Here is a 72,089-nt window from a genome sequence, read left to right on the forward strand (position 1 = left end):
CCATCTGTAACACTGGTGCACGGAAGCTCCCGGAAAGGGCGGTGCAGATCTTCCTGGTTGCTGCCACCGTGGAGAGCTCATAGGCAGCACCACACGAGCAAACTTGAGCCTCGGGACCACAGGTAAGACCAACTTTTCTGCTGCAAGAGACCTGCCTGGTGAATTCAGGACACAGAGAGGCAAAAATTCCTCTAGGACTGGGCACTTCCGGGGTTTACCGGGAGTCCCAAACCCACGGATACCGGCCCGCAGCAGCTCTCTGCTCCCAAACCCCGTGGGAGAGAGACTTCACTGCCTGGTCAGGTGGGCACTCCTGAGGCTGCAGAACAGAAGAGACCACCAACACTGCTCACCCCTGCCCACATCCCTGGCCCAATAGGAAACTGTTTAAGGCCTCTGGGTTCCCGCAGAGGAGGGCCCAGGTGCAGCAGGACCGCTGCGTCTGACACACCACCAGAATCTGAAGGGACAGACGGGATAAACAGTTCTCTGCACCCAAATCCCGTGGGAGGGAGAGCTAAACCTTCAGAGAGGCAGACATGCCTGGGAAACCAGAAGAGACTGCACTCTGCACATATATCTGACGCCAGAGGAAAACACTAAACTCCATCTGGAACCCTGGTGTACGGAAGCTCCTGGAAAGGGCAGCACAGATCTTCCTGGTTGCTGCCGCCGCAGAGAGCTCATAAGCAACACCCCAGGAGCAAACTTGAGCCCCAGGACCACAGGTAAGACCAACTTTTCTGCTGCAAGTGACCTGCCTGGTGAACTCCAGACACAGGCCCACAGGAACAGCTGAAGACCTATAGATAGGAAAAACTACACGCCCGAAGGCAGAACACTCTGTCCCCATAACTGGCTGAAAGAAAACAGGAAAACAGGTCTACAGCACTCCTGACACACAGGCTTATAGGACAGTCTAGCCACTGTCAGAAATAGCAGAACAAAGTAACACTAGAGATAAACTGATGGCGAGAGGCAAGCGCAGGAACCCAAGCAACAGAAACCAAGACTACATGGCACCATCTGAGCCCAATTCTCCCATCAAAACAAACATGGAATATCCAAACACACCAGAAAAGCAAGATCTAGTTTCAAAATCATATTTGATCATGATGCTGGAGGACTTCAAGAAAGACGTGAAGAACTCCCTTAGAGAAACACAGGAAAACATTAATAAACAAGTAGAAGCCTACAGAGAGGAATCGCAAAAATCCCTGAAAGAATTCCAGGAAAACATAAATAAACAAGTAGAAGCCCATAGAGAGGAGTCACAAAAATCCCTGAAAGAATTCCAGGAAAACACAATCAAACAGTTGAAGGAATTAAAAGTGGAAATAGAAGCAATCAAGAAAGAACACATGGAAACAACCCTGGATATAGAAAACCAAAAGAAGAGACAAGGAGCTGTAGATACGAGCTTCACCAACAGAATACAAGAGATGGAAGAGAGAATCTCAGGAGCAGAAGATTCCATAGAAATCATTGACTCAACTGTCAAAGATAATGTAAAGCGGAAAAAGCTACTGGTCCAAAACATTGGTCCAGGACTCAATGAGAAGATCAAACCTAAGGACAATAGGTATAGAAGAGAGTGAAGACTCCCAGCACAAAGGACCAATAAATATCTTCAACAAAATCATAGAAGAAAACTTCCCTAACCTAAAAAAAGAGATACCCATAGGCATACAAGAAGCCTACAGAACTCCAAATGGATTGGACCAGAAAAGAAACACCTCCTGTCACATAATAGTCAAAACACCAAACGCACAAAATAAAGAAAGAATATTAAAAGCAGTAAGGGAAAAAGGTCAAGTGACATATAAAGGCAGACCTATCAGAATCACACCAGACTTTTCACCAGAAACTACAAAAGCCAGAAGATCCTGGACAGATGTCATACAGACCCTAAGAGAACACAAATGTCAGCCCAGGTTACTGTATCCTGCAAAACTCCCACTTAACATGGATGGAGAAACCAAGATATTCCAGGACAAAAACAAATTTACACAAAATCTTTCTACAAATCCAGCACTACAAAGGATAAGAAATGGTAAAGCCCAACATAAGGAGGCAAGCTATACCCTAGAAGAAGCAAGAAACTAATCGTCTTGGCAACAAAACAAAGAGAAGAAAAGCACACAAACATAACCTCACATCCAAATATGAATATAAAGGGAAACAATAACCACTATTCCTTAATATCTCTCAATATCAATGGCCTCAACTCCCCAATAAAAAGGCATAGATTAACAAACTGGATACGCAACGAGGACCTTGCATTCTGCTGCCTACAGGAAACACACCTCAGAGACAAAGACAGAAACTACCTCAGAGTGAAAGGCTGGAAAACAACTTTCCAAGCAAATGGTCGGAAGAAGCAAGCTGGCATAGCCATTCTAATATCACATACAATCAATTTTCAACTAAAAGTCATCAAAAAAGATAAGGAAGGACACTTCATATTCATCAAAGGAAAAATCCACCAAGATGAACTCTCAATCCTAAATATCTGGGCCCCAAATACAAGGGCACCTACATACGTAAAAGAAACCTTACTAAAGCTCAAAAAACACATTGCACCTCACACAATAATAGGAGATTTCAACACCCCCACTCTCATCAATGGACAGATCATGGAAACAGAAATTAAACAGAGACGTAGACAGACTAAGAGAAGTCATGAGCCAAATGGACTTAACAGGTATTTATAGAACATTCTATCCTAAAGCAAAAGGATATACCTTCTTCTCAGCTCCTCATGGTACTTTCTCCAAAACTGACCATATAATTGGTCAAAAAACGGACCTCAACAGGTACAGAAAGATAGAAATAATCCCATGCGTGCTATCGGATCACCACGGCCTAAAACTGGTCTTCAATAAAAATAAGGGAAGAATGCCCACATAAACGTGGAAATTGAACAATGCTCTACTCAATGATAACCTGGTCAAGGAAGAAATAAAGAAAGAAATTAAAGACTTTTTAGAATTTAATGAAAAGGAAGGTATAACATACCCAAACTTATGGGACACAATGAAACCTGTGCTATAGAGGAAAACTCATAGTGCTGAGTGCCTGCAGAAAGAAACATGAAAGAGCATATGTCAGCAGCTTGACAGCACACCTAAAAGCTCTAGAACAAAAAGATGCAAATACACCCAGGAGGAGTAGAAGGCAGGAAATAATCAAGCTCAGAGCTGAAATCAACCACATAGAAACAAAAAGAACCATAGAAAGAATCAACAGAACCAAAAGTTGGTTCTTTGAGAAAATCAGCAAGATAGATAAACCCTTAGCCAGACTAACGAGAGGACACAGAGAGTGTGTCCAAATTAACAAAATCAGAAATTAAATGGGAGACATAACTACAGATTCAGAGGAAATTCTAAAAATCATCAGATCTTATTATAAAAGCCTATATTCAACAAAACTTGAAAATCTGCAGGAAATGGACAATTTCCTAGACAGATACCAGGTACCGAAGTTAAATCAGGAACAGATAAACCAGTTAAACTACCCCATAATGCCTAAGGAAATAGAAGCAGTCATTAAAGGTCTCCCAACCAAAAAGAGCCCAGGTCCAGACGGGTTTAGTGCAGAATTCTATCAGACCTTCATAGAAGACCTCATACCAATATTATCCAAACTATTCCACAAAATTGAAACAGATGGATCACTACCGAATTCCTTCTATGAAGCCACAATTACTCTTATACCTAAACCACACAAAGTCCCAACAAAGAAAGAGAACTTCAGACCAATTTCCCTTATGAATATCGACGCAAAAATACTCAATAAAATTCTGGCAAACCGAATCCAAGAGCACATCAAAACAATCATCCACCATGATCAAGTAGGCTTCATCCCAGGCATGCAGGGATGGTTTAATATACAGAAAACCATCAACGTGATCCATTATATAAACAAACTGAAAGAACAAAACCACATGATCATTTCATTAGATGCTGAGAAAGCATTTGACAAAATTCAACACCCCTTCATGATAAAAGTCCTGGAAAGAATAGGAATTCAAGGCCCATACCTAAACATAGTAAAAGCCATATACAGCAAACCAGTTGCTAACATTAAACTAAATGGAGAGAAACTTGAAGCAATCCCACTAAAATCAGGGACTAGACAAGGCTGCCCACTCTCTCCCTACTTATTCAATATAGTTCTTGAAGTTCTAGCCAGAGCAATCAGACAACAAAAGGAGGTCAAGGGGATACAGGTCGGAAAAGAAGAAGTCAAAATATCACTATTTGCAGATGATATGATAGTATATTTAAGTGATACCAAAAGTTCCACCAGAGAACTACTAAAGCTGAAAACAACTTCAGCAAGGTGGCTTGGTATAAAATAAACTCAAATCAGTAGCCTTCCTCTACACAAAAGAGAAACAAGCTGAGAAAGAAATTAGGGAAACACCACACTTCTTAATAGACCCAAATACCAAAGTACCTCGGTGTGACTTTAACCAAGCAAGTAAAAGATTTGTACAATAAGAACTTCAAGACTCTGAAGAAAGAAATTGAAGAAGACCACAGAAGATGGAAAGATCTCCCATGCTCACGGATTGGCAGGATTAATATAGTAAAAATTGCCATTTTATCAAAAGCGACCTACCGATTCAATGCAATCCCCATCAAAATACCAATACAATTCTTCAAAGAGTTAGACAGAACAATTTTCAAATTCATCTGGAATAACAAAAAACCCAGGATAGCTAAAACTATCCTCAACAATAAAAGGACTTCAGGGGGAATCACTATCCCTGAACTCAAGCAGTATTACAGAGCAATAGTGATTAAAAACTGCATGGTATTGGTACAGAGACAGACAGATACGCCAATGGAACAGATTTGAAGACCCAGAAAAAAACCCGCACACCTATGGGCACTTGATTTTTGACAAGGGAGCCAAAACCATCAAATGGAAAAAAGATAGCATTTCCAGCAAATGGTGCTGGTTCAACTGAAGGTCAACATGTAGAAGAATGCAGATCGATCCATGCTTATCACCCTGTACAAAGCTTAAGTCCAAGTGGATCAAGGACCTCCATATCAAACCAGATACACTCAAACTAATAGAAGAAAAGCTAGGGAAGCATCTGGAACACATGGGCACTGGAAAAAATTTCCTGAACAAAACACCAATGGCTTATGCTCTAAGATCAAGAATCGACAAATGGGATCTCATAAAACTGCAAAGGACACTGTGGTTAGGACAAAACGGCAACCAACAGATTGGGAAAAGATCTTTACCAATCCTACAACAGATAGAGGCCTTATATCCAAAATATACAAAGAACTCAAGAAATTAGACCGCAGGGAGACAAATAACCCTATTAAAAATGGGGTTCAGAGCTAAACAAAGAATTCACAGTTGAGGAATGCCAAATGGCTGAGAAACACCTAAAGAAATGTTCAACATTTTAGTCATAAGGGAAATGCAAATCAAAACAACCCTGAGATTTCACCTCACACCAGTGAGAATGGCTAAGATCAAAATCTCATGTGACAGCAGATGCTGGCGAGGATGTGGAGAAAGAGGAACACTCCTCCATTGTTGGTGGGATTGCACACTGGTACAATCATTCTGGAAATCAGTCCGGAGGTTCCTCAGAGAATTGGACATTGAACTGCCTGAGGATCCAGCTATACCTCTCTTGGGCATATACCCCAAAAATGCCCCAACATATAAAAAAGACACGTGCTCCACTATGTTCATCGCAGCCTTTATTTATAATAGCCAGAAGCTGGAAAGAACCCAGATGCCCTTCAACAGAGGAATGGATACAGAAAACGTGGTACATCTACACAATGGAATATCACTCAGCTATCAAAAACAATGACTTTATGAAATTCGTAGGCAAACGGGTGTAACGGAAAATATCATCCTGAGTGAGGTAACCCAATCACAGAAAAACACACATGGTATGCACTCACTGAGAAGTGGCTATTAGCCCAAATGCTTGAATTACCCTAGATGCCTAGAACAAATGAAACTCAAGACAGATGATCAAAATGTGAATGCTTCACTCCTTCTTTAAAAGGGGAACAAGAATACACTTGACCGGGAATAGAGAGACAAAGATTAAAGCAGACACAGAAGGAACCCCCATTCAGAGCCTGCCCCACATGCGGCCCATACATATACAGCCATCCAGTTAGACAAGATGGATGAAGCAAATAAGTGCAGGCTGACAGCCGGATGTAGATCGCTCTTGAGAGACACAGCCAGAATACAGCAAACACAGAGGCGAATGCCAGCCGCAAACCACTGAACTGAGTATAGGACCCCCGTTGAAGGAATCAGAGAAAGAATTGGAAGAGCTTGAAGTGGCTCGAGACCCCATATGAACAACAATGCCAAGCAACTAGAGCTTCCAGGGACTAAGCCACTACCTAAATACTATACATGGACTGACCCTGGACTCTGACCTCATAGGTAGCAATGAATATCCTAGTAAGAGCACTAGTGGAAGGGGAAGCCCTGGGTCCTGCTAAGACTGAACCCCCAGTGAACAAGATTGTTGGGGGGAGGGTGGCAATGTGGGGAGGATGGGGAGGGGAACACCAATAAAGAAGGGGAGGAGGGAGGGGGATGTTTGCCCGGAAACCGGGAAAGGGAATAACACTCGAAATGTAAATAAGAAATAATCAAGTTAATAAAAAAAAAAACAGTGGGGAAAAAAGGCAGCATCAATGCACAGCAGCATTCCTCACACCACACAGTCAGTGCACAGCAGCATCCCTCACACCACACAGTCAGTACACAGCAGCATTCCTCACACCACACAGTCAGTGCACAGCCGCATTCCTCACACCACACAGTCAGTGCTCAGCAGTATACCTCACACCACACAGTCAGTGCACAGCAGCATTCCTCACAGCATATTCAATGAACTGCAGTGTTCTTCACACCACACAGCATCCACAGCCATGAGCATCTGCACCCTTTTTCACAAAGCTCGAGTGCAGAATGCCCTTCACTGATTCCTTTAAAACAAATACTGGCCACATCTGCAACACTGCCTTGGACAACGACTTAACATACATTTCCAGTTTATACCGGCCAGCACCCTATGCAAAAACAAGGTCAGAACAGCACAATGAAATCACACAGCAGGAAATGAGCAAAATCCTACCCACATATACCCTGGAATCTTGACTAGTTAGGAAAATTTCTATTTTATGGTTCCAAACTTCTAAGAAAAATACTCCTGTAAAATGGACAATTGGGTCAGAAAATGCCTATGGACTTGGAATACTCAAAATGATTATTTATAAAGTCTAAAACAGCTACAAATCTAAAGGAATGAGAAACATAACAAGTGACCATCCCTTACCCACATCAGGACAGAAAACCAGCTTGGTACTAAATAATCCAGCATCTGCCTTCTCTATCTTCCATTTAAACATAATTTATAAATTTTAAAACAAGAAATTAAATTCTTGGAGGAAGCAGTTAACAGCATTTTGTAAGGAAATATTATCCAGAAAGTACTCTACTGGAATTCATACCCTGGAACTGAACAGTCAAATGCACTTACAATAGCATTCTATGGAAAGCTAATGAAATGTTTGAGAAAAATCTTAGGTATGGTATATAATTTCAGGATCATCAATATTCTGCTTAGAGATCATAATATAACAACAAAAGAGTTTTGGATCACATAGGGAAATATTACACAATGCAGTCATGTGCATGAAGCCTTACCCGGACATTACTGGAATTAGCACAACATTATGTGTATACTTTTGTACTAACAATAAAAATAACTTACCATAATAACTGTGAGATAGTATATCATATAAGAATGTATCATAAAAAGTGACTTCAAGAAATGAAGAAAAATTTCTAAAGAAGGAATCAAGAAGATGTTATTTTATATGCACACCATCTGTATTTCCACCCAGTAGTTAACATTTTAGTTTACCTTTTTCATTGGTGAGACTGGTCCATTTTCTCCCCTGCAGTAGGGAGTAGGGACAAGGCAGCAGTCATCAAGTATGCAGTGTGTTACTGTTTCATAGGCATACAACCTGTGTTTTATTTACATATAAATATATGGATGTATGTAATAAAATTATGAATAAAATAATAAATTACATTGTACATTAATATATAAATAGAAATTATATATTATAAAAGAGAATTGTCTTATATAGGGTTCTTTAGAGTCACAGAACTTATGGGTAATCTCTGTACAGAGAGACAATTTGTTGATGACTTGCAGTCTGTAGTCCAACTCCCCAACCATGATCAGCAGCAGGTATGAATGGGAGTCCAAGGATCTAGCAGTGGCTCAGTCCCACAAGGCAGGCAGACAGGCAGGTGAAAAAGAGAGACTCTTCCTTCTTCCAATGCCCTCATGTAAATCCCCAGCAGAAGGTGTGTCCCAGGTTAAAGGTGCATACAACCACAGCTGGATCTGGGACTTGCTTTGTCCCAGGTGACCTTGAACTCAGAGACCTCCTTGCCTTAAGCTCCTGAGATTCCTAGCCACTTTGCCTCATGATCTCCATGCCAAGATGCAGTTCAGAAACTTGTATCTCCCAGCCTCAACATCAGGATCAAAGGTGAGCTTTACAATTCTGGGTTGTAGTTCATTCCACTTATAGTCAAGTTCACAACCAGGAATAGCCACTACGAGTATATACGATGTGTCATTATACATGCACAATATATATATATATATATATATATATATATATATATATATATACATATAAATTTGAAAACACCACAACATTTTATTAGTATATGTTAACCGAGTAAAGTGACAGATGTGGCATTTGTCTGCACATCATGCATGGGTGGGAGAAGAAATTATAAGCCCTTGCATCAAATGAGGAGCTGCAGTTAACAGCAGCTGATAGAAATTCATTCTTCCTTGGGGGAAGGGCATTGGTACGACTCCCAGTGAACAGCTGTACACACAGTATGCAAGCCTGACCAGGTCTAACAGGGCTTAATGGGATACAAAAAATGTGTTTATGTGTATTTCTGTACACACACACACACACACACACACACACACACACACACACACACACACACAAACACACACACACAGAGGGGTGGTTTAGTGGTGCTGACTTTTTTTTTTTATTAACTTGAGTATTTCTTATATACATTTCAAGTGTTATTCCCTTTCCCGGTTTCCGGGCAAACATCCCCCTCCCCCCTCCCCTTCCTTATGGGTGTTCCCCTCCCAACCCTCCCCCCATTGCTGCACTCCCCCCATAGACTAGTTCACTGGGGGTTCAGTCTTAGCAGGACCCAGGGCTTCCCCTTCCACTGGTGCTCTTACTAGGATATTCATTGCTACCTATGGGGTCAGAGTCCAGGGTCAGTCCATGTATAGTCTTTAGGTAGTGGCTTAGTCCCTGGAAGCTCTGGTTGCTTGGCATTGTTGTACTTTTGGGGTCTCGAGCCCCTTCAAGCTCTTCCAGTTCTTTCTCTGATTCCTTCAACAGGGGACCTATTCTCAGTTCAGTGGTTTGCTGCTGGCATTCGCCTCTGTATTTGCTGTGTTCTGGCTGTGTCTCTCAGGAGCGATCTACATCCGGCTCCTGTCGGTCTGCACTTCTTTGCTTCATCCATCTTGTCTAATTGGGTGGCTGTATATGTATGGGCCACATGTGGGGCAGGCTCTGAATGGGTGTTCCTTCAGTCTCTGTTTTAATCTTTGCCTCTCCCTTCCCTGCCAAGGGTATTCTTTTTCCTCATTTAAAGAAGGAGTGAAGCATTCACATTTTGATCATCCGTCTTGAGTTTCGTTTGTTCTAGGGATCTAGGGTAATTCAAGCATTTGGGCTAATAGCCACTTATCAATGAGTGCATACCACGTATGTCTTTCTGTGATTGGGTTAGCTCACTCAGGATGATATTTGTGGTGCTGACTTTTAACCCAGGATCTGATTCAGGTGGACCTCTGTGAGTTCTAGACTAATCTGATTTACACAGCCAGTCCCAGACTAACCAGGGCTATAGAGTCAAAAGGGGGATTCTGAGAGGAATCTTTTAGAATTTGGAGGAGAGAAGTTAGGGTTGATAAGACCATATTTTACAGTATAGATGTATGGAAATTTAAATAAGTGAGAAAATACATGAAGTAACTGAGAGGAAAAAAGTACACTCAATAATGGCAACTTTTTGAACTGACTTTTGTCCAGTTACTTGGCAAAGCAGAAATAAATATGCCTTTAACTGATTTCATCTATGGCAATGCCACTTTCCTTGAGTCAAAACACTTAACATAGATGATTGGAAATGACCTTGAAATCACAGTTACCCTCAGCATCCATGGGCTACATTGAAAATTTATAGTTCTGATTAAGAAGCTGGAAGATATTTCATAACTTTGTATTATCCACTGCGGATTATTTTATAGATCTATAGAATTCCACAACTCAGCTGTTAATTCATTCAATTCTCCCAGTAAACATCCATGATACAGGAATGATGCCCTAATCTCTTTGAACAGGTGCTCTGGTGCAGAGTTTGCCTGAGATAGCCCAACAGCTGCATCCTCTCTTGTCTCCTTCTAGAGAGCTTCATGACTCTGCTGAACAGAATATAAAGTTGGTTATTTGTTTGGATTTTACTTGGGATTTTTGATTTTAGCCTTTTCCCTGATATCTTTCCATGATATATATTCTATTTTTCTAACTTTGATTTTAGTTCATTTCAAGCACATTATGCTACATGCAATTTTAAAATAACCCAGCACTAAGTCTGGCTAAACACAGGCATCAGAGTTTCATGCAGCCTCCATGGCTACTTCTATGCACTTGTTACTCTGCATCCTAAGGCTCGATTGCTAAGCCGATTGTGAACCAGTTTAACATAAAATACCTTGACTACTCAAGATGAAATTGCTCTTTGTTTGAGCATGTGAAAAGATAGTCTTTTTATGAGCCAAATTTAATAATAACCAATCATAAGTCTTTGCTCATGCCTTGTGAAGGATGGCATAAGGAATCTTTACCTTTCTTGTTTGGTTCTCTAGAATTTTCTAGTTCTTCAGGGTGGCTCCCTCTGCCCTTTCTGATCCAGAGAACTCTGGAAGGAGTCCAGGGCCTAATTACTTTTCCTATAAGCAGAAACATAAGGACTTTCTCCCAAACTAGCATGTCCTTTAGCCAGTAACCAGAAAGATTTTTAGCTTGACATCTTTCCCAGAAAAATAGTAAAATAACCAGAAAATTCAAAATCACACACATTTTGAAAATTAAATTCTCAACAAAGTAACTAAACCAAACAAGCACAGTAGAAACCTTTCTTTCCGGCCTTTTCTAATCTGCCAGGCCAGGATATTGAACCCACTTTTGAGAGAACAGGAGCATCCTGTGAGACACTGAGACTTTCCTAGAGGATTTTATCCTCTTCCAATCTCTGTTGTCTGCTTTGCAGGTTGTAGTTTTTCTGTTAGTTCAGCTTCTCCCTGCACAGCAGGAGCTCCCAGATAATCTGGGCCCATTTTCCCTGAGTTAGCTCTGAACCTCAGGAGGAATTCCCCAGGTGACTGAGGCCAAAATTGTGTCCTCTTCTATCCAATTAAACCAAATTAGCAACAACTAAACCAAACTTTATTAAAAGCAGGCACCCTTTACTTTCCCTCTCTGCCTGGAGCCATTCATTATACTGATTCTTTTTACAGGAGGAGAACTCAGAGCCTGATTTGGGTCTGTCTATCCCTGTGTTTAAGATTCCCATGTGCTGGAGTCCCTTGACTCATCTCTGCTCATTCAGGAATCTAATTCTCTCATCCCTAGGACAAGAATCCTAACTCCCTAGTGGATTGTTGACTACCACACTCAACGTCATCTATTGCATGTAGTTTTAAATTAAACCCATGCTAATTCATTCTATGCTCTGGTATCAGTGGTTAGGTTCACCCTACATGGCTAGTTCTATGCAGCCATCTTGTCTTGGTTCCTGCTCTTTGTTTGCTACTTTAACCAAACAAATTTTAACTGAAGTGCCTGGAGTGCTGTTGCATTTCTCATCCCACCCACACCCTCTGGCTGGCCTGCAGAAGGCTGGGTAAAGTTCCTCTCACAGGACTTGCCTTCGTCATTTGAAATGAAAATACCAGAGGTTTATACTAACCAGATTTACATGGGTAAATCTCCAAACCAAAAACGCCAATGCAAAGAACAGAAAACTCAATAATATAACGACAAAGTGTGCGATTAGATTGGACAAATACACCTCTACACTACTCTATTGCCCATTTATGAAATCTCTAGCTACTTGTGGCTCCTCCAGGCCACAGGGGTCTGCTCTATTTTTAACCTCTTCCATCTACTTCTTGCCCACATCCTCCATCTCTATTTTTCTTTCTCTCCCTTTTCCAATGCATTCTGCTCTACCTTTTCCTTCCATTGTCCAATCAGAGGAAGTAACCTTTATTTGGCTAATTACTATTTCACCTGACATCATCTGAATATGTGATCTATTGCACTACAGGTCCACCCTGTTGGGAAAGCAAAAATACAAAGAGCAATCAACAAGACATTTTGCTCATTTTGAGTTAACACATATTGTAATTTCACCACATCTTTTTCATCATTTTTATTCTATTCTTATTAAGTTATTTCTAGGGAATATTTGTAGTTTTTAACTACAATGCTTACACATAGTAAGGAGGAGTTACAACACCCTAGACCTGAGCAGAATATCTGAGGAGGTATACTTCCACTGTCAATACAAAGACTTAAGGACCATGGGACACAGGAGCAACACCAAGGTCCCAATACCACACCATCAGCTCCCTGGCAGCCCCATGACCATCAAACTGCTTCTAAAGAAGCAATGGTGCCAGCCACTCATGACCAAGGCAGAGACAATGATGATGGTCGACCACCTGAACAGCATCTTACTTCCCCAAGTAAGAGCTCATTGAAGGACAACAGTTTTATGAAAACACCAGAAAATGGGGGTAAGGTAGAGGAGGATAAAGTCAGGCAAATATTTAGGCAAATTAGAGCAACTGTGAGCTAATGCCATGAGCACGGTATAGTACACAGGGAACTCAAACCATATAAGATTATGTTGGACATAAATGGATAAGTTAAAATCATAGACTTTCTTTCACCTTAGAACACAAGTTGAACCAGGGCAATGCTGAACTGGCACTGTGGTGCTTTGTCTTTTGGAACTCCTGAACTCTTGCCCAGCAAACTTTATGATAGTCCACAAAATGACATTTGGACCTTAGTTTTACATGGTACTTAAAAAGTTAAGATCTTTACTCTGTATTCATACTAGATTTGAAAAGACTTGTTGTGGCAATTGTATTCTGCCACCTGTTGGGTGTTAGAAGAGATGGATAACCTGCTTAGCCTCTTAATGATACTCAACATGAAATATAGGATGACAGTCACTGATGTGATGATGTACCGCTGGTTAAAGGAAGACCGGAAGGCTTTCTCAAATCCCTATGAGGACTGAGCTCCATCACACAAGACCCTGTAATTGTGGACGACATGGAACATATTGAGTCCAGAGCCTAAGATATTACAATGTATAATCAACCCATGGGATCATGTTGCTTACTGTCCTGGCAAGTTCTCCAGGTGCAAGGCTGTACAACAGAGGCTCACACATTGAGTTCAGTTATTCCCTAACCTTGATGATAATGATTCATTCCCTTTGGGCTCAAGAGGAGTGGAAGCTACCCCACCCTAAGCACACTGGTCTCATCATCCTCCAATGGCTTTAGGTTTCCCTGCGGCCATAAACTGGTCCATGATTAGGCATAAGAGCACCTGGTGCTGCCCTTCTCTCTTCAGGCCACTCCAGATGACACCCACACTGGAGAAACCTGCATCCATGCCTCCAGTGTCGCCTGAATACACTAAATAATCAGCCTCACTGAGAAGAACAATGAAAATAAGAACACAGAAGCCAATCTACTCTCCTGGTATGCCTCAGTAGGGAGAAAGTCTGTCCTCAGCTAGTGCCAGCCCAGAGGCTTTAGGGACAGACCAAGCAAAAGTGGTGTTCCTCCTGTAGAGAGGAAAAACTACACGCCCGAAAGCAGAACACTCTGTCCCCATAACTGACTGAAAGAGAGGAAAACAGGTCTACAGCACTCCTGACACACAGGCTTATAGGACAGTCTAGCCACTGTCAGAAATAGCAGAACAAAGTAACACTAGAGATTATCTGATGGCGAGAGGCAAGCGCAGGATCCCAAGCAACAGAAACCAAGACTACATGGCACCATCGGAGCCCAATTCTCCCATCAAAACAAACATGGAATATCCAAACACACCAGAAAAGCAAGATCTAGTTCCAAAATCATTTTTGATCATGATGCTGGAGGACTTCAAGAAAGACATGAAGAACTCCCTTAGAGAACAAGTAGAAGCCTACAGAGAGGAATTGCAAAAATGCCTGAAAGAATCGCAAAAATCCCTGAAAGAATTCCAGGAAAACATAAATAAACAAGTAGAAGCCCATAGAGAGGAGATACAAAAATCCCTGAAAGAATTCCAGGAAAACATAAATAAACAAGTAGAAACCCATAGAGAGGAGACACAAAAATCCCTGAAAGAATTCCAGGAAAACACAATCAAACAGTTGAAGGAATTAAAAATGGAAATAGAAGCAATCAAGAAAGAACACATGGAAACAACCCTGGATATAGAAAACCAAAAGAAGAGACAAGGAGCTGTAGATACAAGTTTAACCAACAGAATACAAGAGATGGAAGAGAGAATCTCAGGAGCAGAAGATTCCATAGAAATCATTGACTCAACTGTCAAAGATAATGTAAAGCGGAAAAAGCTACGGGTCCAAAACATACAGGAAATCCAGGACTCAATGAGAAGATCAAACCTAAGGATAACAGGCATAGAAGAGAGTGAAGACTCCCAGCTCAAAGGACCAGTAATTATCTTCAACAAAATCATAGAAGAAAATTTCCCTAACCTAAACAAAGAGATACGCATAGACATACAAGAAGCCTACAGAACTCCAAATAGATTGGACCAGAAAAGAAACACCTCCCGTCACATAATTGTCAAAACACCAAACGCACAAAATAAAGAAAGAATATTAAAAGCAGTAAGGGAAAAAGGTCAAGTAACGTATAAAGGGAGACCTATCAGAATCACACCAGACTTCTCGCCAGAAACTATGAAGGCCAGAAGATCCTGGACTGATGTTATACAGACCCTAAGAGAACACAAATGCCAGCCCAGGTTACTGTATCCAGCAAAACTCTCAATTAACATTGATGGAGAAACCAAGATATTCCATGACAAAACCAAATTTACACAATATCTTTCTACAAATCCAGCACTACAAAGGATAAGAAATGGTAAAGCCCAACATAAGGAGGCAAGCTATACCCTAGAAGAAGCAAGAAACTAATCGTCTTGGCAACAAAACAAAGAGAATGAAAGCACACAAACATAACCTCACATCCAAATATGAATATAACGGGAAGCAATAATCACTATTCCTTAATATCTCTCAATATCAATGGCCTCAACTCCCCAATAAAAAGACATAGATTAACAAACTGGATACGCAACGAGGACCCTGCATTCTGATGCCTACAGGAAACACACCTCAGCGACAAAGACAGACACTACCTCAGAGTGAAAGGCTGGAAAACAACTTTCCAAGCAAATGGTCAGAAGAAGCAAGCTGGAGTAGCCATTCTAATACCAAATAAAATCAATTTCCAACTAAAAGTCATCAAAAAAGATAAGGAAGGACACTTCATATTCGTCAAAGGAAAAATCCACCAAGATGAACTCTCAATCCTAAATATCTGGGCCCCAAATACAAGGGCACCTACATACGTAAAAGAAACCTTACTAATGCTCAAAACACACATTGCACCTCACACAATAATAGTGGGAGATTTCAACACACCACTCTCATCAATGGACAGATCATGGAAACAGAAATTAAACAGTGATGTCGACAGACTAAGAGAAGTCATGAGCCAAATGGACTTAACGGATATTTATAGAACATTCTATCCTAAAGCAAAAGGATATACCCTCTTCTCAGCTCCTCATGGTACTTTCTCCAAAATTAACCATACAATTGGTCAAAAAACGGGCCTCAACAGGTACAGAAAGATAGAAATAATCCCATGCGTGCTATCGGACCACTACGGCCTAAAACTGGTCTTCAATAACATTAAGGGAAGAATGCCCACATATACGTGGAAATTGAACAATGCTCTACTCAATGATAACCTGGTCAAGGAAGAAATAAAGAAAGAAATTAAAAACTTTTAAGAATTTAATGAAAATGAAGATACAACATACCCAAACTTATGGGACACAATGAAAGCTGTGCTAAGAGGAAAACTCATAGCGCTGAGTGCCTGCAGAAAGAAACAGGAAAGAGCATATGTCAGCAGCTTGACAGCACACCTAAAAGCTCTAGAACAAAAAGAAGCAAATACTCCCAGGAAGAGTAGAAGGCAGGAAATAATCAAACTCAGAGCTGAAATCAACCCAGTAGAAACAAAAAGGACTATAGAAAGAATCAACAGAACCAAAAGTTGGTTCTTTGAGAAAATCAACAAGATAGATAAACCCTTAGCCAGACTAACGAGAGGACACAGAGAGTGTGTTCAAATTAACAAAATCAGAAACGAAAAGGGAGACATAACTACAGATTCAGAGGAAATTCAAAAAATCATCAGATCTTACTATAAAAACCTATATTCAACAAAATTTGAAAATCTTCAGGAAATGGACAATTTCCTAGACAGATACCAGGTATCGAAGTTAAATCAGGAACAGATAAACCAGTTAAACAACCCCATAACTCCTAAGGAAATAGAAGCAGTCATTAAAGGTCTCCCAACCAAAAAGAGTCCAGGTCCAGACGGTTTAGTGCAGAATTCTATCAAACCTTCATAGAAGACCTCATACCAATATTATCCAAACTATTCCACAAAATTGAAACAGATGGAGCCCTACCAAATTCCTTCTACGAAGCCACAATTACTCATACCTAAACCACACAAAGACACAACAAAGAAAGAGAACTTCAGACCAATTTCCCTTATGAATATCGACGCAAAAATACTCAATAAAATTCTGGCAAACCGAATTCAAGAGCACATCAAAACAATCATCCACCATGATCAAGTAGGCTTCATCCCAGGCATGCAGGGATGGTTTAATATACGGAAAACCATCAACGTGATCCATTATATAAACAAACTGAAAGAACAGAACCACATGATCATTTCATTAGATGCTGAGAAAGCATTTGACAAAATTCAACACCCCTTCATGATAAAAGTCCTGGAAAGAATAGGAATTCAAGGCCCATACCTAAACATAGTAAAAGCCATATACAGCAAACCAGTTGCTAACATTAAACTAAATGGAGAGAAACTTGAAGCAATCCCACTAAAATCAGGGACTAGACAAGGCTGCCCACTCTCTCCCTACTTATTCAATATAGTTCTTGAAGTTCTAGCCAGAGCAATCAGACAACAAAAGGAGATCAAGGGGATACAGATCGGAAAAGAAGAGGTCAAAATATCACTATTTGTAGATGACATGATAGTATATTTAAGTAATCCCAAAAGTTCCACCAGAGAACTACTAAAGCTGATAAACAACTTCAGCAAAGTGGCTGGGTATAAAATTAACTCAAATAAATCAGTTGCCTTCCTCTATACAAAAGAGAAACAAGCCGAGAAAGAAATTAGGGAAACGACACCCTTCATAATAGACCCAAATAATATAAAGTACCTCGGTGTGACTTTAACCAAGCAAGTAAAATATCTGTACAATAAGAATTTCAAGACACTGAGGAAAGAAATTGAAGAAGACCTCAGAAGATGGAAAGATCTCCCATGCTCATGGATTGGCAGGATTAATATAGTAAAAATGGCTATTTTACCAAAAGCAATCTACAGATTCAGTGCAATCCCCATCAAAATTCCAATCCAATTCTTCAAAGAGTTAGACAGAACAATTTGCAAATTCATCTGGAATAACAAAAAACCCAGGATAGCTAAAGCTATCCTCAACAATAAAAGGACTTCAGGGGGAATCACTATCCCTGAACTCAAGCAGTATTACAGAGCAATAGTGATAAAAACTGCATGTTATTGGTACAGAGACAGACAGATAGACCAATGGAATAGAATTGAAGACCCAGAAATAAACCCACACACCTATGGTCACTTGATTTTTGATGAAGGAGCTAAAACCATCCAATGGAAAAAAGATAGCATTTTCAGCAAATGGTGCTGGTTCAACTGGAGGGCAACATGTAGAAGAATGCAGATCGATCCATGCTTATCACCCTGTACAAAGCTTAAGTCCAAGTGGATCAAGGACCTCCACATCAAACCAGACACACTCAAACTAATAGAAGAAAAACTAGGGAAGCATCTGGAACACATGGGCACTGGAAAAAATTTCCTGAACAAAACACCAATGGCTTATGCTCTAAGATCAAGAATCGACAATTGGGATCTCATAAAACTGCAAAGCTTCTGTAAGGCAAAGGACACTGTGGTTAGGACAAAACGGCAACCCACAGATTGGGAAAAGATCTTTACCAATCCTACAACAGATAGAGGCCTTATATCCAAAATATACAAAGAACTCAAGAAGTTAGACCGCAGGGAAACAAATAACCCTATTAAAAAATTGGGTTCAGAGCTAAACAAAGAATTCACAGCTGAGGAATGCCGAATGGCTGAGAAACACCTAAAGAAATGTTCAACATCTTTAGTCATAAGGGAAATGGAATTCAAAACAACCCTGAGATTTCACCTCACACCTGTGAGAATGGCTAAGATCAAAAACTCAGGTGACAGCAGATGCTGGCGAGGATGTGGAGAAAGAGGAACACTCCTCCATTGTTGGTGGGATTGCAGACTGGTAAAACCATTCTGGAAATCAGTCTGGAGGTTCCTCAGAAAATTGGACATTGAACTGCCTGAGGATCCAGCTATACCTCTCTTGGGCATATACCCAAAAGATGCCTCAACATATAAAAGAGACACGTGCTCCACTATGTTCATCGCAGCCTAATTTATAATAGCCAAAAGCTGGAAAGAACCCAGATGCCCTTCAACAGAGGAATGGATACAGAAAATGTGGTACATCTACACAATGGAATATTACTCAGCTATCAAAAACAACGAGTTTATGAAATTCGTAAGCAAATGGTTGGAACTGGAAAATATCATCCTGAGTGAGCTAACACAATCACAGAAAGACATACATGGTATGCACTCATTGATAAGTGGCTATTAGCCCAAATGCTTGAATTACCCTAGATCCCTAGAACAAACGAAACTCAAGACGGATGATCAAAATGTGAATGCTTCACTCCTTCTTTAAATGAGGAAAAAGAATACCCTTGGCAGGGAAGGGAGAGGCAAAGATTAAAACAGAGACTGAAGGAACACCCATTCAGAGCCTGCCCCACATGTGGCCCATACATATACAGCCACCCAATTAGACAAGATGGATGAAGCAAAGAAGTGCAGACCGACAGGAGCCGGATGTAGATCGCTCCTGAGAGACACAGCCAGAACACAGCAAATACAGAGGCGAATGCCAGCAGCAAACCACTGAACTGAGAATAGGTCCCCTGTTGAAGGAATCAGAGAAAGAACTGGAAGAGCTTGAAGGGGCTCGAGACCCCAAAAGTACAACAATGCCAAGCAACCAGAGCTTCCAGGGACTAAGCCACTACCTAAAGACTATACATGGACTGACCCTGGACTCTGACCCCATAGGTAGCAATGAATATCCTAGTAAGAGCACCAGTGGAAGGGGAAGCCCTGGGTCCTCCTAAGACTGAACCCCCAGTGAACTAGTCTATGGGGGAGGGCAGCAATGGGGGGAGGGATGGGAGGGAAACACCCATAAGGAAGGGGAGGGGAGGGGAGGGGGATGTTTGCCCGGAAACCGGGAAAGGGAATAACATTCGAAATGTATATAAGAAATACTCAAGTTAATAAAAAAAAAAAGTGGTGTTCCTGACACAATGAGGTCCATTGTCAATGGAGGTCCTGGGACAGTGGATGTGCTTCAACAGTTGAGGTCCTCAGAATATAGAGTAGAAGATATGGAGGTCCCAGGACAGGGGAAGTGCCATATCAATGGTGGTTCGAAACTGTGGAGGTGCTGCAACAGTCGAGTTCCTTCAAACTGGAAGACTTGTGACAGTGGAGTGGCTGAGTTTTTGGAGGTACTGCAAGAGTGGAGGTATTGTGACAGTTGAGGTGCTTCATCAGTTGAGGTCCTGTAACAGTGGAGTTCCTAAGACATTTCAGGTCCTTTGACAGTGGAGTAGCAGCTGGGACAGTGGATATGCTGCTACAATGGAGGTCTTGAAAAACTTCAATTGATGCACGAGTCAGGATCTTTGACCTAGGAGGTGATGGGACAGTACAGGTGTAGGAGAACCAGTAGAGGTGTGGCGACAATAGAAATGCTATAATAGTGAAAGCCTTGCAGCACTAGAGGTCCTGTGATAGTGGAAGTGCTTCGACAGTAGACGTACTGTGACAGAGGAGGTCCTGCCAATTCTAGTTTCAGAGGAAATAGATGTCCTGAAAAGTGGAGGTCGTTCAATAGTGGGCTTCATGTGATAGTTGAGGTGCTACCACAGTGAAAGTCCAACATCAGTGGGTGGACATGCTGTGCCAGTTGAGGTAATGGAACTTGGATTTCCTGAGTTATTGGAGGTCCTGTGACTGTGGGGTCCTGGGAGAGTAGAGGTGCTGAGACACTGCTCTGTGACATTGGATGATCTTGTGACAGTTTAGGTGCAGTGACAATGAAAGTCCAGCAACAGTACACATACTGTGACAGTAGATGTCCTGAAAATTGAGGGTCCTGACAATGCAGCCGCTGTTAGTGAGAAGGTCCTATGACACTGGAGGTCCAGTGATAGTGGAGGTACTGGGACAGAAGCCACACTGGAACAGTGGATGTCCTGCTACAGTGCACATCAAAGTGCTTGTAACGATGATGATTTTTGACCACTCTAACTTCATTTCACTACGCAAGGAATTGAGTCTGAGACAAGATAGTACCTTGTCATGGTGCTACTTGAATGCCACTAGTTTTAGAGTTACGTCTGAAGGTCTAGGCTGTGACAGAGGAGGTCCTTTGACAGTGATGGCCCTGCAAATTTGGACATCCTACAACACTGGAGCTCCTGCAACAGTGGAGGTCTTGAGACTCTAGATTTACATTGACATTGCAGGTCCTGCGGCAGTGGAATTTCTCTGCGAGGTGAGGTCCTGCAACATACTAGTTGCTGAGAGAATCAATTTTCTGCAACAGTGAAGGTCCTACAATAGTTCAGGTCCTGAAAAGTTGAGACTCTGTGAGAGTAGAAGTACAGGGAAAGTGTATGTCCTGTGCCAGGAGAGGCCCTGCAATTTGGAGGCCCTGAGAATGTGGAGTTGATTTGACAACAGAGTTTCTACCACACTGGTGTTCCTGTGACAGTGTCCAACAAAGTCCTTGTATTAGAGAAGAAATAATGCCAGCCAGCAATGACCATGGAAGTGATGATGATGGTTGATCACCCCAACATCATCTCGATTCTTCAAGTAATTTAGACCAAAACAATACATCTATTCATGGAGCTGCTTGAAGGGCAACAGCTTTACAAATACACCCAAAAGTATGGCTATCTAGAGCAAGGCAAGGCCAGCAAAATATTGTGTAAATAATAGCTGTGATGAGCTACTGCTATGGGCACACAATATTTCACAGGCACCTAAAGCCAAAGAATATTGTGTTGTACATCAATGGGAAAGTCAAAATTACCAACTTTGGCCTTAGTATCCCATTCCAATCAGGGTAAATGATGAACCAGCACTGCAGTACTTATACTTTTTGTGTTCCTGAACTCTTCTTTGGCAAATTTTATGACGTTCCAAAGAACTAAATTTGAACCTTAGGTGGAGTTTTATATTTCATGGCAGTCAGAAAGTTTCCATTTGACTCTCTCTTCATTCTAGAGTTGAGAAGACAGGTTGTAGCAGGAGTGTGTGGTGCCTCTGGTGTGGTGTCAGAAGGACCTACTTAGCCTCGTAATGACAGTCAACCCTAGATATAGGCCAAAAGTCACTGTGGTCATGATGCAACCCTAGTTCACCTAAGGCTAGACGCAGTTCCCAAATCCCTATGAGCAACTGATCCCCCTCAGGCCAGACCCTGTAAGTATAAGAGCAATGGAATATATAGGATTCCAAGTGCTGGAAACTAAGGACACTTCAACTGAACAAAAAAATAACCAGACCATGGCATCCTACTTCCTTCTGCAAAGGCAGGAAGTTCACAGGCAAGACAGCACAAAATAGGCTTGGACAGTCAGCACAGTGGAGGTGTGGGGAAAAAGCAGGTGCTAAGACAGTGGATGTCCTGCTACAGTGGCCTCCAAGTCCTTGTGAGGAAGAAGCACTTATGCCATCCAATAATGATCATGGCAATGATGACAATTGTGGTTAACCACTCCAACATCATCTTCAATAATTGAGACGAAAACAAGTAGATACCTTGTCATGAAGCTGTGTGAGGTTCAATGTCTTCATAAATGTATCTGAAAGTATGGCTACATAGTGAAAGACAAGGCATGGGAAATACTTATGCAGATATTAGCAGCCTGGATCTACTGTCAGGGGCACAGAATAAATACAGGACTTCAAAACAAATAAAATGGTGGATAAGAACAATAAAGTCAAAATCATAGACATTGGCCTTAGTACCCAAGACAAACCAGAGCAAATGCTGAACCTGTACTACAGTGCTAACACTTTTGATGCCCCTGAACTCTTCCTGTGTTATACTTATGATGGTCCAAAGAACCACATATGAATGTTAGTCTTACATTTTATGGTAGCTGAAAAAGTTACCTCTGTTTTAATATAGGAGCTGAAAAGACAGGTTGTGGCAGGTGTGCATCTTGACCACTGTGGGGTGTCAAGAGAGCTAGATGACCTGCTTAGCATTTAATAACAGTCAAACCCAGAAATATCAGTCATAGACATGATAATGCACCCCTGTTTCAAAGAAGATTGGGAGCGTTTCCCAAATCCCTATGAAGAAATGATACCTCTCAGGCCACACCCTGGAATTTTGGAAGTAGTACAACATGTTCCATTCAAAACACAAGACAAAGATTCATTACATCAAAGAAAGTCTAAGCGGATCATGGCATCCAACTGCTTATTGGAAGGACAGGCAATGCTGATGGCTGGCTTCATACCCAGGCTCAGACAGTGAGTCTAGTAATGGCTCCATTCTCTACCCTTAATGATTATGCTGCTGTCCCTCTAGGACTGGACTGCAGAGGAGTGGAAACCAACCCACCATTGACACATTGGACTTGTCAACCCCATGGCCTCATTTATGCCTTTGTCCATATTCTAGTCATAGAGCTTTCAGAAGAACCACTGGGACTGGCTTTCTTCTCAGGCCACTACAGATGACCTGGACAAAACATACATGCCAGAGTGTCTTCTTCCTTCATTCAACAAGCAGCCTCAGGCCGAACAGAAGCATCAACGAGAACACAGAAAACAACATATTATCTCTCTGTGCATGAGGAGAGGGCGAGTCTGTCCCCATCAGTGGCTGGCTAAGAGGATTCAAGGGATGGTCCAAGAAATTAGGAATATCCAAAGGAAGCAGTGTTCCTGTGCTCAATCAAGCAAGAAAACTCTCCTGGGACAGGACAGTATCTCTCCTGAGAAATGAGGGCTGGAGACAGCATCCAAAAAATAAGCGGCAGGCAGGCAAGGACAGGTACCTTTGTGCTTTGTTCTACCCAGTTTGCTCTGTGTTGCTTAGCTCTGTCTCTGGTATCAATTTCTGCAAAATCGTTTCTCTCTTAACTTTTTAAGTACTGTATGATTCTTCCGCCAATTCTTCTCCCTCTTCTAGATTTCTCCTCTTCCGAACAAGGACTCAATATGACTGATGTGTACCCCAGACGTCAGAGTTGTCCTGTTACCCCATGCCTTTACCAGGACGGTATCACCACCAAAAGGAAACGGTTCCCACAAGGTGAGGTCTAGAGGCCTATGGATTCATGCAATCTTCTAGGGGCAACTGATCCTTGCACATATGGCAATTAATCACAAGCAGTTTGGAACAAATTCTTATTTTGTCAAAAGTAACATCATTCTCCATTAAGCTTCAAAATAAATAACCAGCAAAGCCTTGTAATAAGTGATAGTGGTGTTGATAAAACAGTGCAGCACCCGTGACATTGTAGGTCCTTCAACAGTGGAGGCACTGAGAGACATTGTAGTTCGTGCAACAGTGGAGGCACTGAGATAGCGAAGGTCCTTTTACATTCAAGATCATGCAACAGTGGAGGTCCTGAAAGAGTGGGCGTCCTGAGACATTGGAGATGGGATTGGTACAGTGGAGGTCCTGAGACAATGAAGGTGTTGCAAGAATGGATGTCCTGCAACAGTGGAGTTCCTTGCACAGTAAAGGTCCTGCAATAGGGGTTGTCTTTAGACAGAGGAGGTCCTGCTACAGTGGAATTCCTGTGATAGCTGAAGTTTTGAGACAATGTCAGACCAGGCACAATGGAGATGCTGTGCCAGGAGAGGTTCTACACAAGTCGAGTTGGTGATAGAGTGGATGTTCTAAGACAGTGGAGATCTGGTGACAGTGGAGGTCCTGCACCATTGGAGGTTCTGGAACAATCGAGGTCCTGAGACAGTGCAGTTGCTCGGACATTGGAGTTTATGCACCATTGTAGGTCATGTGAGAGTGGAGGTGCTGGGACAGTAAAGGTGATGGGACAATGGAGGTCCTGTGACCGTTTTGGTGCTGCGATATTGGAGATCCTTCATCAGTTGAGGTCCTGGCACATTTGAGGTCCTGAAATATTGGATGTCCTGCATTATTGGAGGTCCTCAGTCAGTGGAGATGGGCCTGGGACAGCTGAGATCTGGTAAAAATGGGGGTGTTTCCACACTACACGTCATGCAACAGTAAATGTCCTGATACAATGCAGTTGTTCCAACACTGTAGGTTCTGCAATAGTTGGTTTGCTAGAACAGTGAAAGTGGAGATCCCGCATCAACAGAGGTCCTTTGACAGGGAATGCCCTGCAACAGTGAACATCCTTCAACATTGGAGGTCCTGCAACAGTGGATGTCATGAGTCAGTGCCATTGAACTGATGGTGGAGGTCCAACAACAGAGGAATTACTGTGCCAGTAGAGGTCCTGCAAAAGTCTGGCTGCTAAAAGAGTGCATGTTCTAAATTGGAGGTCCTGCAACAGTTAAGGTACTGCAACAGTCTAAGTATAGATACAGTGCATATCCTGTGCTAGTAGAGGTCTGGCACATTGGTGTTGCTCACCGTGAAGTTGATGAGACACTGAAAGTCCTGCCACAGTGGCGGTCCTTATAACAGTTGAGGTCCTGGAACAGTGGAAAAGCAGTGTGAATGGATAACCTGTGCCAGTAGAGTTCCTGCAGCTTGGAGGTCCTGAGAAAGTGGAAGGGCTGAGACAGTGGAGGTCTTTTGACAATGCAGGTCCTTATAACCGTGATATAGGAGGTCTTGCGACAATAGAGGTCCTTGAAACAGTTGAAGTGCTGTGACAGTGGATGTTCAGGGACAGTAGAATTCCTGTGCCAGTAGAGATCTTGCAGTTTGGAGGTACTGAGTCTGTGGAGTTTCCTGACAGCCGAGGTACTACCACAGTGGATGTCCTGTGACAAGGGAGTTCTTAGGGTAGTGCAGGTTCTGGGACAGTGGAAGTACTGCTACAATGGTTATCAAAATGCATGGAAAGAAGCAGCAAGGATGCCACCCAGACCAGACCATGGCAAATATAATGAAGATATTAATCCACCCCAACATCATATTGCTTCACCAAGGAATTGAGTCTGAGACACGTCTATACCTTCTCATGGAGCTCTTTGAAGTTCTACAGCTTTACGAATTCATCTGAAAGTCTGTGATAGTGCAGGCCTTAGACAATGTAAGACCAGCCACAATGGAGATCCTGTTCCAGTAGAAGTTCTGCAAAAGTCTAGTTGGTGATAGAGTGGATGTCCTGAGACAGTGGAAGTCTGGTGACAGTGGAGGTCCTGCACCATTAGAGGTTCTGGATCTTTCGAGGTCCTGAGACATGTAGGTGCTCAGACAATGGAGTTCCTGCAACAGTGTAGGTCCTGTGAGAGTGGAGGTGCTAGGAAAGTGAAGGTGATGGACAGTGTAGGTCCAGTGTAGGAATATTGTGTTCCTACAACATTGGAGGTCCTACAACAGTTGAGGCTCTTATACCGTGCAGTTCTTCCAACTTTGGAGGTCATGCAACTGAATAGGTCGTGGGAAAATTGAGGTTCTGGGACAGTAAGGGTGTTGGGACAATGGAGGTGCTATGTCACCTGAGGTCCTGGGACATTTGAGGTCCTGCAATATTGGAGGTCCTAAGACAGTGTAGATGACCTTGGAATAGTTGAAGTCTGGAATAAAGGGAGGCTCTGCACCAGTAAATGTCCTGAGACACTGGAGATCCTGCAGTTTGCCTGGACAGTGAAGGTCCTACAAAAGTGGAGGTCCTGTGACAATGGAGGTCATGAATCGGTGCATTGGCACTGACCGTAGAGAGCCAGCAGCAGTGGACTGTCTTTGCCAGTAGAGGTCCTGCAAGATTCTAGCTGTTGTGAAAGTGGATATCCTACAACATTGGAGAGCTGGCATTAGTGAATGCCCTGAGACAATGGAGATCCTGCAGGAGTTGGTTTGCTTGGACAGTGAAGGTGCTACAAAAGTGGAAGTCTTGCGTCAGTGGAGGGGCTTGGCAAAAATGGATGTGCTGCCACACTACTGGTCCAGCAACAGTGAATATCATGAGACAGTGCATTTGCAGTGACAGTGGAGCTCCAGCAACTGTGGAATTTTTGTGCCAGTAGAGGTCCTGCAAATTCTAGCTGCTGAGAGGGTCTATGTCCTGCAACCTTGTTGGTCCTGCAACAGTTGAGGTACTGCAACAGTGTAAGTCCAGCTACAGTGGATATCCTGTTATAGTAGAGGTCCTTTAAATTGGCCTTGGTGAGACAGTGGACGTCCTGTGATAGTGGAGGTCCTATGACACTGGAGGGGCTGGAACACTGGAGGTCATGCCAAAATTGCAGTTCTTGTAATGGTTGCGGTGTTGTGACAGTGGAAATCTAGCGACAGTGGACATTCTGTAGGACAGTAGAGGTCCTACAATATAAAAGTCCTTGGACAGTGGAGGTACTGACGCACTGGAGGTCCTGTGAGAACGGAGGTTCTTATAACAGCTGTGACACTAGAAGTACAGAAAATGTAAATGTCCTCTGATAGGAGAGCTCCAACAAACTGAAGTTGCTGAGAGACAGGAGGTCCTCCAACAGCAGCGGTCCTAAGACAGTAGAGATCCTGTAACAGTGGAGAGGCTGAGACCATGGAGGTCCTTTGACAGTGGACTACTTTGTAACAATAGACGTGCTATGACAAGGGGGTTGTACAATAGTAGAGGTCCTTGTTATAGTTGAGGTATTCCAACAGTGGAAGTTTATGGACAGTGACTTACAGTGCCCGTAAAGGTCTTGCAATTTGGAGGGTCTGAGACAGAGGAGTTGCCTGACCACAGACGCCCTACCACAATATTGGTCCTTTGACTGTGGAGGTGTTGGGATAGTTCAGGTGCTGGGACAGTGGAAGTTCTGCTACAGGGGTTATCAAAGTGCATGCAAAGAAGAAGCAATGGTGCCAGCCAAACATGACCATGGCAAATATAATGAAGTTTTTCATCCACCCCAACATCACCTTGCTTCTCCAATTGAGTCTGAGACAATTCTAATAACTTATCGTGAAACTGGTTGAAATTTTACAGCTTTACAAATACATCTGAAAGTCTTTCCACCGAGAGGAGGAAGGAGCCAAGGAAATATTTAGGCAAGTATTAGCAGGCTTTATCTATGGCTATGGGCACTGTATAAGTTCACAGTGACCTGAAACCAGATTATATTCTGTTAGAGAAGAACGGAAAAGTCAAAAGCATCGACTTTGGCCTTCAACTCAAGACAAACCTGGGCAAATGCTGAACTGGCAGCATGGTGCTTACCCTATTGGTGCACCTGATCTCTTCCTAGGACAACTTTATGATGGTGCAAAAAAATAAACAACAACAACGTATGGATCTTGGGAGTAGGCTTATATTTCACTGTTGTATTTGACTCTGTTGTCATACAACAGTTCAGAAGACAGGTTGTAGCAGGTGTGTACCCTGCTCACTGTGGGGTGTCAGAAGAGGCAGCTTAGCCTCTTAATAAAAGTCAATCCAAACTATGGGCTGACAGTCTCAGAGGTGATGATGTACCCCTGGTCAATGAAAACTGGAAGAGGTTCACAAATCCTTATGAAGAAGTGATCCCTCCCATGCCAGATACTCCAAAAGAGGAAGAAACGTAATATATTGAGGTTTGAGGTAAAATTTTATAGATTCATTGCATCAAAAAGGTATAACCAGAACATGGCATCCTATTGCTTAATGTAACAGCAAGTTATTCACAGGAATTGCTTCACAACACAGGCTCAGCAGCTTTGTCCAGTTACGGTCCCATTCTCTACCCTTGCTGATTTCCCTCTAAGACTAAATAGGAATAGAAGTGAACACAACATAGACACATTGTTCTCCTCATCTTCCAATGGCCTAGTGTATCCCTATGATCATAAGGCTAGTCAAAGAGGAAGCAAAGAGACATTGGGCATGCCCTTCTTCTTTTCAGGACACTCACGACAACACCCACAGTGAACAAAGCATACATACACACCAGAAGTGTCCTGTGTCTTCACTCAACAATCAGCCACACTTAGAAGAGCTGTAGCAACGAGAAAACAGAGGACAACCTACTTTCCTGCTGTCTCTCAGCAGAGAGCAGGACATTCCCCAGCTGGGGATTTCCCAGAGGTATTAAAGGATGAACCAATTCCAATGGGGAAATTCACTGATGAAGTTGTGTTGCTGCTTTCCTTCAAGAATGAAACATTACAAGGGGGTGGAGGAAGAGTTTTCTCCCAGAAATGAGGCCAAGGGAGATTGTCCAGAGAACAGGCAGATGCCAAAACCCACGTGCCTTTGTACTTTGTCCTTTCCAGTTTGCTCTGTGCTCATTCTTCCTCTGGCTCTGTTTTCCAGTTCCCCATAATTCTTAACTTCTTATATCCTCTAAGTATTTAATGATTCTTCCCCCAACCCAACCATCTCCCTCTTCTGGATTTCTTCTCTTCCCAGCAAGGACTCAATATGACTGCTGTGTAGCCCACTCTAGAGCGTGGTGCAGCTGAATGAATCCATTCACCTGAAGTTTATCACACTCTAAAAACACCAGCTTCCACAAAGTGAGGTGGAGAGTGGTATGAGCTCATGAAATCTTCCATAGGTTACTGGTCCTAGCACACATGGCATTTATCACAAGAGCTATAGAACAAAATCTTATGCTGTCAAAAGTAGCATCACATTTCATTCAGCCTCAAATCTAATAACCAGCAATGACTTTGAAAAATTGAAATTACATTTGCTGCAACAGTGCAGATCCTGTGAAGAGGTAGGTCCTGCGACAGTGGAGGCATGGAATAGCGCCGGTTCTGTGACAGTGAATGTCCTTTGAAAGTGGAGGCACTGATATCGTGGCGGTCAATCTACTTACAGGGGAGCTGCTGCACAATTGAAGGTTCTGCTACAGTGGATGTCCTGCAAAATTGGAATTGCTGATACAGGGGTATTCCTGTCACTGTAGAGATCCTGTGGCAGTGAAGTTGCAGAATCATGGGAGATCTTGCTTCAGTTGATGTCCTGAAACACTTTAGTTGCTACGGGTGGTGCTACGACAGTGGAATTCCTGGGATAGTGGAGGTTATATGACAGTGGGTGTCCTGAGACAGTTGTAGTGCTCCTACAGTGGAAGTCCTGCAATAGTAGTGTTGCTTGGACAGTCCAGTTCTTGGACAAAGGAGGTCCTGTGACACTTGAGATGCTGAGACTCTTGAGCTCCTGAACAGTAGAAGTGCTGTGATAGTTGAAGTGCTGAGACACTTGTGGTCCTGTAACAGTGGAGTTGACACACAGACAGTGGACTTCCTGAGGTAGTGGTGGTGCTTAAACAGTGGATGTCCTGTGACAGAGGAGGTCCTGCAATAGAGGAAGAACAATATATGCTGGCTGATGACCCAGAGCTTCCAGAAAATAGACCACCAACCAATATATATCAGAGGTTGGCATTATTTGAAACCAATGGGATGGAAGGCCCTTGGTCCTGTGGAGATGTGATGCTCGAACATAGGAGGAGGCTGGAGTGGTGGGTTTCGAAAAGTTGGGTGAGTTTAGGAGCAGCATCATAGTGGCAAAATGGAGGGAGGAGGGTGAAGATGTAGGAGTGGGCATTTGTGGATTGGCACCTAGAACGTTGGACATCATTTGAGATGTTAAAAACAGTGGAAATGATAAGGTTTACATTGTCTGACCCAAACCTAAGGGATACTACATAAGGAACACAAAAACCCACAGGTGCTCACCAGCAATCAGATAAAATTTGGCCTTTGGCGGTCTACTCCAAAGAAACTCTTCCAAGAACACTGTTTAGTTTTTTCAAACAAAGTTTAAAACTCTTAAGTGTACTCTCAAATCTGCCCTAATTTGCATAAATCAGTCAAAACTGTTGGCTTTGTAAATACTTCTATCTTGTCCCAATAGTCACATGCTGGTCATCCCAACAACAAGATACTTGTCAAGGTGGGAGTCAATCAACATGGGATCCTTTTTCAAACTCGGCATGCAGACCCTCAGCTCACCTTCACACACACACACACACACACACACACACACACACACACACAGAGAGAGAGAGAGACAGACAGACAGACACACAGACACAGATTCACAAACACATGCACACACACACACACAGACACACACACCCATGAGAGAGTGATAGATCGAAAGTGAGGTAGAGAGAGAGAGAGAGAGAGAGAGAGAGAGAATGAAAGAGAGTTCTTATCATCTACTTTCTTAATGCATATTGTGTGCTCTTGGAGTTGAGCACAGAGACTTGCACATGTAAACCAGTCCTGTACACCTAGGAACATTTTCTGATCAGTATTTTCTCTTCTTAATGCAGTTCTTAAATTATCTTTAAGAGAGTGTAGGGCATTAACCTACAATGAAATCTTGGACCTAAAGGTACATTTTAATACAAAGCTTACATATCACTTACAGATGACTCTAGTAGGAAGTACATTAAGTTCAGAACCATTCAATCAGAAACCCTTAATGTATATACCCCATTCTAACTGCCTTCACTTAACCTCATGTTTGGACCACTGTTCCTAGCTGGAGGTTCCTGTTTATCTCCCAGAATAAAAGGGAGGCTCCATGCTCAAGTGGAACAGCAGATTCAAGGTGGGACTGTTGGGTGACATTACCGTGAACACCAGGGACTGCCCCACAGAGGCAGGTAGTGGCCCTTTCTTTCCTCCTGGGGAATCATTATCTACATTGTCCTGAGCAGAGAAGGATCCTCTCATTCTAGCAGATGTTCTGGATGATACAAGGAATGTGAATAGATTATGAAATCACTTTACCACATTTCTTTTTCAGGCAGAGACCCTTGAGACCCTTGGCTCAGGAGTAACAGTTCCAGATAGCAAGGTGAGGTCAGTGTGGGCCCTGTGTTGACCTATGAATAGTTATTTATGTTAATCACCAAATCTTTAAAACTTACAGCATGTGAGAGAGAAGACTCCCAGGAGTCTCAGCTAAAACTAATCAGTGAGTTTTTAAGAACAAGAACAAGTAGGAAATTTAAATTCATGTGATTGCTACAAATAAAGCAAGACACTGTCATTAGATCACCTTTGTGTAAGGGCCCTGACGACATACACAACTTAAGATGTGAAGTGCTCAGCTAGCACGCTTCGTGGCATGAACCCAAGACACAGCTTCTCTGTGTCTCATCACCTCTGAAGCATGGTCCACAAACAATGGCAACAAACCTTCTCTTCCTCAGGGTTCAAAGTTACCTTTACTGTTAGTGATAGTTTCACAGTTAACTAACCTCTACTGGATAGACAGCTTTGACTAACCTTCTCTGAGCTTCTCCCAACCATGTACAGATGATACATACCTCTGAACATGAGGCCTGTTCCTCTCAGGCCTGCTGTTCTCCTTCCCAGATTAGAAACTGGATACCTTTCAAGCCTACATTCTTAAGTCATCTATCAACTTTGGGTACATGATAAGCACAACATGACATTGGGTGCCAAATAACACTTTCCTACCTGACAATGAATATGATCCAGGGGTACCAAACATGGAAACTGGTCAGGTAAGGTCAGGTAACCCCCATGCTATCTCCATGTGGAGATGAAGGTTGACACACCTTCCCAAGCAGACTTTCTCAGTTTTCTCAGCCCACACAGCAGTCCTTTGCTGAGCTTCCTTACTCCCAGTGACTGATGAGAGTACATGAGAAGATGCCTGATTTCTGGAAAGCGCTGGGCCCCATGACCCACAGTAGCAGCAGCTTCTGATCACAGGTGATTTCAGGAACTGAAAATGCCTAATGTTCCTGTGTTGATTTGAATATGCTCAGCCCAGGGAGTGGGACTATTTGCAGATGAGCCCTCATTGCAAAGGTGTAGCCTTGATTGAGGAAGTGTGTCACTGTTGATGTGACCCTTATGTTCCTTGTCCTAGCTGCATGAAAATCAGTTTTCTAGTAGCGGCCTTCAGATGATGATGTAGAACACCCAGCTCCTCCTGTACCATGTCTGCCTAGATGCTGCCATGCTCCCACCTTGATGATAATGAACCAAACTGCTGAACTTGTAAGCCAAACCCAAAGCAGTGTTCTTCTTATAAGATTTGCATTGGTCATGGTGTCTGTTAATAGCAGGAAAACACTAAGTAAGTCACTTTCTACCACAGATTACGAGGTTAATTGAGTGATGTCATCACCTGAGGAGACATGGCCTCTTATTAAGGTTCTAATCTCCTAAGTAATTGCAGGCTCTCTTCTGGCCTAGGCATTGGCTATAATATTAATCTTCCCAGTGTCTTTTTCTCTGTAAACTATACATTTTGCATTTCTATTTGCCCCATTTGCTCTTTTTCATTGAAGTCCTATAACCTCAGTATAACAGAGGCCATACTGGGCTCTCTTCAAATTTTCATCGAAGAAATTTGTTTATTACTTTTTAATTTAGCCTCAGGTAGGTTTTTATGATGTGGGCTGAAGGAAGCCACATTTTTGTAAAAGCATCATACAAATTATCCCAGGCCAGTTACAAATATTATTGCCTTCTGAATCCCCTTGTCCTGGGCTTCCACATTCTGGATAGGTCTTGGCACTCCTGACTCCCAACCTCCTGCCAGTATACCCCATTAAACTCTTCTTAGAGCACTGGGCCACTTCTAGTTCAAAGTTCTGAATTCTTGCATATTTTCCAAAACAAGTAACAAGCACAAACTGGCATGGTCAGGTATCACACAGCTCTATTACATCCCCTTCCGCATTAGTTACCTTTGTATTTCTGTGACAGAAATGCCATGAGCACAGCAAACTATAAAACATGTAGGCGATTAGTGATCCTATTTCACAGACCACCTGTTACCATAGGTTAAGTTCCATGACTACAGGGCACAGTGGAAGGAGAAGGAAGCAGAGGACTCACATCTGGAATCACAAGTACAAAGCAGAGAGTGCACAGGGAGTGGTGCAGAGCACTAAAACCTCAAAGCCCAGCCCCACTGGCATTCTTTCTCCAGCAAGGGCACACCTCCTGAATCTTCCCAAACAGGGTCAACAACTGGCAAAGGAGTACTCAAATGCCTGAGACAGTGGAGGATCGCTCATACAAAATGTCATGGTGATTCAGGAATTCGAATTAGTAACAGAGAGAACCTTCACTCTGGGTCAATGTGTGTTGCTGCAAAGCCAGCAAGCTGCTCTCCCTCCTCTTGAACATAAGATGTGGATTAAGTACAAATGTAAACAAGCATCTCCATGGAAAATCAACAGCCCTGTTAATCTGGTCATACTTATAGGATAAGTCCAGAGGTGCTGGATACTGAAATCACAGAAGAAGCCAACACAAACTCAAACCGTTTAGTCTATAGGAATAAAAATACCAAAGAAGCCAAAATGGGTAACGATATGGAGCAAACACTCACTCACTCAGCAGATAAAATTACACCTAGCCCTTACTCACAGACCTACTTCATAAACAGTGTACATTCTGCTGGTACCTACTCAACACAATCCTAAATGCTGCAATCAAACCAAATGGTTTCTTACTTTGTTGAGTATGACCTAAAAACACTGAAGTACTCTGAAGGAGGTTAATGGAATCTTCTCAGGGCCTGGGGAAGATGGCTGAGGGAGTACAGATTAACAAAGCAACACAACCCAATTTCCCCACCAGCAAGCAGAAACCGGCCTGATGTCAGTTGCCAATTCCTGAGGGTTTAAGAGAAGCCTACAGACTGGAAGGACTGAGGTAGGTGAGATTAAAGTACAGTTACACTGAATGCTCACTTGAGGAATGGGAAGGGTAGCAACTGGAAAGTACTCGGTGTGTGTGTGTGTGTGTGTGTGTGTGTGTGTGTGTGTGTGTGTGTGTGTTCCATGCATGTGTTTCTGTGTGAGTGTGGTTCGGTTGTTGCTGTTGTGTGCTTAATTTGAGACAGAGTGTTACCACAAACTGAAGCTGTCCTAAAACTCACCCTGTACACAAGGGTGGTTTGGACAGTAAAGAGACCTTCTCTCTCATGAAAGGGGGATTAATGATGTGTAGCACAAGCTTTGTGTGAATGTAAATTTCAAAATCTGAAGATTTTATAAATCTTCTTTGGCTTGCTTTAACAATGCTGGTGATTATAGCAATACATGGTACACTGAGGACAGAACAGAATATATAGTGTGAGCTTTTGAGATGGTTCAGAGGTGAAAGGAATAGCTGATGATCTGAGTTTAGTTCCAGAGGCACTGTTAATAATCAAACACAAATGTAGCCGACTTTTATCCTGTGTAAAAATCAGTCAGGGCATCCAGTCATCTAAAGTCTGGAAGCTGGGGAAGGGAACATGGAAAATGAATATCCTAGTAAGAGCACCATTGGAAGGGGAAGCCCTGGGTCCTGCTAAGACTGAACCCCCAGTGAACTAGATTGTTGGGAGGAGGGTGACAAGTGGGGGAGGATGGGGAGGAGGGAAGGGGATGTTTGCACGGAAACTGGGAAAGGGAATACTGAAAATGTATATAAAAATTACTCAAGTTAATATATATATACACTGAGGTCAACCCTAGATAGGGCATAGAGCAATCCATACATCATGGGATTCAACGGGGTGTTTTATGAAAGGGCTATTTCCCAGGAGCACACCTGTGTGTCATGGCCTCCCTTCCAGCAAGGTATTTGGATCTCCAGTGCTAAACACTGTCTCTTCCTTTGCAGAAGTGAAACATAATAAAAATTCACACTTCACAGTACAGTGAATAGCAGTAATCGCGAAAGGTGTAAATAGAACCGATGAGTACCAGAGTATGTGGATTGATGTTGTATGAAATGTGTGTGGATCCCGTGCAGTATCCTCTTCCATGTTCCTACATACTGAGCAACGACCCTGTACAATTTCTCTCTAGACAGAACCATCTGGAATTCACTCACTGAGGGACTTATGCCCTGGAGTGGCAGCTACAGGTAGGACTTGTGCAACCATGTCACGAAGCGAAGAGACAGAGATGCATGGATTAAATGGAGAGAAGCAGATTGGAATGGTGGAGAGGCTAACCTGCCAACAACTCCAAACCCCCAGCAGGATGACAATGGAGAACAGCGAGCAGTTTCCCAGCCAGCCTCACTCTCCATAGCCAGACTTCTTCCAGTCCTTCCATTTTCCCAAGGAAAGAAAAGTTCAAAAAGCAGGGACAGGGAAAGAAAAACTGCTCTACTCCCAGGAGCCAAGGGCAAACCCCCTGGCACCTCCCTGTCTGAGCCCATAAGCAGCCACAGCCCAGTCCTGGGATCATCTCTAGAGGCTCAGGGACCCAGGCAGATGAGCCCTTGAATCACAAAGGGTTCCTCTACAGCATTCTATGGGTGTCAGTCCTGAGTCCCTGAGCCTGAGGTGCTCTGCACAGCTATTCAGAGAAGCCTTCTCCTGATCTCTGTACAAAGATCTCTGTGTTGGATGTCAGAGGAGAGTGTCCACCCAGCATGGGTTGGGGCTCTGGCCCTCTAATCTGTTGGTCCATGTTAACTTCTCCACAGAGAAAGCTTATGAGCTTTGCTGATGCATCCATTTGGCGTTTGGGGGATTCAAACTCAAGTCTCTGCCTAGTCCTGCAGCTTTGTCTCAGGTGTTTGATGATAACCTAGAGCCTTTCTGAGGACTTATGAGAACAGTGTCCTCTTGATGGGTCAGTTTAGAAACAGCTTTGTCTTTAAAAAAAGAAAACTATACCATCAGTTTGAGGCTAATCCTTCAGAATTCAAAGATAACGTGACACCCTGAGTGTAGACATGAGGACTTTAAAGCAGGATGCAGAGTAAGCATTCAAAACAGAGAACTATGGACAGCTAAACATCTTACAGGGTTTTATTTCTAACAGCCTAAAGTCTTTCCATAGCCCATAGAAGCCACAGTCTCAGAGTCCTTCCCAACCATGTTGACAGGTCCTATTGTGACCTCATGAGGAGCGATTGTGAGGCGGCCCAGCAAACACATATTTAGCTGTTGCCAGGCCTGGAATTCTTTGAGTGCTTTGAGAGGAGGTGCGGAGTGGAGCCCTCTGCGACTTGGTTGTATCTAGTGAGCTGTGTGTGGTTGTATCGAATTTTACTGTACTGTGTATATGTGTATGTATCAGTGTGTGTAAGAGAGTGTGTGTTGACAGATTGGCCTGTGTGTGAGTGCGTGTACACTTTTGCCTGTGTGTTTGTCAGTATATGTAGGAGTGTGTGAGTTTACAGGTTTGTATGTGTGTATGTGTTTGTATGTGTGTATGTCTTCTTGTGCGTATGTGTATCCCTGTGTGTATGTGTGTATGTGTCTGACGTGTGTTTTTCCAGCTTTGCTTGTGTGTAAGTATGCGTGTTTTGTGTGAATCTGGGTGTTTGTAAGAGTTTGTGTGAGTATAAGTTCACTTCTGTGTAGTTCTGTGTGTGTGCCTGTGTGTGTGCCTGTGCCTGTGTGAGTGCCTGTGTGTGTGTGTGTGTGTGTGTGTCTGTGTGTGCACGTGCCCATCCCCTTTTGCCCCTTGTATCTATATTACCTGCACCTCAGTGCAAGAGAGTGTAGAGGCCAGAAGTCACCCCGGCTGCTGTTCCTGAGGTAGGTTCTCAACCTTATTTTCAAGACAGGCTCTCTCACTGGCCTGCAGCTGCCCAAGTATCTGGGCTGGCTGACCAGTCGCTCCCAGGCATTTGGTATGCCAACCCCATAATATCAGTTTAAAGGCCTATGTAGATGGCTGGCTGCCTATTTCTTGATTGATTGATTTTTGGATGACTTCAAGAGAAAGAATTAGGTCACATATTGCCACGCCACTGGCTATTTCCTTATTGGGGTTTTGTTTTTTGTTTTATTTATTTATTTATTTATTTATTATGGATTGCTGGTTTCATTTTTTAGTGGTTTTTATGTTCTCACATGCTATATTACTGCTTTGATTATTTACGGTTCTGCATTCGGATGATTAACTCTATCTCCATTTTCTTTTTTTTTTTTTTATTAACTTGAGTATTTCTTATATACATTTCGAGTGTTATTCCCTTTCCCGGTTTCTGGGCAAATATCCCCCTCCCCCCTCCCCTTCCTTATGGGTGTTCCCCTCCCAACCCTCCCCCCATTGCCGCCCTCCCCCCATACACTAGTTCACTGGGGGTTCAGTCTTAGCAGGACCCAGGGCTTCCCCTTCCACTGGTGCTCTTACTAGGATATTCATTGCTACCTATGGGGTCAGAGTCCAGGGTCAGTCCATGTATAGTCTTTAGGTAGTGGCTTAGTCCCTGGAAGCTCTGGTTGCTTGGCATTGTTGTACTTTTGGGGTCTCGAGCCCCTTCAAGCTCTTCCAGTTCTTTCTCTGATTCCTTCAATAGGGGACCTATTCTCAGTTCAGTGGTTTGCTGCTGGCATTCGCCTCTATATTTGCTGTATTCTGGCTGTGTCTCTCAGGAGCGATCTACATCCGGCTCCTGTCGGTCTGCTCTTCTTTGCTTCATACATCTTGTCTAATTGGGTGGCTGTATATGTATGGGCCACATGTGGGGCAGGCTCTGAATGGGTGTTCCTTCAGTCTCTGTTTTAATCTTTGCCTCTCCCTTCCCTGCCAAGGGTATTCTTTTTCCTCATTTAAAGAAGGAGTGAAGCATTCACATTTTAATCATCCGTCTTGAGTTTCGTTTGTTCTAGGGATCTAGGGTAATTCAAGCATTTGGGCTAATAGCCACTTATCAATGAGTGCATACCATGTATGTCTTTCTGTGATTGGGTTAGCTCACTCAGGATGATATTTTCCAGTTCCAACCATTTGCCTACGAATTTCATAAACTCGTTGTTTTTGATAGCTGAGTAATATTCCATTGTGTAGATGTACCACATTTTCTGTATCCATTCCTCTGTTGAAGGGCATCTGGGTTCTTTCCAGCTTCTGCTATTATAAATAAGGATGCGATGAACATAGTGGAGCACGTGTCTCTTTTATATGTTGAGGCATCTTTTGGGTATATGCCCAAGAGAGGTATAGCTGGATCCTCAGGCAGTTCAATGTCCAATTTTCTGAGGAACCTCCAGACTGATTTCCAGAATGGTTTTACCAGTCTGCAATCCCACCAACAATGGAGGAGTGTTCCTCTTTCTCCACATCCTCGCCAGCATCTGCTGTCACCTGAGTTTTTGATCTTAGCCAATCGCACTGGTGTGAGGTGAAATCTCAGGGTTGTTTTGATTTGCATTTCCCTTATGACTAAAGATGTTGAACATTTCTTTAGGTGTTTCTCAGCCATTCGGCATTCCTCAGCTGTGAATTCTTTGTTTAGCTCTGAACCCCATTTTTTACACTTGATCTTAGCCAAAAGGCCGAGAAGCGATGAACCCCATTTTTTAATAGGGTTATTTGTTTCCCTGCGGTCTAACTTCTTGAGTTCTTTGTATATTTTGGATATAAGGCCTCTATCTGTTGTAGGATTGGTAAAGATCTTTTCCCAATCTGTTGGTTGCCGTTTTGTCCTAACCACAGTGTCCTTTGCCTTACAGAAGCTTTGCAGTTTTATGAGATCCCATTTGTCGATTCTTGATCTTAGAGCATGAGCCATTGGTGTTTTGTTCAGGAAATTTTTTCCAGTGCCCATATGTTCCAGATGCTTCCCTAGTTTTTCTTCTATTAGTTTGAGTGTGTCTGGTTTGATGTGGAGGTCCTTGATCCACTTGGACTTAAGCTTTGTACAGGGTGATAAGCATGGATCGATCTGCATTCTTCTACATGTTGACCTCCAGTTGAACCAGCACCATTTGCTGAAAATGCTATCTTTTTTCCATTGGATGGTTTTGGCTCCTTTGTCAAAGATCAAGTGACCATAGGTGTGTGGGTTCATTTCTGGGTCTTCAATTCTATTCCATTGGTCTATCTGTCTGTCTCTGTACCAATACCATGCAGTTTTTATCACTATTGCTCTGTAATACTGCTTGAGTTCAGGGATAGTGATTCCCCCTGAAGTTCTTTTATTGTTGAGGATAGCTTTAGCTATCCTGGGTTTTTGGTCATTCCAGATGAATTTGCAAATTGTTCTGTCTAACTCTTTGAAGAATTGGATTGGTATTTTGATGGGGATTGCATTGAATCTGTAGATCGCTTTTGGTAAAATGGCCATTTTTACTATACTAATCCTGCCAATCCATGAGCATGGGAGATCTTTCCATCTTCTGAGGTCTTCTTCAATTTCTTTCCTCAGTGTCTTGAAGTTCTTATTGTACAGATCTTTTACTTCCTTGGTTAAAGTCACACCGAGGTACTTTATATTATTTGGGTCTATTATGAAGGGTGTCGTTTCCCTAATTTCTTTCTCGGCTTGTTTCTCTTTTGTATAGAGGAAGGCTACTGATTTATTTGAGTTAATTTTATACCCAGCCACTTTGCTGAAGTTGTTTATCAGCTTTAGTAGTTCTCTGGTGGAACTTTTGGGATCACTTAGATATACTATCATGTCATCTGCAAATAGTGATATTTTGACCTCTTCTTTTCCGATCTGTATCCCTTTGATCTCCTTTTGTTGTCTGATTGCTCTGGCTAGAACTTCAAGAACTATATTGAATAAGTAGGGAGAGAGTGGGCAGCCTTGTCTAGTCCCTGATTTTAGTGGGATTGCTTCAAGTTTCTCTCCATTTAGTTTAATGTTAGCAACTGGTTTGCTGTATATGGCTTTTACTATGTTTAGGTATGGGCCTTGAATTCCTATTCTTTCCAGGACTTTTATCATGAAGGGGTGTTGAATTTTGTCAAATGCTTTCTCAGCATCTAATGAAATGATCATGTGGTTCTGTTCTTTCAGTTTGTTTATATGATGGATCACGTTGATGGTTTTCCGTATATTAAACCATCCCTGCATGCCTGGGATGAAGCCTACTTGATCATGGTGGATGATTGTTTTGATGTGCTCTTGGATTCGGTTTGCCAGAATTTTATTGAGTATTTTTGCGTCGATATTCATAAGGGAAATTGGTCTGAAGTTCTCTTTCTTTCTTGTGTCTTTGTGTGGTTTAGGTATAAGAGTAATTGTGGCTTCGTAGAAGGAATTCGGTAGGGCTCCATCTGTTTCAATTTTGTGGAATAGTTTGGATAATATTGGTATGAGGTCTTCTATGAAGGTTTGATAGAATTCTGCACTAAACCCGTCTGGACCTGGGCTCTTTTTGGTTGGGAGACCTTTAATGACTGCTTCTATTTCCTTAGGAGTTATGGGGTTGTTTAACTGGTTTATCTGTTCCTGATTTAACCTCGATACCTGGTATCTGTCTAGGAAATTGTCCATTTCCTGAAGATTTTCAAATTTTGTTGAATATAGGTTTTTATAGTAAGATCTGATGATTTTTTGAATTTCCTCCGAATCTGTAGTTATGTCTCCCTTTTCATTTCTGATTTTGTTAATTTGGACACACTCTCTGTGTCCTCTCGTTAGTCTGGCTAAGGGTTTATCTATCTTGCTGATTTTCTCAAAGAACCAACTTTTGGTTCTGTTGATTCTTTCTATGGTCCTTTTTGTTTCTACTTGGTTGATTTCAGCTCTGAGTTTGATTATTTCCTGCCTTCTACTCTTCCTGGGAGTATTTGCTTCTTTTTGTTCTACAGCTTTTAGGTGTGCTGTCAAGCTGCTGACATATGCTCTTTCCTGTTTCTTTCTGCAGGCACTCAGCGCTATGAGTTTTCCTCTTAGCACAGCTTTCATTGTGTCCCATAAGTTTGAGTATGTTGTATCTTCATTTTCATTAAATTCTAAAAAGTTTTTAATTTCTTTCTTTATTTCTTCCTTGACCAGGTTATCATTGAGTAGAGCATTGTTCAATTTCCACGTATATGTGGGCATTCTTCCCTTATTGTTATTGAAGACCAGTTTTAGGCCGTGGTGGTCCGATAGCACGCATGGGATTATTTCTATCTTTCTGTACCTGTTGAGGCCCGTTTTTTGACCAATTATATGGTCAATTTTGGAGAAAGTACCATGAGGAGCTGAGAAGAAGGTATATCCTTTTGCTTTAGGATAGAATGTTCTATAAATATCCGTTAAGTCCATTTGGCTCATGACTTCTCTTAGTCTGTCTACATCACTGTTTAATTTCTGTTTCCATGATCTGTCCATTGATGAGAGTGGGGTGTTGAAATCTCCCACTATTATTGTGTGAGGTGCAATGTGTGTTTTGAGCTTTAGTAAAGTTTCTTTTACGTATGTAGGTGCCCTTGTATTTGGGGCATAGATATTTAGGATTGAGAGTTCATCTTGGTTGATTTTTCCTTTGATGAATATGAAGTGTCCTTCCTTATCTTTTTTGATGACTTTTAGTTGGAAATTGATTTTATTTGATATTAGAATGGCTACTCCAGCTTGCTTCTTCTGACCATTTGCTTGGAAAATTGTTTTCCAGCCTTTCACTCTGAGGTAGTGTCTGTCTTTGTCTCTGAGGTGTGTTTCCTGTAGGCAGCAGAATGCAGGGTCCTCGTTGCGTATCCAGTTTGTTAATCTATGTCTTTTTATTGGGGAGTTGAGGCCATTGATATTGAGAGATATTAAGGAATAGTGATTATTGCTTCTCGTTATATTCATATTTGGATGTGAGGTTATGTTTGTGTGCTTTCATTCTCTTTGTTTTGTTGCCAAGACGATTAGTTTCTTGCTTCTTCTAGGGTATAGCTTGCCTCCTTATGTTGGGCTTTACCATTTACTATCCTTTGTAGTGCTGGATTTGTAGAAAGATATTGTGTAAATTTGGTTTTGTCATGGAATATCTTGGTTTCTCCATCAATGTTAATTGAGAGTTTTGCTGGATACAGTAACCTGGGCTGGCATTTGTGTTCTCTTAGGGTCTGTATAACATCAGTCCAGGATCTTCTGGCCTTCATAGTTTCTGGCGAGAAGTCTGGTGTGATTCTGATAGGTCTCCCTTTATATGTTACTTGACCTTTTTCCCTTACTGCTTTTAATATTCTTTCTTTATTTTGTGCATTTGGTGTTTTGACAATTATGTGACGGGAGGTGTTTCTTTTCTGGTCCAATCTGTTTGGAGTTCTGTAGGCTTCTTGTATGTCTATGGGTATCTCTTTTTTTAGGTTAGGGAAGTTTTCTTCTATGATTTTGTTGAAGATATTTACTGGTCCTTTGAGCTGGTAGTCTTCACTCTCTTCTATACCTATTATCCTTAGGTTTGATCTTCTCATTGAGTCCTGGATTTCCTGTATGTTTTGGACCAGTAGCTTTTTCTGCTTTACATTATCTTTGACAGTTGAGTCAATGATTTCTATGGAATCTTCTGCTCCTGAGATTCTCTCTTCCATCTCTTGTATTCTGTTGGTGAAGCTTGTATCTACAGCTCCTTGTCTCTTCTTTTGGTTTTCTATATCCAGGGTTGTTTCCATGTGTTCTTTTTTGATTGCCTCTATTTCCATTTTTAATTCCTTCAACTGTTTGATTGTGTTTTCCTGGAATTCTTTCAGGGATTTTTGTGTCTCCTCTCTATGGGCTTCTACTTGTTTATTTATGTTTTCCTGGAATTCTTTCAGGGATTTTTGTATCTCCTCTCTATGGCCTTCTACTTGTTTATTTATGTTTTCCTGGAATTCTTTCAGGGATTTTTGCGATTCTTTCAGGCATTTTTGCAATTCCTCTCTGTAGGCTTCTACTTGTTCTCTAAGGGAGTTCTTCATGTCTTTCTTGAAGTCCTCCAGCATCATGATCAAATATGATTTTGAAACTAGATCTTGCTTTTCTGGTGTGTTTGGATATTCCATGTTTGTTTTGGTGGGAGAATTGGGCTCCGATGATGGCATGTAGTCTTGGTTTCTGTTGCTTGGATTCCTGCGCTTGCCTCTCGCCATCAGATTATCTCTAGTGTTACTTTGTTCTGCTATTTCTGACAGTGGCTAGACTGTCCTATAAGCCTGTGTGTCAGGAGTGCTGTAGACCTGTTTTCCTCTCTTTCAGTCAGTTATGGGGACAGAGTGTTCTGCTTTCGGGCGTGTAGTTTCTCCTCTCTACAGGTCTTCAGCTGTTCCTGTGGGCCTGTGTCTTGAGTTCACCAGGCAGCTTTCTTGCAGCAGAAAATTTGGTCTTACCTGTGGTCCCGAGGCTCAGGTTCGCTCGTGGGGTGCTGCCCAGGGGCTCTCTGCAGCGGCAGCAACCAGGAAGACCTCTGCCGCCCCTTCCGGGGGCTTCAGTGCACCAGGGTTCCAGATGGTCTGTGGCTTTTTCCTCTGGCGTCCGAGATGTGTGTGCAGGGAGCAGTCTCTTCTGGTTTCCCAGGCTTGTCTGCCTCTCTGAAGGTTTAGCTCTCCCTCCCACGGGATTTGGGTGCAGAGAACTGTTTATCCGGTCTGTTTCCTTCAGGGTCCGGTGGTGTCTCTGGCAGGTGTCCTGCTGATCCTGGGCCCTCCCCCACGGGAGCCCAGAGGCCTTATACAGTTTCCTCTTGGGCCAGGGATGTGGGCAGGGGTGAGCAGTGTTGGTGGTCTCTTCCGCTCTGCAGCCTCAGGAGTGCCCACCTGACCAGGCGGTTGGGTCTCTCTCTCACCGGGTCTGGCTATCTCCATTTTCAATGTCCTGCGGTTTCATCCTTTTACATTATTCCTGTTTCTCTATTTATTGAGTACAAGCAATCATTGGCTTAGACTTGATACAAATTTGCCCTTTGTGACACTTTGCCTCTTCGGCCTTTGTTTAAGGTTTACTGTTCACTGATATTTAACTGCCTTATTCCTTGTGGTTGGTTAATTTTAATTTTCAGTATTTTGCTCTGGAGAGTTGTGGATTTTTGTAGATCACTAGGTCCTGAAATTCAATGGAGTTTTCCCTTAAGTGTTGGCTTTTTATATTTGTTTGTTTTGTCTTATACTAATTCTTTCTCCTCTCGTTTCTTTCATCTGTTTTTTTTTTTTTTTCTTCAATGAACATCTATTCATAGTATTGACCATCTTTGGCCGCCCAATCCTATTGTAGTATGACGATTTTTATTTTCATCATTGCATTTAGTATGTGTGTGCTCTTGGCTTTCTCTTTTGGGGTTGGTTATTTGGGTGGCTTTTACTTATGACTCTTCATATTTTCCCCTTAACTTTTTCATAATTTTGCTTTATTTTTCTAGTCTAGTTTTTACTTTGTCTTTGTTTGTTTTTTTTTTTTCTTTTTCTTTTGTTTGTTTCTTTTAGGTACCACAAGTGTAATTTTAGCTCCTATATTGCTCCATCTTTTTCATTATTTGATTCCATTTTTGTTATTTTTAGGTAGCATTAGTACTGATAAAATGCCTACAGAGACTGAGGAGGAGTTACCAACCCCTACACCCGAGCCCAGTATCTCTGAGGAGGGCAACTTCCATTCCCAATACCAAGTATTGGGGACAATTGGGCAAGGGGGCAACGCCAAAGTCCTCCTGGCCCACCACCGGCTCACAGGAACCCCGGTGGCTGTCAAAGTTCTGCGAAAGGACAAGCAGTGGTTCCAGCCAGCCATGATGGAAGCAAACATAATGAGAAAGAACAACCACCCCAACATAGTGTCTCTCATACAAGTTATTGAAAAGGAAACGAGAATATACCTCATAATGGAGCTGGTGGAAGGCCAAGAACTCTACCAGTACATCAGAGAGTCAGGGCACATAGAGGAGGATGAGGCCCGGCAAATATTTGAACAGATATTGTCAGCAGTGAGCTACTGCCATGGAAAGGGGATTGTTCACCGAGACCTCAAACTGGACAATATAATGATTGATAAAAACAAAAAGGTCAAAGTCATCGACTTTGGGCTTAGCACCCAATTTCAACCTGGAAAAATGCTAAACCACCACTGCGGCACTTACTCCTTTTGTTCCCCTGAACTTCTCCTTGGCCATCGGTATGACGGGCCGAAGGATGATATGTGGATTATAGGAGTGGTCTTGTACTGTATGGTAGTGGGAAAGCTCCCATTTGATTCAGTGATCATCCAAGAACTGCAAAGACAAGTAGTGGCAGGGGTATATCCTGCTCCCTGTGGGGTTTCAAAAGAACTGGAGGACCTCCTTAGTAAATTACTGAGGGTAAATCCCAACTTTAGACCAACAGCAAGAAAGGCGATGAAACACCCTTGGTTCAAAGAACACTGGAACGGATTGATAGGTCCCTATGAAGAACTGCTTCCCCTCACACCAGACCCGGCCATTTTGGATGCCATGAAAAGCATTGGATTCCAAGCCTCTGTAGTAAAACACTCTTTAAAACAAAGAAAATATAATGAGGAAATGGCAACTTATTTCTTTCTACAAAAGCAGGCTCTCCAGGGGGATGGCTGCACAGCCCAGGCACAGCAAGTGAGTCCCGTTGGAGCACCATTCCCTAGCCTTGATCCTGCTGCTGCTTTTAGATTAGAACCAAAGAGGAGTTGAAGCCTGCCAGTCCTTGGCACCTTGCGGGTGTCATCCTCCCATGGTCACGTATCTCACTATGGCCAGAATGCTCATCCAAAAGGAGGCAAAAGATCCACTGTGTCTGGTCGTCTCAGGCCTCTACCGATGACACCTACACAGGACCACTATCACAAATGTGCCGTGAGTGTCCCATGCATTCAAACAACAAGCATCTTCACTGAGAAGAGTAGCAATAAGGAAATCAAAGAAGACAACCCACTCTCCCACACAGCCCCATTTGAGGATAAGCCCATCCCCAGCAGGGTCCGGCACAGAGGTTTTAAGGGGTGGACCAGGAATATAGCAAATGCCCTGATAAAGCTGTGTTGCTGCATGCCAAGGAGAAAGAAACCTCGCCTGGGGCAGAACAGAATCTCCCCCCAGAAATGAGCCACAGGGAGAATCCAGAGAACAAGCAGCAGGCATAGCCCAGGTACCTTTGTGCTTTGTCCTTTTCAGTTTGCTCTATGCTGGTCCTTCCTCTGTCTCTGGTTTCCATTTTCCCCACAATTCTTACCTTGTATCTGCTCTAAGTTCTTTATGAGGTTTCCCCAACACCAAGCTTTCTCCCTCTTCTTGATTTCTCCTCTTGCCAGCAGGGACCCAATAGGATTGATGAGTTCCACACTCTACAGAGTTTTCTAGTTGGCCCATCCCTTCAGATGGACTCCAGCTCCCCCTTAGGCCAATAGCTCCCACATGGTGAGGACAAGAGGTTCATGGGCTCATGGACTCCTCCAGGGGCTACTGATCTTTTCACATGTGGTCATCAATCACAAGTGCTGCAGAACAGAGTCTTATGTTTTCAAATGTAACATCCCATTCCATTAAGCCTCAAAACTAATTAACAAGGTTTGTCATTGAATAAGTATCAACAACCTAGTTTGTGGGTTATAGTTGATGGTCACAATCCTGCATGCATGCATATTATTTTGCATACTGGTTTTTTTTGTTCCTAAGACCTAGTGATCTATTGAATTTTATAGGTTGTAGTTCTAAATGGTTTCTTTCAAAGACCTCAACTGAGAAGTAGAAAAAAGAAGTTATAATATAGTAAGGCAAATCAAAGCCCCAAATGGTAAGCTAAGAATTCTACCTCACTGTCTTTTTTGCTTGGAATAAATTGTCTTGTCTATTTCACAGTGTCATCTGGAAATTCTTTCATGTCCTCAGTATAAACAGTAGGTGATTTCAGACACATGGCAATGGAAAAGACACCAGCAGAAACTACAGCAGCAACAGGAGTAGCAACAATAGCAGAAGCAGCATTAGGCACAGCAGCAGCAGGAGGAGGAGAGCGAGGAGGGTAGGGGAGGAGGAGGAAGAGGAAGATGAAGAGAGGAGGAGAAAGAAGAGGAGGAGGAGGAAGAGAAGGAAGAGGAGGAGAAAGAGGAGGATGAACAGCAGGGGGAAGATTTTGATTCCCTGTCCCCGTGAGAATTGCTGATGACTAATTCTGGACACAGATATCATGCTGAGAACTGTTTATCAAAATGATTTAACAGAATATTAATGTTCATAGAAGACATGTCAATGTTCCTGAGGGCATGCAGCCCTGGAAAAGAGAGCCAGATGGCAGAGGCAAGCAGTGTGGAATGTTCTTACTGAGGAAGACCTTCTCAAAGCTGATGATGTAATAGGTATGAAGGAGCATTTCATGGGAGTCACGGTCCCATGCACCTGTGTCAGGGCACACAGAGCTCCTAGCCTTGCATCCTGCGTGAGAGGGGACCTGGAATATTCCCTGATCCCAACAGGGTCCTGGATTGCATGGTTCCCCCTCAGTTATGGTCCTCCCTGTGCCTCATGGGGTACGCCGCTTCTATGGGATGAACTTATATCAGTGATTAACTGGAGCTGGACCACAACCACACCACAGGCAAGCCCTGGACACTGAGGACATTAAGAGCAGCAGACAACATCTCCTCCACTGCTTCTGACTCTGCTCCACAAGGCAAGACAGCTCCCACACAGCAGGCATCCAGCCTAACTCCCAGCAGGGAGAGTGTGAGATGTCTGTGGATGAGCCCACAGGGACTACAGGATTCTGTGGGAAGACATCTGGTAGGTTCTGGAGCAGCTGCAGCAGCCAGGACACATGAACTACAGTGGAGGTGAGCTATAGGAACAGGTAGCAAAGAGCCTGATCTGGCCAATGCTGATCTGAATCCCTGGGTGCAGGCTGGAATGGTCACTCAGGGCTATTAGAGTGAAGGCCAGCCAAGGGCATACAATGTGTCACTAACATTCTCAAAGTCTTGTCCAGTAAATAAACCACTGGCCTTGACTACTAAAGTTGAGTACAGACTCATGGGCTACAGGATAGCAGATTGAACTGAGTCTGAATTCCCATTAGTATGACCTCTGGCTGCTCCCTAGGCTCAGTATAAATGAGCATGAGAAGGCACCATTGCTGTGTTTGCAGGAGTAGCAGAGAGCTCGGAATACATGACCCACTCCTAACCCAGACTGGAGCCACTCTGGGGAGGAGATGGCATCATTTGAGAGATGGGCTTATGCGGGACACTGTGCTCTGGTTTGTGGCACATACAGCTCCTGTCTTTCTTGCTGACAGTTCAGATCCTCAGCTGGCCTCATCACGGACAGTCCCATGAGGAGTGGGTGTTTGGTTCCTGCTTCCCAGTTAGGGCAGGAACAAGCCCAGACGCAGTGAGTAAGGACAGTGCTTCTGTCTTGACCCAGCTTCCTTGTCCTCCCCCCTCCCCCAACTCATATCAGGAGCCACCCAGAGACCTTCATAGGAGTGTGGGTCATGTTAATCGGAATGCACAGCTGGAGATTAAATTCTGGGTAAGGTCTCCATACAGCCCTGGTGGCTCCCACACCCTGCCTACCTAAGTTTTCCAACTGGGTCCTCAGGGTCGTGGAGAATCTTCTACAGGCTGCCATGAAGATACAGCCAGTTTCTTGGTAACATTGTGTATAGCAGAGGTTCTCTGCTTCAGGCACAGAGCCTTCCAGTGAGAGGGTTTGCTGAGTAGCACACCAGGACCAGAAAAGTGTAGAGCCCTCCAGTGGTAGAGTACTGCAGGAGTTTATTTCCTGATTTCTTCACATCTACCTTGTTCTAAAGGCTTTTTGTCAGACACATAGGGACCTAAGAAACTTGAGTTTGCACCCCCATAGGGAACCCAGGACACTAAATCATCAGCCCTGTTAAACGTCGGCAGAGGACAGTCTGGGCTCTGTGTTTATAGAATGGCTCTAGACTGGTATGAAGACTGATTGACCAGCCAGTCAAGGAGAGTTAGGGACAGTTAGAGACTTGGAGGAGAGCATGAGCGGCAGACACAGCAGAGTCCAGGCCAACAGTGGAACCAGTTCATTTAATAGAGACGCATATGCCCTCCCAAAAGGCTGTCAGCTTAAGGCACTGCACTGAAGACCTGACCCAATAACATGCCCAATTTACCCATCACACACCTGTGGCTTGTGTAGGGTCCTCAGGGTAGATCCTAAAGTCCATCATGGCTGAAAGGCAGAAGTTTGCACATCATTGAAATGTGGAGGCTACTCTCTGCTGATGGGACCCACACAGTCTGTGAAAAAGTTTGCTTAAGTGAAAGTTGGCCGTCCTTGAACTCTCTGGTCTTCCAGGGTAGTTTGTGTTGACCACATGCAGAGTCATTCCTGAAAAACATAAGTGCCAAAATTCAACAATAGGGAGAGAATCCTGTGCCAGATGGAATCCCTCAGGCCAGTGCGGATTCAGAGACATCCTATGCCATGGCATGGAGGCTCCCAAGGACTTCTAGGATCAATGTGAGCCACACAAGAGCCCACAGTCCATCCTGGGAGAACATTAAAGTATCTGGAATTATCAGGGACCCTAAGGTAGGTTCGTCAGGATATGGAGCTGATGCATGGTGGGATGCTTTGAGGATACAGCCTAAGGCAACGTAGAGGAAAGTGTGTTATGAGAGCTAAGACAGAGCAACCACACAGTCTGAGAACAAGTTTGCTTAAGTGCAATTTGGCCGTCCTTGAACTCTCTGTTCTTCCAGGGTAGGATGGCTTATCGGGCCCAGGACAGAGCGACTATGCCAGAATTACAATGGTCTGTAATAGAAATGGAGAAGGTGTCAGGATGGGACTTGGACAGTGGATGGAGCTCTATGACTGCAAAGCCTGCCTGGGCTCCAAGGACCCAGAGCTGGCTGCTGCAGGAAGTCCTAGATCACAACTCTGCAGTTCCTCTTCCCAGGTCTTGCTTTTAACTACTGGACCCAACACAAAGCCTCCCTTGCAGGCTTACCAGAGCATGAAATCGAAATGGCCACCTCCTGTAACAAGAAAGACTTCTAGAAGAGGAAGGAGACATCAATACATTCACAAAACCTTCAACTCGAAATCTGTCTTGCCAATAAGTGTGCAGGGATAAAGGTAAAGCAGATATTGAGGGACCAACCAATCAATGACTGACACAAAGTGAGATCTGTCTCATGTGACAGACACAACCTCTGACGCTATTTATGATATTCTTTCTGATTTACTTGCAGACAGAAAAGTAGCACACCTGTCTCCAGAGGCTTCACTCAGCAGCTGAAAGCCACAGCCAATCCTCAGATGGCGCTCGGGAAGTCTTGTGGAAGAGTGAGGGAGAGTGCCAAGCAAACTGGTTGTGTTAAAACACTACAAGAAGTCCCCTACCGTCAGATACCTTGGACCATGGAGTATGCTAGAGCCTGTGCAACCAACCCCAGAGCCGGGTTAGGTATCTGCCGTTGGTCTCCATGTGGGTCATCTGACAAGTAGATCCAGGACTGTCTGTCTGTGTTGCCTGCATTGGATCTGTTCCCCATACCCAGACTGCCTGATTGTAAATCTGTGGGGCAGAATGTGCTCGGTCCACCTGGGACTAGAAGTCCCGGGGTGGTGTGGTACCCAAGGGACTCTCCCCTTGTCTTAAGAGAAGGGAGAGCATTATGGTAGAAAGGATTTTAAGGTGGGACTGGGAAGGGAAGAGGGAGAGTGACTGGGATCAGGATGTAACCTGAATAAAGAAGAAATTATTGGAACTAAAAAAGTTAGCCTGGAAAATGGAAAGATTGGTAAGTGGCTAAGAGCACTGAATGCTCTTCCAGAGGTCCTGAGTTCAAATCCCAGCAAACACATGGAGGCTCACAAATTTCTCTAATGACATCTGATGCCCTCTCTGGTCTTTCTAAATACAGCTACCCTGTACGTATGTATAACGAATGATTGAATGAATGAAAGAATGAATGAATAAATAAATAAATAAATAAATAAATAAATAAATAAATAAATAAATTTTACCCTGTCTTAGTTATCAGGCAATGAATAAAATGTCGAGAAAATGTTCAAAACCATGTCATGGATTGCCTGGATCTTTTAGATCTGCAGGAAACATCTCAAGGAAGAACAAGAGAGGGTGGAGAAGAATGTGGAAGGGTTTGATCCCTGAAGTTCCTCAGTGTCCACTAGCACAGCACTTGTCTTTGGGAGGTGACATCTTTCACTCTTCCAGACTGTCTCACCAATCAGAATTACAAGCTCTGTGGATTAACCTGTAAGAAGGACAGTTGCTCTTGGGCCAATATGGAGGTTCCTGACCTCTCAGCAAGCTCACTGCTGCCTTTTGAGGTCTCTGGAGGGTGAGCAAAATGAAGACACACAGAGTAGCCTCAGGTTGAGTCAGCCAGGCCCAGGGGGCTCAGTGGTGTCTCTCAGATTCCCAGGCCCTCCCTGAGATTGAACACTCTACACAGTGTAAGAGGATTAGGGGATAACCAGGAAATGCAGTTGCTCAGGTGTCTGGCTCTGTAGGAGGGAAATAAATCACAGTGGGAAGCTTCAGGACAGTCAGGTGACCTGAGCCCTCCACAGAGTCTAAGTCCAGACTCACAGACATTCATCTGTCCACAAGTCTCCTAAACACAGGCCTTGTCTGACCTGCAGTCCAGAGTATGTTATCGTACAGTGTCCCTTAGAGAGAGGACATACTTTCCAGTTAGGCCTCTTCTGTGTCACACTGAGACTGGGTTTGTTGTACAGGTGATGCAGATGGGGACTGGACACAAGTGGCAGTCTATCACAGATCATGCAATAAGTAAATACATAAATAAATAAATAAATAAATAAATAAATAAATACCCACTTATCTCACTGCCTGCAATCCTCATTGTCACCACAAGGGAGCGCTGCTTTGACCTTCTCAGAAAGAAAAGCTGACTTCCCTCAGGGAAATGGATGGATGGATGGATGGATGGATTGATGGATGGATGGATGGATGGATGGATGGATGGATGGATGGATAGACAGAGAAGTGATTTGACTTAATCAGTTTCTTCCAGTCCTACTTTTCTGGGCTAAACACCTTGGACATGGCTGCTCCAATTGCTTGTTCTACATTTCTGCTTTCTTTGGCTGTTCATTGAAGGGAGCCCCCTTAGAATCTGCTCATCTCAATAAAGGCCCATCTGTGGAATGTATAGCTTCTCAGTTAGGAGCTGAGGGATTCTTGGAAGGACTTCCCAAAATCCCCTCTGGGGCAGTTGCCAGTGTCCTCTACTTCAGACAGCAGCTGCATGAAGCAAACACACACCTGTCTGAACATTCCAGCTTGGGTGCACGTCACAGTGCACTTGCCCCAGGGTCCCTGTCAGTTGCACATGCCACAGGGCCACTACTACAAGATCCCTTCCCCAGGACTCATGCCCCATTGCATCTCCCCCAGGATCCCTGCTCTGTTGTAACTGAACCAGGGTCCCTGCCCTGTTGTTCCTGGCTCAGGGTTCCTACTCAGTTTTACCTGCCCCAAAAACCCTGTCCCACTGCACCAGCCTCAGGGATCCTGTCCCATTGTGCCCACCATGCTGCACTTTCCTGAGAGTACCTACTAACTGTCCCGAGGTGGCATTTTTCAAAATCTAATTCAAAGATCTTGCCAGTCAGAACCCATTGTCTTTGGTAACACCAAGTAGATATTTGCAGGGCTTCCTCACCTACATTTAATCAATCCCTTCTCTCAGTTGTCCATGTGGAAGCAAAGAAACTAGCAGCAGAACATGGATTATTCATCCAGGATATCAGCACCCCTAGAATTCTCATGAGATGGGCTGCTGTGACTGTGATACAGGGGTGGCAGGGAGGCTTTGACACTGAACAAGCCCAGAGTGCTGACCCTGCTCACATGTGTGCCAGCACCTTAGCCTACCTCTAGATGTCCTAAACTCTGAGAGGAGGAAGGAGATCTTCCTACATAGAAGCTGTTCTCTGAATCTCTGCTGGCCAAGTTCAAGCCAGAGTGTTTGAACATGCCAGTTCCAGCCCTGAGGGTTCTCTGCCTGCCTGGTGTTTTGTTGTGCTTTACGTATGGCACGGTGAAGATGTGGTCCATACTAGGAATATCTTTGTAGACAACTGCCCTGGGTGCCCATGCTAAAATTCAATTAGGGACTGACAGGGACCTAAATACCAACAAGACAGTGCCAAGACCATGAGTTCCAAAATCAAGAGCAAATGGGGCCTTGATGCTATCCTGTGCTGGTCTGACAGGAGTCAGCACACACAATTCTCCTGCACATCCAATGCCCCTTGGAAAAATCCTCTGTCAAGGGCAGGTGATGCCTCATGAGAATGAACTGTCATCGTAGGACAAGACACTTGGCACTACTGTCCTGAAATCACCAGTCTCAGAAGAATGGGCTTTGAAAAGTTTTCAGAACACAGGATAGGGGTGTGTAAGCAAGTGCAAGTAATCCTTGGGAAACACATAGTTCCTGAGGAGGTTCTGAGAGCTGTTGGATCCAATCCTGGAAAAGGCAGCATTGTGTTCAGGGGGGTAAGAAAGCAGGAGCCTGCTGATGTTTTCACAGTATTGCATGGGAACAGTAACAATGCCCATAGGAGCAGGATGTCCTAGCACTCTCAGATCAAGCAGACAGCCTAGAGCCTATTAGGCCCATATCCCAAGAGAATGCCGCTCATGTGTGAAGCTTCTATAGCCAGGAAGCTGGAGTAGGGAACAAGGACATTGTCTCAGTTAGGGGTTTACTGCTGAGAACAGACACACCATGACCAATGCAGCTCTTATGAGGACAACATTAATGGACACAGGATTGCAGCTTCAGAGAGACAGTCCAGTATCATCAAGCTGGGAGCATGGCAGCATCCAGGCAGTCATGGTGCCATAGTAAGTGAGAGGTCTACATATTCATCTGAAGGCTGCTTGGGGAAGATTGGCTTGCATTTGGATAGGAAAAGGGTTTTAAAGCCCATGCCCACAGGGACACACCTACTTTAACAAGACCACGCCTCCTAATATTGCCACTCCCTGAGCTAAGCATATACAAACCATCATAGACATCTTGCAGGAGGGTGGTACTGTTCTATCAGAGAGAAGCCTCTGCTCTAGTTAATATATTGAGGTCAACCCTGGATAGGGCCCAGAGCCCTCCACACATCCTGGGACTCAGGGAGGCATCCTATGAAAGAGCTTTTTCCTAGAAGGACACATGGGTGTTAAGGCCTCCCTTCCAGCCAGGCTATAGGGAGTCTCCAATGCTAAACTCTGTCTCTTTGCAGAAGTGAAACAATAAAAATTCACCCTTCACAGTACAGTGAGTAGCAAAAATGGTGAAAGGTGTAAATAGAACCAATTAGTACCTGAGCATGAGGATTGGTTTTATATGAAATGTGGGTGGGTGCAGTGCAGTATCCTCCTGCATGTACCTACATGTTCAGTAACTACCCTGTTCGATGCTGCTTTACAGAGAACCATCTGGAATCCATTCACTGAGGGACTCCATCCCTGGACTGGAAGCTACAGGTGGGACTTTTGTATCCAGGTCTCCCAGCCCTGGGACAGGGATGCATGGATAAAGTGTAGAGAAGCAGACTGGAATGGTGCAGAGGTTATCCTGCCAACAACCCCAAGCCCCCAGCTGCATGATAATGTAGAATAGCGAGCAGTTTCCCAGACAGCCTCACTCCCCAAAGACAGACTTCTTCCAGTCCCTCCTTATGCCAAGGGAAAGAAAATCAAAAAAAGCAGGAGCACGGAAAGAAAAATTGCACTACTCCCAGGAGCCAAGGACAAGCCCCCTCCCATCCTCTGATCTGACCCCATAACCATCCACAGCCAAGTCCTGGGCTCATCTCTAGAGGCACATGGACCCAGGCAGATGAGCCCTTGAATCACAATAGGCTCCTCAAAAGCATCCTATGGGTGTCAGTCCTGAGTCCATGAATCGGAGGTGCTCTGCACAGCTATTCAGAGAAGCCTTCTCTTGATCTCTGTCAAAGATCTCTGTGTTGGATGTCAGAGGAGAGTGTCCACCCAGTATCAGTCCTGGGACTGTGGCCCTCTAATGTGTTAGCCCATGTGAACCTCCCCACAGAGCGCCACCTCTCCTTGTGCAACTCCTCCTTGATCGCCTTCTATAGGAAGATATTTAGAGTTCCTTGCACGAGGCAGGGAAAATGGCACACAGCTGAGGGTGGTAGACAAAGCTGGGAACACATCAAATATTGAGTTGGTGTGAGGCTCCCTAAGCCATGCTTGGGCAGGTCTGTGCCAGCGATCCCATAAGTCCCTTTGATTCTCCCCATGTACACAGCAAGAACCAATTGCCAGGCCTACCCTCTGCCCAGAGCAAAGGGAGATTGGGACTTGGATTCCAACCTTGGCCATTATTGTAATACCTGACCTTGTAGCCCTTGCTACCTTTGGGGCTCAACAGTCCCCCCAAATGTAGACAGCAATGTCTAGATGGTGTTCACAGCTTTTCTTGCCTGAAACTGTGCTGTGTTTGATACTACAAACCAGGAAGTAGGGACTTGAACTTGAGATCACTGACTCAGGCTAGGGAGGACTCCAGGGCACCTGAGCTCAGCTGCAAAGGCAGAAGCTGAACCACAGTGAGCAGAGGTGGCACATTTTCCTGTTTCTTTCCTTTTCTGCTCTCAGGTCTTTCAATGAACTCCACAGATGAGGATCTTTCCTCAAAGGCTGAGTGTCTGCAGCCATGAGGGTCCTCTCCAGGGGATTCAAAACCCCAGAAGAGTCTTCAGAAGGAAAGCGCTACACACTGCTCTGCCCCCAGCACTCTGAAAAACAGAGACCCTTTCTGGGCTTGGGCCAGTCAGTGCTCAATAGTTAGCTTCTGGCTGCACTGACTGCTCACAAATAACACAGCTGCCTGGGTCCTGTGACCTGGCTCTCACAGACTGTGATTGAGAATTTATTTCAACTGTGTCAGCACAGCCACTCTGTTCCTTCTGGTCCCAAGTTGCACAGAGCTCCTTGTCCTCATACACGCCTGTTCCATCACTGGACCTTAATATTTAAAGTGAGCCCTACACTCAGGATGGACTTGGTTTTCTATACATCATGCCAACCTCTGTGTGAGAGGAAGTGTCTGCATGTGTATGCATACCCCCTTATGTGCCTAGGTGTCCATGCATACCACTACCCCATGTCCTGTCAGGGGCCATCCTCTGGACAGGTCCTCACGCCTGCATGTCAGACCACCTGTCTTCAAGCCCCAACCCCTCCCCACTGCACAGATGCTGAGCTTGTGGGCTTTGCTGATGCATCCAACATTGATGGGGGTTTTGGGGATTCAAACTCAAGTCCTCACCCTTGGCAGGCAAGTGCTCTGCCTATCCCTGCAGCTTTGTCTCAGGTGTTTGATGATAACCTAGAGCCTTTCTGAGGATTTATGAGAACAGTGTCATCTTGATGGGTCAGTTTAGAAACACAGCTTTGTCTTTTTTAATTTTTTAAAATCTGTACCATCAGTTTGAAGCTAATCATTCAGAATTCAAAGGAAAAGTGACACAGCGAGCATAGACATGAGGACTTTAAAGCAGGGGGCACAGCAAATATTCAAAACAGAGAACTGAGGAGAGGTAAACATCTTACAGGCTTTGATTTCTAAAAGCCTAGTCTCTCCATAGCCCACAGAAGCCAGAGCCTTGAAGCCCTTCCCAACCATGTCATGACAGGTCCTATTGTGACCTCATGAGGAGCGACTGTGAGGAGGTCCAGCCAACAGATGTTAAGCTGTAGCCAGGCCTGGATTTCTTTGAGTGCTTTGAGAGGAGGTGTGGAGTGGAGCCCTCTGCGACTTGGTTTTATCTAGTGAGCTGTGTGTGGTTGTATCGGATTTTACTGTACTGTGTATATGTGTATGTGTCTATGTGTGTAGGATGATGTGTGTTGACAGATTTGCTTGTGTGTGACTGTGTGTACACTTTCTCCCGTGTTTGTCAGTATATGTAGGAGTGTGTGAGTTTACAGGTTTGTGTGTATGTGTTTGCATGTGTGTACGTTTTCTTGTGCATGTGTGTGTCCCTGTGTGTATGTTTGTGTGTGTCTGTGATGTGCGTTTTTATTGGTGTGCTTGTGTGTAAGTATGTGTGTACCTGTTCATATGTGATTGGGTTTTGTGTGAATCTGGGTGTTTGTAAGAGTTTGTCTGTGTGAGTATAAGTACACTTTTGTGTATTTCTGTGTGTGCTTCTGTGTGTGCCTGTGTGTGTGTGTGTGTGTGTGTGTGTGTGTGTGTGTGTGTGTGTGTGTACACACGTTCCCATCCCCTTTTGCCCCTTCTTGTATCTATATTACCTTCACCTCAGTGCAAGCGAGTGTAGAGGCCAGAAGTCAGCCCGGGCTCCTGTTCCTAAGGTAGGTCATCAACCTCATTTTCAAGACAGGCTCTCTCACTGGCCTGGAGCTGCCCAAGTACCTGTGTTGGCTGACCAGTGGCTCCCAGGATTTTGATATGCCAACCCCATAATATCAGATTAAAGGCCTACGTAGACGGCTGCCTGCTCATTTATGGTTTGATTTTTTTTTCTGTGTTTAAGAGATAGAATTAGGCCATATATTCTCAAGACCACTGGCTATTTCCTTATTGTGGTTTTGATTTTTCTTTCTTTCTATCTTTCTTCATTATGGATTGCTGGTTTCATTTTTTGGTGGTGGTTTTTATGTTCTCACATGCTATATTACTGCTTTGATTATATACATTTGTGCAGTCGGATGATTCACTCTATCTCCATTTTCAATGTCCTGCGGTTTCATCCTTTTACATTATTCCTGTTTCTCTATTTATTGAGTACAAGCAACCATTGGCTTAGTCTTGATAAAATTTGCCCTTTGTGACATTTTGACTCTTCAGCCTTTGTTTAAGGTTTACTGTTCACTGATATTTAACTGCCTTATTCCTTGTGGTTGTTTAATTTTAATTTTCAGTATTTTGCTCTGGAGAGTTGTGGAGTTTTGTGGATCACTAGGTCCTGAAATTCAATGGAGTTTCCCTTAAGTGTTGGCTTTTTACATTTCTTTGTTTTGTCTTATACTAATTGTTTCTCCTCCCGTTTCTTTCATCTGACCTTTTTCTTCAAACTACATCCATTCACAGTATTGATCAGCTTTGGCTGCCCATTCCTATTGTAGTGTGACGATTTTTATTTTCATCATTGCATTTAGTATGTGTGTGCTCTTGGCTTTCTCTTTTGGGGTTGGTTATTTGGGTGGCTTTTACTTATGATTCTTCATATTTTCCCCCTTTTCATAATTTTATTCTATTTTTCTAGTCTAGTCTTTTCTTTATTTTTATTTTTTTTCTTTTTGTTTCGTTTGTTTCTTTTAGGTTCCACATGTGTAATTTTAGTTCCTGAATTGCTCCATCTTTTTCATTATTTGATTCCATTTTTTTTTGTTATTTTTAGGTAGCATTAGTACTGATAAAATGCCTACAGAGATTGAGAAGGAGTTACCCCCTCCTAGGCCCGATCCCAGTATCTCTCAGGAGGGAACCTTTCATTCCCAATATAAAGTACTGAAGACTATTGGAAAAGGAAGCCATGCCAAGGTCCTCCTGGCCCACCACCAGCTCACAGGAACCCCAGTGGCGGTCAAAGTTCTCCGAAAGAACAAGCAGTGGTTCCAGCCAGCCATGACAGAAGCAAACATAATGAGAAAGATCAACCACCCCAACATTGTTTCTCTCTTACAAGTCATTGAAAACAAAACTAGAATATACCTCATAATGGAGCTGGTGGAAGGCCAACAACTCTACCAGTACATCAGAGAGTCAGGGCACATAGAGGAGGATGAGGCCCAGCAAATATTTGAACAGATATTGTCAGCAGTGAGCTACTGCCATGGAAAGGGGATTGTTCACCGAGACCTGAAAGTGGACAATATAATGATCAATAAAAACAAAAAGGTCAAAGTCATCGACTTTCAGCTTAGCACCGAAACACAACCTGGACATATGCTAAACCAGCACTGCGGTGCGTACTCTTTTGGTTCCCCGGAACTCTTCCTTGGACTTCTGTATGACGGGATGAAGAATGACATGTGGACAATAGGAGTGGTCTTGTATTATATGGTAGTGGGAAAGCTTCCATTTGATTCAGTGATCATCCAAGAATTACAAATACAAGTTGTTGCAGGGGTGTATCCTACCCCCTGTGGGGTTTCAGAAGAACTGGAGAACCTCCTTACTCAATTACTAACAGTAAATCCAATGTATAGACCAACAGCCAGTGAGGTGGTGAAACATGCCTGGTTCAAAGAACACGGGAAGGGGTTCACGGGTCGTTGTGAAGAACTGCTTCCCCTCAGGCCAGACCCTGAAATTTTGGGTGCGATGAAATGCATGGGATTTCAAGCCTCTGTAATAAAATACTCCCTAATAAAAAGAAAATATAATGAGGAAATTGCAACTTATTACTTCCTACAACAGCAGGCCCTCCCGGGGTATGGCTGCACAGCCCAGGCACAGCAAGTGCGTCCCATTGCAGCCCCATTTCCTAGCCTTGATCCTGCAGGTGCTTTTAGATTACAAAGAAAGAGGAGTGGAAGCCTGCCAGTCCTTGGCACCTTGCAGGTGTCATTCTCCCACAGTCAAGTATATCAGTATGGCCAGAAGGCTCATCCAAAAGGAGGAAGAAGGTCAACTGTGCCTGGTCCTCTCAGGGCACTACCACTATCACAAATGTGCCATGAGTGTCCCATGCATTCAAACAACAAGCATCTTCAGTGAGAAGAGTAGCAACAAGGAAATAAAAGAAGATAATCTACTCTCCCACAGAGCCCCATTAGAGGATAAGCCCATTTCCAGCAGGGTCCGGCACAGAGGTTTTAAGGTGTGGACCATGAATATAGCAAATGCCCTGATTAATCTTTGTTGCTGCTTGCCAAGGAGAAAGAAACCTCGCCTGGGGCAGAACAGCATCTCACCCGAGAAATGAGCCACAGGGAGAGTCCAGAGAACAAGCAGCAGGCATAGCCCAGGTATCTTTGTGCTTTGTCCTTTCCAGTTTGCTCTATGCTCCTCCTTCCTCTGTCTCTGGTTTCCATTTTCCCCACAATTCTTACCTTGTATCTTCTCTAAGTTATTTATGAGGTTTCCCAAACACCAAGCCTCCTGCCTCTTCTTGATTTCTCCTCTTCCCAGCAGGGACCCAATATGAATGATGAGTTCCCCACTCTACAGAGTTGTCTTGTTGACCCATCCCTTCAGATGGACCCCAGCTCCCCCTTAGGCCAATAGCTCCCACAGAGTGAGGACTAGAGGTTCATGGGATCTTGGACTCTTCCATGGGCTACTGGTCCTAGCACATGTGGTCATCAATTCCAAGTGCTGCAGAACAGAGTCTTATCTTTTCAAATGTGACGTCCCATTCCATTAAGCCTTAAAATTAATAACAAGGTTTGTCATTGAATAAGTATCAACAACCTAGTTTGTGGGTTATTGTTGATGGTCAGAATCCTGGATGCATGCATAGTTTTTTGCATACTGATTTTTTTTGTTCCTAAGGCCTACTGATTGGTAACATTTCTAAATGATTTCTTTCAAAAATCTTAACTGAGTAGTAGAAGAGAAGAAGTAATAAAATAATAAAGCAATCAAAGCTGCAAATGGTAATCTAAGTATTCTACCTCATATTTTTTTTTTGCTTAGAATAAATTCTTTTTTTCTTTCACAGTGCCATCTTGAAATTCTGTCATATCCTGTGTGTAAACAGGTGGTGATTTCAGACACATGGCCAATGAAAAGACACCAGAAGAAGCTACAGCACCAACAGGAGTAACAGCAATAGCACCAGCAGCATTAGCAGTAGCAGAAGGAGGAAGAGGAGGAAGAGGAGGAGGAGGAGGAGTAGGCAGAGCAGGAGGAGGAGGCAGAGCAGGAGGAGGAGGAGAAAAATCTGGAGGAGAAGGAATAGGAGAAGTGGAATAGGAGGAGAAGAAGGAGGAGGAGAAGGAGGAGGAGGGGTAGGAGGAGGAGGAAGAGGAGGAGGACTTTGCTTCCCTGTCCTGGGATAATTGCTGAATGACTTCTTTTGGAGACAGATACTATGCTGAGCAATGTTTATGAAACAAATTATCAGAATATTAACCATTCATAGAAGACATGTCAATATTCCTGAAGAGGATCACCCCTGGAAGACAGAATTAGATGGCAGTGCAAGCTGTGCGGAAAGTCCTTAATGAGGACGACTTTCTCAAAGCTGATGATGTAATAGTTCTGAAGGAGCATTTTGTGGGAGTCAGGGTCCCATCTACCTCTGTCTGGGCACACAGAGCTCCTGGCCTTGCATCCTGCCTGAGAGGTGACCTGGATTATTGGCTTCCCTGGTCCACACAGGGTCCTGGATTGCTTGGTTGCCCCTCATTCCTGGTCTACCCTGTGCCCCATGGTGTTTGCAGCTTCTATGGGCTGAATTTAATCAGTGATTCACTGGAGCTGGATCTGAACCCAAACCGCAGGGAAGCCCTGGGCACTGAGGACAATAAGAGCAACAGACAACATCTCCTCCACCGCTTATCTCTCTGCTCCACAAGGCAAGGCAGCTCTCACACAGGAGGTATCCAACCTAACTCCCAGCAGGGAGAGTGTGAGATGTCTGTGGATGAGCCCACATTACAGTACGATTCTGTGGGAAGACATCTGGTAGCTTCTGGTGCAGCTGCAGCAGTCAGGACACATGGAACTACAGTGGAGGTGAGCTATAGGACCAGGTAGCAAAGAGTCTGATCTGGCCAATGCTGATCTGAATCCCTGGGTGCTCAGGGCTACAATGAATGCCAGTCATGGGCATGCAATGTGTCACTAACACTGTGTGTGACCACATTCTGAAAGTCTTGTCCAGAAAAAAACAAGTGGTCTTGAGCACTGAGTTTCAGTCCCGACTCATGGGGTACAGGATAGCAGATTGATCTGAGTATGAAATCGCATGAATATGCCCTCTGGCTGCTCCCTGGGCTCAGGATAGATGGGCCCTGAGAAGGCACCATTCATGGGTCTGCAGGAGTAGGGGAGAGCTTGGCATTCATGAGGCACTCCTAACCCTTACTTGAGCCACTCTGAGGAGGAGATGGCATCATTTGTGAGATGGGCTTATGTGGGACACTATGCTTCGATGTATGGCACAGACAGCTCCTTTCCTTGCTGACAGTTCAGACCCACAGCTGGCCTCATCTCAGACAGTCCCATGAGGAGTGGTGTTTGGTTCCTGCTTCACAGTTAGGGCAGGAAAACACCTAGGATACGATGGGCCACTGCAGTGAGTACGGGCCACGTGCCTGTCTTGTCCTTGCTTACTTGTTTTTTCCTCTTCCTCCTCCTCCTCCCCCTCCTTCTTCTCCTCCTCTTCTTCTTCCTCCTTCTCCTTCTCCTCCTCCTCCTCCTTCTCCTCCTCTTCCTCCACCTAATTTCGGGAACCACCCAGAGACCTTCACAGGAGTGTAGTTCATGCTAATCAGAATGCAGGGCTGGAGATCAAATTCTGGGTAAGGTCTCCATCCAGCCCTGGTTGCTCCCCCACATACCCTGCCTACCTGAGATTTCCAAATTGTGTTCTCAGGGTCGTGGAGAATCCTCTACAGTTAGCCCTGCCGGTACAGCCAGTTTCTTGGGAACACTGGGTTTAGCAGGAGTCCTCTCCATCAGGCTCAGAACCTTAGAGTGAGTGAGAGGGCTTGCTGAGTGGCACACTAGGACCAGAAAGGTGTAGAGCCCTCCAGTGGTAGTCATGAAGTACTGCAGTTTATTTCCTGATTTCTTCAACTCTACCTTGTTCTAAAGCCTTTTCAGGGACACCTAGGGACCTAAGAAACTTGACTTTGGACCCCCATAGCGCAACAGAGAGACTAAATCAGCAGCCCTGTGAAACTTCTGCAGAGGACAGTGTGGGCTCTGTGTTGTAGAGTGGCTGTGGAGTGGCATGAAGGCTGACTGACCAGCCAGTCACAGAGAGCTAGGGACAGTTAGATTCTTGGAGGAGGGAGCATGAGCGGCAGACACAGCAAAGTTGAGGCCTTCAGAGGAGCCAGCTCATTTAATAGAGAAGCATATGCCCTCCCAAAAGCCTGACAGCTTAAGACACTGCACTGAAGACCTGACCCAGTAACATGCCTCATTTACACATCACCTACCTGTGCCTTGTGTAGGGTCCTCAGGTTAGATCCTAAAGTCCATCATGGCTGAAAGGCAGAAGTTTGCACATCACTGCAATGTGGAGGCTACTCTCAGCTGATGGGACCCACGCAGTCTGTGGACAAGTTTGCTTAAGTGAAAGTTGGCCGTCCTTGAACTCTCGGGTCTTCCAGGGTAGTGTGTGTTGACCATATGCAGTCATTCCTAAAGATATAAGTGCCAAAATTCATCAATAGGGAGAGAATCCTATACTGGATGGAATCACTCGGCTCAGTGTGGACACAAAGATATCCTATGCCATGGCATGGAGGCTCCCAAGAACTTCTAGGATGAATTGAGGCACACAAGAGCCCACAGTGCAGCCTGGGAGAACATTAAAGTATCTGGAATTATCAGGGACCCTAAGGTATGTTGGGCAGGATATGGAGCTGATGCATGCTGGGATGCTTGGAGGAGACAGCCTGAGGTAAAATAGAGGGCAGTGTGTCATGAAAGCTAAGACAGAGCAACCAACAGGATGGCTTATCTGGCCCATGACAGATCGACTCTGCCAGAATTAGATGGTCTATGTAGACGTTCAGTCCTGGGATTGTAGGAGCATAGAAAGTGCCAAAAGTCAGGGTGCGGACTACCTCCATGTTTTCTATCTCCCTGTAGGTTGAAGAGGCAGAGAACAACCGCAGAGGTGCCCAGTATGTCCTCAGCCTGGACAACAAGTGTCTACTCAATCATACAGACAGCTCACGACTCTCTCACCCAGTGAAACCTGAGACTGCACACTGGTGGACCAGCTGGTTCCTCAAGAGGTTAGCTCTCTCAATGGCATGAAGTTCAGGTGCTACCTCTTCCTATACTGGCCTGGTGAAGACAGAACCCTGGAGGACATTGTGGTCTGGGCAAGAGATATCCAGCAGCCCTTTCTGTGCCAGCCAGCCTTGAAGGTTGCTTGAGATCATTCCAGCATGACCAGTCTCCAGCCTTTTCCAAGCAAGTCAGTTGTTGGCCCTTACCACTTCTGCCCACCACATCAGTCGCCTTTCCCTGCCCACTTGTAGGAGATGGGACTAGCTCTGACTTAATCATAGGGCTTTGGATGGGCTCTATTTTTCCTGTTTCTGGTTGTAAGCTACTAGGATTCTCAGGAGCGTAAGTGTATGAGAGAAACAAGTGTCTTGTTAGCCCTGAAGCAGCCTGGACTCTGGTCTTATCTGCTAGAGAAGGTGTGATGAAGGGACATGGGCAGTAGAGGGAGGTCTATGACTGCAAAGCCTGCCTAGGCTCCAATAATCCAAACTGGGTACTGCAGAATTTCCGAGATCACAGCTCTGCAGTTACCCTTCTCATGTCCTGGTTTTAACTACTGCACCCAACACAAAGCCTCCCTTGCAGTATGTCTCAGATCCATTTGAGACTCTGCAAACCAGACATCTTTGTACGGAATGGAAAAGAACCCTTACTGCACATCTCAGGTTGTGGAGGCTGGTCCATCCTGTCTGACAGTGTTTCTGAGTCACTGGTATAGGGCTGTTTGGGGTCTCCTCTCCTCACCTTAGCCAAGGAGGTCCAGGGTCATCAAGCAGGTACAGTCCATGGGCTCTGATATGGTTCATGGTATGTTATCTACTCATGGAGCCCTCAAGATTTCTTTACTGCCCAGGGTCCAAAGAAGTATTTGATGTCCCTCTACTTGGATGAGAGGAGACTTGTATGTCACTGCTGCTCACAGGTTCTTGGTAGTTGAGCCCAATAGTGGATGCATTTTTGTGAGTCATATCTGCACCTCCTCCTAACATCTGTTAGAGTAGATAAAGTCTGTCTGGCTGGGTGGGGCAGTACCTCCTCATCTAGGCCTTCTTGTGTGCATCTTGACCTCGGCCAGAACATGTGGAGTTGGGACAACCATTCTGGATGTCAGCTGATGCAATGCCTCACACAGAGGTGCTGGCAGAACTGAGGGTTCTATTCCCTGGACATTGTGACACGAAACAGACTGGGAACAGTGGGAAGAGGAGGGTCCACAAGGCTAGCTCAGACTCCAATCTCTAAAGATCAGATTTCATCTTTCGTACAAAATCTGGTGAACTAGCCCTGTACAAGACTCATATTACCTTCCATTAGAAAACCTTTGGGAACAAAAACCCTAGTGTAAAGTGGGGTCTGTGTCAACTGTGGGTGCCTGGCATCGGTCAGGTCTGGTGTCAGGATAGGCCCATTCACAGACATACACAGGCACACACACACACACACACACACACACACACACACACACACACACACACACACACAAACACATCATTTCATGCAAGCCTACACCGCCCCCCCCAATCACCTGCTATCTTGGGATGTGTCCAGGTTGCCTCAACTTAGCTTCTTCCCACCACATATGTCCCTAAATTGTGTGAACCAAGGGTGGTCACTCCCCTTGCTGGGTTCCCTATTCCTCAAGTTCAGGTGAGGTCACTCTGCTCCTCCTGATCCTTTCCTGGTCTAGAGCTTGTCACCTGACCCTGTGGTTCACAAGTGCTCCCAAGGAAGAAATAATCCATGTCTCCATGTTTACGTGGTTGCCCATACTGCTGATTCCTGGCAGGAGTCATGTGTGGATGGGTACTTGACAGGGTCTTGGTCCTTAGTTTGTCAGTGTCTCCATGAACACAGCATTCCTGTGAGACCAAAGCACTCCAGACACAACTTGGGATATGCTGAGTGGCATGGCAGAGTATGCCCTTGAAGAGCAGGCAGGCCCAGCATGGCCACAGAACAGCCTTGGATGTGCCTGTCTGCCTTTCCCACCAGAGCATGACCTGCTGTAACAGGTGCTTGTCATTATCTTGGGGAACACAGCAGTGAGAACCCTGCTGGGGCTTCTGGTCTCCAGGGAGCAGGCAGGGGCCTTGTGCTCACTTGTCCCTCACTAGTCCCCTTGGCCCAGGGATTGTGGTTTTCAGGACTCCCAGAAGCATCAGAGGCCAGCACAAGTCATCCTTAGTGTGTGCAGCAGCTACAGGTGCATGCAGGTCAGGACCTGTGCCCTGTGTCTTCAGAGACAAGAAGGAGCCAAGAGCATTGGGTGACCCTGAGAAGCCACTTGGGTCTCATAAAGATTCTATTTATGTCCTTCCTCTGGGCCTGTGGAGACATTGTAGGGAACTATACCAATTTCCTTGGATGCCAGGCTGTGCAGAACTGCAGACTGTGGTCACAATCCATAGGGAATGGACAGGACAATTACAGGCCACGCTCTGCCATGCCTCTGCCTAAAAGTGTGCAATGGGGTCAGGGTATGGGCATAAGGAGGAGCCCACGCAGATTCGAGTCTCCTTCCTATATTCATCTGTGGGCTGGGTAAAGAAAGCCAGCACAAAATCACAGTAACTTTATATGATTGTCTTTTAAAAGAAACATCAAAGATAACAGGTGTAAATCATGAAAATTGCATCTGTGTGTGCGTAGACAGCTGTTTGCATGGAGAGTGTGTACCCACACTCCAAGCACAGACTACAGGCATGGGGAGTGTCTGTCTACACTTGGAGCAGAGCATACATGCTATCAAACACACAATAAAGGCCATCATGCCCAGGCCCTGGGTCTATAAGCCACTGAAAGCCTCTCACTCCTCAGTGGGGTCTGATGTCCAATACCTTAGAGACATCTGCAGACTGTGCTGTCAGAACATGAAGAGCCATGAGAGTCTCCCCCGGGAACTCTGTAGTCTTGCTGGAAATGCAAGAGGAAAGCCCAGCCTCTAGGCCAACGTGTAGCATAGTTCATACAAGTATCACTGACACACAAACATGTTGAAGACAACATGGCAGGGCCTGGCAGAGTTGTATCTTGGCCAAAGGTGGAGTGGCTGGGACAAATGAACAATCATGGCTGTGGTAGCTCCCTAAAGCCTGGATTTCTGCCCCCTCTATTATGGGGTCTCTGAAGAAGACAAACGGATGGACTCCTTGAGCATCCTGTTGATTAGCTTGCTGTTCAGATGTAGGATGTGGTCACAGTGCTCTGACAAGACCACAAGAACATCCATGGGAGTGGAAACTAGCCTAGGTGTGTCCTACTGTGCCCAGGGATCTGCACTCTGGCTTATGGTGTGGAGGCCCACGGGGCAATGGGGTCAAGGTGTGGCATAAGGAGGAGCCCACGCAGCATAGCATGTGAGTCCTTGAACTCACTGCATTTAAGACCTGGGGTGAGTCTCATGTGGTCAAACTCTGCATGACTCAGGTGGCTGACATCTTACCTGCTGTGATTGACATCACCGGCTTTTACAATGTGGGTGTAGCCTTAAGAGCCATGTTATATACTTGTCAACTGGAAAACAGAACTTGTGTTTCACTTAGGATGGATGTGTGTCCTTCCAAAGTGTGAGTGTACCATACTTTTGTTTTCTTCCCTCCCTCTCCACTTCCAAAGTCTGGAAGGCCTCCTTGATGTGGGCTCTAGACCGCCAACGCTCACTGCAATGATCACTTGGGTTTGCCATGAATGAACTTCTGTACTGGGAACTGACCTGGCACAGGGCTAGGCTTCCCTTCCTTGCTGACCGAGCAGAAACCTGTGACAATCAAGTGACACCTGAAAGAGTTCCTGTGCACCAAGTTGGGGTGCAGTTCTCTGAGTTGCATGCCTCTGTGGATGAGTCCCACAAACGCCAAGGCACTGGACAAGGTGACAGTCCTGGAAAAGGACAGCATAAGTCACAGGAGACCCAAGGTTGATCTGGCAAGGGATAAGCACTCTTTGCTATGATTAACCTTATCTTGCTCATGGACAGACAATTCTCATGTGAACCAAGTGTGCTAAGTTTAAGAAAATGGGCTGGGGCTGGAGAGCAGGCTCAGTAGTTCAGAGTCTGGCTGCACTTTCAAAGGTCCTGAGTTTGATTCCAGTCACCATATTATGGATACTAACTAACTATAATCAGATCTGATGCCCTCTTTGGACACACAGATGTACATGCAGATAGACCACTCAAATAATTGAATCTTAAAAGAAAGGAACAAAGGAATGAAAGAAGGAAGAAAAGAAAGTTAAAGAATGAAAGAAAGGAAGGAAAGTATGAAAGAACGAACGAAAGAAAGAACGAAAAATCAAGAAAGGCAGAGAGAGAGAGAGAGAGAAAGAGAGAGAGAGAGAAAGGAAGGAAGGAAGAATGAAAGAAAGAGAGACATAAAAAGGAGAAGAAAAGAAAGGAGGAAGCAAGCAAGCTGGTCAGCTGTAGAGAAATGGGCCTGTAATACCAATCAAGACACTCAGTAGGAAGGGGGATCAGAAGTTCAAGGCTAGCCTGGTCTACAGCATGAGTTCAAGGTCACCATGGACAACTTAGTCACACCCTTTTTCTAAAGGTGAGGAGGGCTAAGGCTACTAACTCAGTGGTAGAGCACTCGTGGGTAAAGCAGACTGCTGTCCATTGATACCTCTCCTTCCTTGCTCTGAAATACACAATGGTATTAGAAGAGTCAAAGGTTCTTGGCCTAGTATCCACTATTCTATTTGCTACATCGTTAAGGGTGCAGTTTTTGGTATTTTGGTCAGGGATCAAATCTATGAAATAAAACTTAAGCAATACTCTTATTGCTTTCAGAGTGGAAGGTGGATGATAAATGCTTGCCCACCTGCATCAGTACAAAGCTGGTTCCTTGGACTCCCTGCAAACACATCACTGCTAACTGTATGCCCTGTGTAGGCTTTTCCAGCACTGTACATAGCTTGAAAACCTTCCCTGCTATGGACCCTTGAGTGGGCATCCTGCCTCTCTCAGTCTCAGAATGGAGCACCTGGTCACCTCTAGGCTCACAGGTCAGGGACCTCTTCCATCCCATGGTGAACAAGACTGGCACGGCTGCACACACCTTGAAAAAAGAATATATTGGCAACCCTTAACGAAAAAGATGGTTCTTACTTTCCATTATGGCATTCTATAAAATACGGGTATTTCCTGGTACAATTACACATGTCATTGATTGTGTGTGTGCGTATGTTTTTGGAGGTTGGAGGGGGATAATTCATTTCTCTAAGACCCTTCCACAATGCGAGGCGAAAAACATTGACTCTCATACAGACTTTTAATAATTACACAGTTATTTATATATTTTTAAGATTTGTTAATTTTTCCAACTTTTTTTAGCGCTCTCTCTTTCTCTCTCTCTCTCTCTCTCTCTCTCTCTCTCTCTCTCTCTCTCTGTGGGTATGTGTGTGTAATTAGATATAATACTCAGGGTCAGTACATCCTAGACTTGAGCTACCCTATAACTTTTTATGTTTTAAACAGCTTTATTATGATATCGTTGACATATAAACTGATATGTGCTAGAGGTGAGCATCTTGATGTTCTTAAAGACATGTTCTTTCTCAGATACAGAACGCGAGCTGGCTAAAATCCTTGCTGCTCTTGCAGATTAACCTTGTCATGCACTGAAGCAATGGGGCACATACTAAGCACACTCCCTGAGATGCCTCCTAGGTCGGTAGCGCTGGCTCCATCCCAGGCACAGCTGGAGTGGGCAGCTGTAAGGTTGTGGACCTGCATTTAGGACACTGGGCCCCAGGAGCACCTTACCTGCAGGTCATCCTTTCTACCTCTGAATATCACTCCTGGGTTCTCACTGCCTGGCACTTAACCATAGACACCACTGTAGAACTGTCTAAGGCCAGAAGGGCAAAAACGTTGTTATAAATTTCTACTATGTAAACGTCAAATGTTGAGCTTCTTGAACAGTATTCTGAAATGAACCTGGGAGAAACAGAAGAAATATGGTCTGAAGTCTCTTCTGGAACTGCCACTCCAGCATATTCTTCCACAGGCAGTCACTCTCCTCTGCACTACCGTCCCCCTTGTTTTGCAGCTCATGGATCTCCTTGCTTAGCATATCCACAAGGTGCATTTGCTGTTGCTTCTCCAGCTTCTCCCTGGCATCTTGTTTCCATGGGTCTGGAGACAGACTCCCCAGAGGACAACTCCTCTTTACTGATAGTTATGAACTGCAGATCCCTGTGCTCAATAGTGGGGGGCTGCTGCGGGGACTACAACACCAGAATGACTGTTTCTTGGGGCCTCTGCAGTGTGGAAGGTTTTCCTGGTTTGGTCGGTGTGGTCAAAGAAGAGAAGGAAGCAGGTTCAGGGAATGAGAGTGCATCTGTCACCCATTCCTCTCCTGCTCCCTGTGCTTCCTCTCTGCTTCCTTGTCCAGGCAGGCCTTCTATATCTCAGACCACCGCTGCTGCTCCTCACTCTCTTTTGCTAGCCAGCAGCCACCTGAAGAGACTGGGATCCTGCCTTGTTTGCAGAAGGTGGTGGGAGGGGCAAATCCACTAAAATGCCGCCAAAATCTGGTGTAGTGGACCTGTGGTAGAGGAGGTGGTGGAGGGAGGTCTGTTCATATGGGCTGGGAGACAGTGACAGTGGTGGGCAGCACCTCTGCTGGGGTTTCCCAATGGCCAGGACCACTCTTAGTCAGAGTGGAAGCAGGGGTAACTGACTTGGAGGAAGGGTTCAGGTGCTCCTGTCTGGATGTCATAGATTACAATGAGGAGCTCTGGATCCACATATTACTGTCACACTAGAGACCCTTGCCAGCCTCTACTCAATGGAGCTCAAGTAGGTAAAACTTCCTGAAGCTCTTCCTTGGAAGGGGTAAGAGGCTGAGAAAAGAAAAGAGGAAGCTCTACTACTTCAGGGACTCACCAGAGATGTTAGCAAAATTTCATGCATGTTTCTTCCTCACAGAGGAGGTAACAAAAACTGGGGAATGGGTGAATAACCAGACCTGACACTGCTTTATGGCTCACCCGCCAAGTAGCCAGCTGTTCCTGTGTCTATGAAGGAATAAAAAGATTTTTCTATACACTGATGCATGCTGTTTGTGGCATTGTCACTCCTGCAATTTAGCTCCTAACCAGGTCTAGGTTGAGGGGTCTGCTCTTGTGAAATGTAAAGAAATAAACAATCAGATGCTTAAACCTGCATAAAAGGCGTACTTTTTCCTCAGGGATCTGTTTTACAATCTTTTAAAAAGCATTCAAGGGGGTTGAAACCCCGAAAGGAGCTTTGCCATTTCAGGAAAGGGCGATGGAGGGAAGATTTGTATGGTGGGTTACTGGGAAGACAGGAAGGGCTAATATTGGATTATAAAGGAAATAAATAAATGGTTTTCTAAAAAGCATGTATTTTAAATGCTGTGCTAAAAATGTAATGTTGACCCTATGCTTTCAATAAAAAACATTTCACATTTTCTTATTTACTCATTTACACTAATTCTCATTTTCCCAGATTCAATAATTTAGTATTAGTTTACTTGAGTAGCGTAATAAAAATAGAACTTCAGTGAACAAAATTCAGGAATGATAGTTAATGTAATTTGTTGAGAACTGTATCAAAGAAGTCAGATATTTCACAAGTAAGAAAGTGTTCCAGCTCATCTCAGACCTCAGTGCAGA

General features: G+C 44.1%; 1 protein-coding gene across 1 annotated transcript; it reads left to right on the forward strand.

Annotated features, from left to right (window-relative positions):
- Positions 1-20,022: 20,022 nt before the first annotated feature.
- LOC134484871 (sperm motility kinase Y-like) lies at positions 20,023-46,179 on the forward strand. Its single transcript, XM_087602458.1, has 4 exons — positions 20,023-20,243; positions 21,250-21,278; positions 23,940-24,062; positions 45,041-46,179. Exons 1-4 carry the CDS (start codon positions 20,023-20,025, stop codon positions 46,177-46,179), a joined length of 1,512 nt encoding a protein of 503 aa, XP_087458584.1.
- Positions 46,180-72,089: the final 25,910 nt, after the last annotated feature.

This window comes from Rattus norvegicus, chromosome 1 (assembly GCF_021556685.1).
Source record: "Rattus norvegicus strain SHRSP/BbbUtx chromosome 1, alternate assembly SHRSP_T2T, whole genome shotgun sequence".
Taxonomy (NCBI): Eukaryota; Metazoa; Chordata; class Mammalia; order Rodentia; family Muridae; genus Rattus; species Rattus norvegicus.

Excerpts from the sequence above, each read along its gene's own strand:
- LOC134484871 (XM_087602458.1), top strand. The coding sequence starts at position 20,023 with ATGAGGTCCATTGTCAATGGAGGTCCTGGGACAGTGGATGTGCTTCAA. Across the intron at positions 21,279-23,939 it reads CAGTGGAATTTCTCTGCGAG|ATTTCTCCTCTTCCGAACAA; the intron begins GTGAGGTCCTGC and ends TCCCTCTTCTAG. Across the intron at positions 24,063-45,040 it reads AAGGAAACGGTTCCCACAAG|GTAGCATTAGTACTGATAAA; the intron begins GTGAGGTCTAGA and ends TGTTATTTTTAG.